This window comes from Salminus brasiliensis, chromosome 3 (genome assembly GCF_030463535.1).
Source record: "Salminus brasiliensis chromosome 3, fSalBra1.hap2, whole genome shotgun sequence".
NCBI classification, from domain to species: Eukaryota; Metazoa; Chordata; class Actinopteri; order Characiformes; family Bryconidae; genus Salminus; species Salminus brasiliensis.
In genome coordinates, this window is record NC_132880.1 from 4,947,749 (window position 1) to 5,011,466 (window position 63,718).

The 63,718-nt window shown below is 42.1% G+C and overlaps 4 protein-coding genes across 7 annotated transcripts; 3 read left to right on the forward strand and 1 right to left on the reverse strand.

Moving 5' to 3' along the window:
* The first annotated feature begins 587 nt into the window (after positions 1 to 587).
* rsad1 (radical S-adenosyl methionine domain containing 1) lies at positions 588 to 5,083 on the forward strand. Its single transcript, XM_072674581.1, has 9 exons — positions 588 to 694; positions 1,113 to 1,246; positions 1,386 to 1,590; positions 2,589 to 2,954; positions 3,369 to 3,432; positions 3,519 to 3,666; positions 3,776 to 3,830; positions 4,310 to 4,413; positions 4,562 to 5,083. The coding sequence occupies exons 1-9, from the start codon at positions 590 to 592 to the stop codon at positions 4,683 to 4,685; spliced, it is 1,305 nt and encodes a 434-aa protein (XP_072530682.1). The 5' UTR covers positions 588 to 589; the 3' UTR covers positions 4,686 to 5,083.
* A 2,836-nt stretch (positions 5,084 to 7,919) lies between these two features.
* On the forward strand, positions 7,920 to 32,930 carry epn3a (epsin 3a). Of its 4 annotated transcripts, none has more exons than XM_072675241.1 (11): positions 7,920 to 8,171; positions 13,177 to 13,922; positions 20,497 to 20,615; positions 23,522 to 23,596; positions 24,049 to 24,138; positions 25,446 to 25,532; positions 28,440 to 28,590; positions 28,690 to 28,863; positions 28,977 to 29,066; positions 29,175 to 29,411; positions 30,720 to 32,930. In XM_072675241.1, the coding sequence occupies exons 2-11, from the start codon at positions 13,325 to 13,327 to the stop codon at positions 31,001 to 31,003; spliced, it is 1,905 nt and encodes a 634-aa protein (XP_072531342.1). In that variant the 5' UTR covers positions 7,920 to 8,171; positions 13,177 to 13,324; the 3' UTR covers positions 31,004 to 32,930. The 4 variants fall into 4 exon arrangements, with proteins under 4 accessions (XP_072531342.1, XP_072531344.1, XP_072531345.1 ...); XM_072675243.1 differs by having other exon boundaries at positions 28,980 to 29,066; XM_072675242.1 differs by lacking the exon at positions 7,920 to 8,171 and adding an exon at positions 8,397 to 8,473.
* Positions 25,837 to 34,317, reverse strand: arl16 (ADP-ribosylation factor-like 16). Its single transcript, XM_072675245.1, has 5 exons — positions 34,131 to 34,317; positions 33,827 to 33,881; positions 33,090 to 33,206; positions 32,692 to 32,807; positions 25,837 to 32,551 (listed from the first exon to the last, which is right to left on the reverse strand). Exons 1-5 carry the CDS (start codon positions 34,190 to 34,192, stop codon positions 32,386 to 32,388), a joined length of 516 nt encoding a protein of 171 aa, XP_072531346.1. The 5' UTR covers positions 34,193 to 34,317; the 3' UTR covers positions 25,837 to 32,385.
* An 11,988-nt stretch (positions 34,318 to 46,305) lies between these two features.
* LOC140551693 (adhesion G protein-coupled receptor E5-like) lies at positions 46,306 to 62,478 on the forward strand. The gene is made up of 19 exons (XM_072675246.1): positions 46,306 to 46,614; positions 51,306 to 51,395; positions 52,301 to 52,453; positions 52,628 to 52,780; positions 52,910 to 53,059; positions 54,215 to 54,337; positions 54,443 to 54,483; positions 55,216 to 55,320; positions 55,459 to 55,606; positions 56,607 to 56,723; positions 56,815 to 57,002; positions 57,273 to 57,437; positions 57,534 to 57,728; positions 58,110 to 58,327; positions 58,459 to 58,525; positions 58,637 to 58,728; positions 59,090 to 59,258; positions 59,614 to 59,709; positions 60,813 to 62,478. The coding sequence occupies exons 1-19, from the start codon at positions 46,587 to 46,589 to the stop codon at positions 60,852 to 60,854; spliced, it is 2,340 nt and encodes a 779-aa protein (XP_072531347.1). The 5' UTR covers positions 46,306 to 46,586; the 3' UTR covers positions 60,855 to 62,478.
* The last annotated feature ends 1,240 nt before the right edge of the window (positions 62,479 to 63,718 follow it).

The window sequence follows — 63,718 nt, forward strand, 5'->3', positions numbered from 1 at the left end:
GTGAAATGTGTCCTCCGCATTTAACCCATCTGGTAGTGAACACACACACACACACACACACACACACACACACACACACACACACACACACACACACACACAGAGCGGTGGGCAGCCAACTCCAGCACCCGGGGAGCAGAGAGGGTAAAGGGCCTTGCTCAGGGGCCCAACAGTGGCAGCTTGCTGAGCCCGAGTATCGAACCCACAACCCTGTTATCGATATCCTGGCGCTCTAACCGCTGAGCCACCACTGCCCCCACTGCCGCCACTGAATTATTAATAATTGCATAATCACTATCAAACTATTGTATTGTAATGTCATGTATGTCGCTTAAGGGGGGTGAGCTGAATTATGGGCCTAACTGCAACTCCAGCTGCTGAAGCTCTGGGGTTAAGGACAGTGTGCCAGTTTGCAGTTGAGGGCTAAATGTGTTCAACAGCGCCCCCATGCGGATGCAGGCGTGTTTGGGGAAAGCAGCGTGTCTCAGTGAAATGGTACCGTGTAGGAAGCGTTCACTCTGTAGCAGTGTTAGCAGTGGAGCTTTAGGGGGTCTTTGGTTTCAGTGGGGGGGGGGGGGCTGTGATAAACATGGTGCTCGTGCGTCGTGCGGCTTTTCAGCCATGTGCTCTGAAGAAGGGTGTTCAGGTAGTTCTGAGCAGATCTTACACACATGAAGCTTCACTCTACGTCCATGTGAGTACAGCTCTCTCTCTCTCTCTCTCTCTCTCTCTCTCTCATGGTGAAATACTGTGTCCAGTTAAAGTCTATAGAACTGGTTTCTGATGATCTGTACTGGTAAGCTGGTCTTTCATAGTCAAGGTGATTGAAAACATTGGGATTGGGACAAAACATACCTTATTGTGTTTAGCAAACTGGTCAAACTGGCTGACCAGTACATTGGTCAGACTGGTGAACCACCTTGTCCATGCTGGATGACCAACTTGGTCAAGTTTATGATAATACTGTTGGTGATGCTGACATCCCCTTTACTGAAGAACCCTCCCATGATTCTTCTTAAGGATGTATGGGATCTCCTCAGCATAACATCTGCAGGAAATTCAGGAGATTCAGAGCTGTTCTTTTCTCTGCACCCCCCCCCCCCCCCTTTAAGTGGCCCTACTGTCTAAAGCGGTGCTCCTACTGCAACTTTAACAAGTACATCCCTCGCTCCGTGAACCATGAGCTCATGACCGACAGCCTTCAGAAGGAAACCCAGACACTGCTGCACCTCAGCCAGGTTTCACGGTAGGTGTTTGCAGGTCTTTACACCTTTGTGTAATGGGCTTAGTGGACAGTCCAGCCATTGTCGCCATGAGTAGAGCAGCGCTACTTGTGGAGAGATGAGTCCGGTAGACGTTATTAAGCTGTGTCTGTTTTTCTCCAGAATTACCTCTGTGTTTTTTGGTGGTGGGACCCCCAGCCTGGCTTGGCCCTCCACCATCGCTGCAGTCCTGGACACTGTATCCAAGCATGCACAGCTGTCTGCAGATGCTGAGGTCACTCTAGAGGTGAATCCCACACCTGCTGGGAAAGCCAGGCTCAGGGACTTTGTGGCAGCTGGAGTCAATCGATTTTCCATTGGGATGCAGGTGATTGGTGCACCAATACTTCACTATTCGACTTCTTAAAAAGTGGGATTCCACTACTTTATGGTGCACCCATTTGTCATATAACAATGCAGACAGCCTTAACCGTTATTTCCATGGAAACCTCTCATGAGCCAAAGGTCACCATGCCCAGTGCCTGGTCCCTGACCCCAGTAGTGATCTTTTGGACAAATGCAATCAAATCCTGGCAGCAACATCTAGTGGAAAGGCTTTCCAGAAGAGTACTGGCAGTTGTTCAATTGTTCAACTACATGGACAAAAGTATTGGGACACCAGCTCATTTATTGTTTCTTCCCAAATCAGTTGTATTTAAAAAGAGTTTGATTTTAAAGCATTGCTGTAAGGATTTGATTGCATTCAGCGACAAGAGCATTAGGGAGGTCAGGTTGTTGGATGATCACCACCCCACCTCATCCCAAACTCCCCAACTCGGCCTAAAAGTACTGGATGGAGCACCATCCATCACTCCAGAGAAAACAGTTTCTCCACTGCTCCACAGCTCAATGCTGGGGGGCTTTACACCCTCTAACCTATGCTGGGCATCAGGCAACATGGTGCCAATAGGTTCATATTTATCTGCACCCAGGGCACCCACAAGCTGTCTGTGTGCATTTGCAGATCTGTGTCAGCAGTGGGTGCTACGTAGAGTGGCTACATGTTCATAAGATCATTCATTAAAAGGGGTGTCCACAAACATTTGGATGTATAGGGTGCTCTTGATTTTGGAACAAATGTTGGATAAGTCTGTGTCTTAATACTTTTGGACATTGAGTGTATCCAAAATTATTGTTGTAGTTTATCTAAAATAATTATGCATATTAAAATGATCCAGTATCATCTAATGAAGGATGGTCTTCTCCACGTTAACCTCTTAGTCTTTGGCTCATTACAGATCCAATGCAGACTTGAGAGCATTGCCAGAAAAATGAATGGTCAGGGTTCGGGTACTTGCACACAGTAATGTATATGTATATCTACAGTCTCTGAATGATGCCAATCTGAGGGTGCTGGGGAGGGATCACAGTGCTCAGCAAGCTCTCCGGACACTGTCAGAGGCCAGGACACTTTGCCCCGGACGTGTGTCAGTAGATATCATGTTTGGGCTTCCAGACCAAGGTGTGGATTCATGGCAGAGTGAGCTGGAGGAGGTTCTCTCTGTGTGCGATGACCACGTGTCCCTGTATCAGCTGACCCTGGAGAGGGGAACTCACCTCTTCAAGCAAGTTGAGCTGGGCAGAGTGAACGTGCCTGGTGATGATGTCACAGCCGTTATGTACCAGTCTGCTAGAAGTACTCTTGAGAAGGAGGGCTTTCTTCAGTACGAGGTGTCAAACTTTGCCAGAAATGTAAGTTTTAAGTATGAATGTGATTAATCATATTTAAATAATTCAAATACAAAATTATATTGAAAAAATACCCAATTATCTTCTCAAAATACTCAAATTAAGTTACTTTTATTTGGCAAAATCTCTGAGTAAAGAAGAAAAAATGTCTGTAGGTCTGAAATCCCAAATATTTTTCAAAGCTTAACATCTAAGGGGGCGCCATGATGCTTTGCCATCAGCGGCTGGAGTCTGAGGGAGCACAGCTGGCCATGCTCTCTCCCCTTATCATTCCTAAGCACTGTTGACCGGCACAGCCGCCTATTAGCTGGGGCTTTGGAGCTGCAAACCCGGCGCTTTCCTCAGAGGATGTCAGTTGGAAAAGAGGCGATGGCTGGCTTGTTCATTTAGGCTAATGAGATGTATTGTATTTTGCAGAGTGCTGTTAGCACACACAATACTGGCTACTGGAAAGCACAGCAGTACTTGGGCGTCGGACCTGGTATGTTTATCAAATTGACGTTTTTACTGCAGTTCCTGGCTGGGAATGAGCTTAGCTTTAGAGTGACGTCATCTGTTGTCTTTTAGGAGCACATGGTCGCTTTGTTCCTCATGCCCTGGGAGGGGTTCTGAGAGAGGCGCGCACTCAGACATTAGAGCCAGATGTTTGGATACGTGAAGTCCAGCAGCACGGACATGCAACACGCCGGCGGATACAGCTTGGCCATCTTGAGCTGTGAGGATTGGTCATTCGTAACTTGCATACACACATATACACACATACACACTAACAACTAATGGAACAGTATGTTTTAACATGAATTTGCTGTTGTGGCTTTTTGTAGGTTGGAAGAGGTTTTAGTGATGGGACTACGTATGAATGAAGGAATCTCCCACCAGGTATTTCATCATTTCAACCATTTGATCTCTTTACGTGTCACAAGTATTCAGACACCTCTTCTACCTAGTAAATCAAACTACTTTAAGGTGCACCACTCTGGGATACTCTAGAGAAGCTGCACATGAGCCCAAAGTCACCATGCCCAATTCTAAACATCAGATAGAGGGGTATAAAGCCCCCTAGTTTCAGGCTCTGTGTTTTCTTTTGAGCTCCATCCAGAATCTTTGGGATGAGTTGGAGTGGTGTTTGTCATCCAACATCAGTACCTGACCTCAGAGATGCTCTTGTTGGCTTAATGCAGGCAAGTCCTCACAGCAAGGCCCTGGCATCTAATGTAGAGCTTTCACAGAAGAGTAGAAGCAGTTAGTGCTGCAAGAGAAGACCAGGTGTCCGGTTACTTCTGGACACTTTGTGAGACGAAGGAGCTATGACTGATTTCTGACCCTGCATTCCTGTGTTTGTTTCTTTGTTGAGATAGCACTGGGCAGAGTTCAGTCCAGAAGGGAATTTCCACCAAGTTCTCGGCTGGTCAGAAGATTTCCAGGATCTGCAAAAGAGGGGGCTTCTAGTCCTTGATGACAGGTGACTGAAACTTTAAGGCCACATGCAATACTTCATTTCCAGTCCTGCAGGAGGACCACAGCAATGCACAGTTTAGGCTTCTCCTTGCTTCCAGTGGTCTGAATGTCTGTAAATGTGTCTAGCTTGGATTTTGACTTTTTGCCTGCAGGGGTCTGCGGTGTTCCTGGGAAGGTTTAGCTTTACTGGACAGTATTTTACCCGTGCTGTTGCTGAGGCTGGAGAAGTTCTTCCAGAGACCTGCAGGCTCTGCTGAAACCACCGACAAGACTTGATGGACAGATGAAGACATAACAGAGCCCAGCGAGAGAGGAAGAGAACCTGAAAGTGCTCGTATAGACCGCATCAGGTATCCTGGGAATATAAGGCATATGTCTTGTGTTTTCCCGTTTCTGGAATTCATTCTGACACTGGAATGTGAATAGAAGAGGCACATCCTGGTGCAGGTGACTCCTTTTTTGTTGGAGGTGGACTGGAAGATCAAATCATTTCCATTTGGTATCAGATGCTAGGTGCACATCTTGACTTCACTGAAGTATTTTCCATCCACTCATGTGCTGCTCTGCTGTGCTGGTACCCACCGGCTGTGCAGGTTCTCGTATACCAAGGTTATTTAGGCTATTATATTAGGCTATTTGGAAAAAGATCATGGATTTTTTTTGTTGTTGGTTATTTGTTTCTACAGTTTTGATGGCCATGCACACATGGCAAAGAAACATTGATATAATGCCATCAATAAAGCGTAATTAAGAATTGGCTTAAATGGCTTTTCATTAAACTGTATGATTTAATGAGTGTGACTCAATCGTAACACACCGGACATTGACGCTGGTCTTTGCTGTCCGTGGTGCTGATTTCTGTAATTCTTCTTATCTTAAATAAGCTTTGACTTTGACCACATAAAACTGTTCTTCTGCTCCGGTGTGCTGATATAGTTATAATATCACTAATATAATCGTAGTAGAGATGGGGGGGTGCCATAACAATAGATAGATAGGTAGATAGCAGTAGTAGCAGTAGCAGGAAGGTGGGCAGGTTTGACGCAGGTAGCAGGATAGTCTGGTGGTCAGTCTGGTGGATGGGCAGATGCAATGTGAAAGAAAGAAGAGCTAGTCAAGTCTACAACAGTCTAAAAAATGGCCAGGGAAGGATTTCTACTACATGTTGCAGCATTTCTATGAGGATTTGATTGCATTCAGAGAGACAAGAGCATTAGTGAGGTCAGGAAGTTGAATGATCACCTCCCTACCTCATCCCCAAACCCCCCCAACTCTTCCCAAAAAGTACTAGATGGAGCATCATCCATCATTTCAGAGAACACAGTTTCACTGCTCCACCTCTCAATGCAGGGGGGCTTAATACCCCTCTAGCCCACACCTGGCATTGGGCATCTACTGAGTCAAACAGTAGATAAGTTAACATTACAGCTAGGCATCAAAATATTATGTTTGCATTGATTGTACTTGGATGGATTCCTTCATTCCTTAAAAACAGATGAGGCTGAGGGAAACGTAGGAGTATCAGGAACCACAGGCATTCAACCTAGCTGGAATTACCATGTAAAGCCACTTGGGGGCAGCAAAGCAAAGGGAGGCTCTACTGGCCCATGCTGAGCTCAGCTAAAATTCATATCTCAGCCAATTCACATGGCTCTGTAATCGATGATTATATGATCCGGGATGTATGTGTGCGCAATGCTGGGAATGCTCAATGTGGCAAGAGCTCATGCTTTTCTGTGCTCAGCTTTTCCATACTGGTCCATGATCAAACTAATAAATTCCAGAATTTGGTCAGAACATCCGAGAGAAACAGTTTTCCCAAGTTCCCATTCACTGAGGGTAACTGTTATACGTCATGATGTCACCGTGGTGCAGTTTTAGCCCCACCCCAACCCCATCAACCCCCGATTCTGTCTGCATGTCTCGCTTCGGTGACATCACCCAGCCTTTTGTTGGGAAACAAAGAATTTGGTCAGGAGTCTGTTTTCAGGAAAAATAAAGAAGCTGGGCGGGAAGAGAGAGAGGGCCTGCGTTAAACACACACACACACACACACACACACACACACACAAAAGAATGTTAACCAACTGCTGCCCAGTGCAGGAATCTGGGGAAAGGGAGGGTGAGATGACGTCATGTCCATTAAAAATGCATGCTCCTACCAAAGTGCAGAGAACGCCCTCTTAAACCAATAGGAGCTGTCAGCTCGAGTCAAGGTGACACACCCAGTGCTGCAGGAAAAACACCCTGCCAAACGATCACCTTACACACATGACTTTATACCCAAACCTGTCCAACCAAAGCAGTCTTGAGGGTTCATTTTTTTTATGTGTCTTGGACACAAGACATCGATCCGGTTAAGTAAAAGGAGACCAGTTCTGAAAGTTAAGATGAATAAAGAGAATATGAGCACGGTGGGACACGGTGGGATTGCTCCACAATCTAAGTCTAAAGTCACAAGTCTTTGTTTAAGCTCTGACAGACTCTCACCTTCACCGAGAAGGCCCTGGGCCTTCTGCCACACTGCATCACAAGAGCTGAATGAATGGTGAAGGGGATCGCTCTTGTGCTAACTGCTTTAGAGGTGTCTCAGAGTGTGTTGATGTGTACTGAGAGCTGAGCTGGTCTTTCCAGAAACCAGAAACGCTCACATACTCCAGCTTGATCTACCAGTTATGATCCTCCCATCTTCCAGCAGCAGTGAACACAGCGAAAAATCAGACATACACGTCTGAATCACTGAATCCTGTATTATATTCACTATAACAACATGCATAACTCCATAACTTTGAATCTGCTCATCAAAACGAGTGAATGAATGAATGAATGAATGAGGGGATTAAGCCATTCATAACAAAGTGGTTGAGTTTATTATTATTATTATTATTATTAAGAGCTCATTTTAACCCTTAATTTAACCTTAATTTTATATTAATCAGTTTTGGTCAGTTCAGATGAAAAACACACTATTTTTGAGAGAATGCTGTCAAATATGGGCCTTGACTAGTCAGGACCTTTGGGTCAGACTGTTCAGTTAACAGTGAGCTAAAGTACAGGCAGGTAAAAAATTTGGGCTTATTATTAGGCTTATAGATGTATTTTTGCTTTGTGAAAAACCCCAGAAGTGTGAAAATCCACCAGGATCAGCTGAAACTATTAAAGTTAGAGTTAAGCCTGACTAATTAAAGTTAACCTGACTAATTAGCAGAGAGCCAATTCAGTACAGTGAGGGCAGCTCTAAAAAGTGGCTATTTTTTTTTATTTTATGTTAAAATAATATATAGTGCTATATAGCCAGTTATATGGTGGGTATTAGCTATTTGCTATGTTTAAATAATAATAATAATAATAATAATAATAATAATAATAAAACCATACATGGCAGCTCCAGACATGAGGGCAGTTATCGGTAGTTTCCCACCCCAGGCTGCAAAGGGTTAAGCGCGGCTGCACAGCAGCCCCGGCCCCGTCCCGTCCCGTCCCCTCCCCCTCAGCCCTGCTTCACTTTACACCTCTTCTACAGGGGGGTTAGTTAGCTTAGCTTATCGGCAAGCTTGGCGCCCTGGCTATTAACTTCTAGCAGAGACGTGGGACATACTCCAACTCCAGCCCTACACCACCACCAACACCAACACCACCAGCAGCAAAACCCACTTTCTGCGAGTCGGTGCTGCCGTCAGTGAGGAGCAGGAGGGATGTGGAAAGGCAGGGCAGTTGCAGACGGGATCCCAAAGTTGGGACCGCTATGAGAGCAGCCGAGAGGTAGGAGTGCGAACACAGGACGTGGGGCTCTGATTTCGCATTGCTTTAACCGGGGAGTAGTGCACTGTGTTGCCGCTAGCTGAGTCACGGTGGGCTGTGTGGAGCTCCAGCTCCCGTTGACGCAATGTTAACCTAGCTGACGCGGCTGTGGGACGGTGTGTGTGTGTGTGTGTGTGTGTGTGTGTGTCTGAAGGCAGCTTAAAGCTCTAGAATTTAGGGTTCCTAGAAATATTGGAACTGGACTGGACTGGGATACTAGAGACCAGCTCCCTTTTCTGGTATGGGAGGAGAACATAAGCAGGGTAAGGCTTTGGGATCCTAGTTGCCCACTTGTCCCAGTACAGACCTCTTATACTATACTGGTACTGTGGGAAGGGGAACGAGCGGGACTAGGGGGACAAGGGGGGCTGTGGGGAGGGGATGGGATGGGGGTGTGGGATGGTGCTGGCATCCTCACATGTGAATTCCCTTTATTTCTGAACCATATAAACTGGTGTGTGTGTGTGTGTGTGTGTGTGTGTGTGTGTGTGAGAAGATCTGGGATTTTCTGATGTTTATTATTATTATTATTATTTTTTCTTTTTTCCTGTTATTGACCGGGTCAGAAAGGCCCTGCTGGGAAATTGTCCAGCTGAAGTGCTTTCATTTTTCCTTTCTTGAAATCTTTTGTTTTAAGCTGCTCCACACTTGGGTTTGTTTCTTTTAGCGAGGGCTGGAAGTCCTGGGAGTTTCCAGAAAGGTCATCAGAAAAAAGGGCCTACGTAGCGCTTGTGTCCATCAAATCTGGTGTAAATTTAGTGAAGCTGGGGTCAGAAGATGTCCAAATGGGGTGTTTTTTTTTTTTTGGAGGGGGGGGGTTACTGTACTTAAAAGTCGAGTTGGGTCTCGTGTCGATCATTTCTGTCTTCATATTTAAATTCAGCCACTATTTATAGACATCTTTAATGTTTAAAGCTTGGCCCTTTAGTTTTGCCCTGGAGCTACACGGCTCATAACAACAGAAGTCACCTGACTAGATTTTCGGTTACATAGACTTCCATTACTTGTTAGCAACATTAGCATCAGCTTGCTCCAGCACAAAACTCAACAAGTAAACTTCAAACATGAAACTGAGTTAATTTAATGAAATACATTTGAGGTAAAGGACAAATTCTGTGATTTTGATTTCTGACTGAACTTCCTCTTTAATGAGTCTGTATGTTGTGTTCTGGTGGGTCACGGCATTCTTGCTGTAAACTTTCTGAATGACGTTCGGTGCCAGCATTGCTTCAGAAAAAGACCTTAAGCCTTTCTAGGGTCTTCTAGGTTTCCATCCGTGTTCTGTAGCCCACTGTAACTGACTACAGCTCAGTAAATACAGCTCCAGTTAGCGGACGCTGATCACACTTGGGGTATTGATCGCTGCCTAAAGTGACCTCGGTGAGAGAGGAAGGTGGTGTGACAACAAGGTCATGACTTTGCAATGGGATCCAGTATCCGACGTGGAGGGAGCTCTGTCTGTTTGTGGTGCTCGTCTCTAAACATGATTCTGTTTAAGAGGGATTATTTAATTTAGGCTACTTTTACTATCTTAACTTAAAATTAAAAGTGTTTTTGTTTTGTTGTAACAAAGTTAACATGGTTTACAGTAAAGATGTAATGGAGGCCATGAGGACTGATTTTTTAACATAGAATTTAAATATTTTATATGCATTAGTGCAAAAGTCCAGGTTTTGTTTACTTTTTGCCTTATTTAACTAACATTTAACTTAAATTTTGAAACAGTTAAAAAGACACTGACTGAAAAAACATCACAACCAGATTTGTGTCGGTAATGACGTGTTACGGTAATGATGTTTTCATTTTATTAAAATTTTTTTTTTAACCTTGTTAATGGATTTTATGGCACGACTCAACTCAGCTAGTATAAGACACACTTTATGTCCATATAAATAATGTGAACATTTCACTTTTTCATGTGAATCATTGCCGTAACGGTATTAATAAAAGATTTAATGGAGGCAATGAAGACTGATTTTTTAACATAGAATTTAAATATTTTATATGAATTAGTGCAAAAGTCCAGGTTTTGTTTACTTTTTGCCTTATTTAACTAACATTTAACTTCAATTTCGAAATCGTTAAAAAGACACTGACTGAAAAACCATCACAACCAGATTTGTTTTGGTAATGACGTGTTCCAGTCATTTAACCTTGTTAATGGATTTTATAACACTACTCAACTCGGCTAGTATAAGACGCACTTTAAATCATTGCCGTAATGGTATAAACGCTAATGACTCTGAATAAACTACTCCATGATCAGAAGGATCTTTTCCAGACATCGGAATGTCATGTCTCTTATGTCACGGCTGACATGTGCTTACCTGTCAGTCTTTGTTTCCATGGTAATGATATAAAAAAAGTTTTATATTATATTTACAGCTGTTGCGGTAATGACAGTAATGTTGGGGATGGTAACATATAATATAGATGGTATATAATTGTTCATAAATATGCATTAGTTGGATAGATACGAACATGAATAAATAATATATAATATAATAAATTTAATGTGTATTTTTTATAATAAGTTATTATAAAAACAAATGACTTTTTTCTTTGTATTTGGTCACTTTTTATCATTTTATTTAGGACAAGAAGTTTAAAAGTCAAAGGCCAAAGTAGCAGAATATTGATGTTTACAACAGAAAATAAAAAAGAAATCATAATAAAAGTATGAAATAATTATTAAATGACATTTTAACACCTTTAACAACTTTAACAATTTAGTTTGTAAGTATTTCAAAAGTATTTAGAAAATTATTTCACATAAAACAAGTATTTTTAACATGAATGTATTACCATACAACATAAGTTTTTACCCCTAATTTAAGACTTCTAAAAATAATAATTTCATAATTCAAGATAAAGCTGTGGGTCAACCTGAACAAGCATTTAGAGAGTCTTTGTGTTCTGTGTTCTATTAAATGGCACATTCGCACCTGCACATTTGGCCTGTCCTGCAGCAGTCAGCAGAAAGTATGTAGATTATACCCTGTGCATCTGTGTTAGCACATTCAACATCTGACACCTTAGTCAGCCCAGCCCGGCCCAACCCAACACAGGTTGTCTGGTTTGAGATGAGGTTAGTGTGCCAGGACTATCTCTTTCATCTTCACTTTCCATGGGGTCAAAAAGGCCAGCTGCGAAAGCGAAGGCATGTCACGTGTTATGCAACATCGGTAATTCCGGCGCCATTCTCAGCGAGGGTGCAGCAGAGGGTGTGCTCTTTTATCGATCAAAGACAGAGACAGTTTTGCCTTCATACCATCAGCTAACGCTGCTATTATCATCTGCCAGTAAAGCTCAGCCACATTGATTCCATTAGGCCGCCACTTTAGAAGTAAGCTATGTGCAACCTGTTCAAACGAGACTCCCTTAAAGGTTTTAACGTTCAGTTTGGATAAATACTACAGAGCCAGGATCAAGATCCTATTCAGCCACCACTGATTTCCGGCTTTTTCAGTGCAGAATTGGCTTAAACTGCATTCATGACTTGCAGAGCAGCCAACCCCTTCCGCTTGCCACCTTTTAAAACCAGTCCTTTTAGAAGTAGATCCACTTTTTACACTCATAGTCCTGCAGCAGTCTTGCATCAGAACTTTGATATATTGAATAACTCAAGTTCTATTTAGACCTCATTAAGTCAGGCCAGGTTATTTGCTGGCCTCCATTACTGTAAACCATGTGAACATCCAAAGTCTACATGAAATATGAAGCTTGACTATATGCATGTATTATGATATGCGTTTATTTAGTGCAAACAGGTCAGGCAGGTTGGTAACGTCTGGTATGCCTGCATTTTTACCCTGAAGATGTACAGATTACACTCTGACGACATGGCTGCTGTGTGATATTATTGTTATGTGACATCCCAATCATGTTGGGACCCACATCCCATGTTCTGAGACACAGTGGTTCATCTCTGAAGGAATCAGACGTGACCCATAACGTGACCTACAACCATCAGCCATAACATTTAAAATCCACTGACATTCACTGAATTACATCTGATTATCTGGGTCCAGTGAGACCTGTCAATGGGTGGGATCTACATATTAGGCAGTGACGAGTGAACAGTCCAGTTCAGGGAAGCAGGAAAAATAAGCACAAGAATCTGAGAGAACTGGATCAGACAGAAGTGTGGGGTGTTCTCGGTATGCAGTGGATAAGGAAGAACAACAGGTAAGGTCACTGGGTCAGTGATGTGATCAATTAAGGGCCGCAAATATAAGCTTTTGATGACACTTCAGTGACATTTGTGGAAAATTGTGCTTTTTTAAAATGAATAATGACTATCCCACCTGGAAAGGTGTTGCTCCTTTTAATGTGAAATTAGCCACCCATAGCTTAATCTACTCCAACACTGTTACTTTTACAGCATAGGAAGAGCTACAGAGCTTAAATCGCACACAAAGTGCACAGTGTGAGCGTGTGCTATTCCCAGCTGGATTTGTAACCGGATCGGCTGATTCAGCATTTTCTACTGATGCTGTTATTGACCTGACCCCAATTTACCATATGTATTAATAACACTGTCACTGTAATAATAGGTCTTAGTTTTGGACAAGTCTTAACCTGACAGAAAGGCATGTGGAATCCTCCATTACTCACTAGTATGGAAGAGCTGGACAATGTCCAAACACACTTTTCCCACTGTGTAGAGATCAGCCAATCTTCCTAAGTTCATGCTTTCCTTTATGTCAGTTGTTGACCGCCAGCCTCCAATTTCAAAAGGCAGGGAGGCGCCGGGTTTGTTGTTCTGATTCTGGTTATGTTGTTGAGTTCTCGATCAAACAAGTTGGCCCGTATGCAATGAAAGATGATAGTTTTTGAGGATGAGAGAAGGATGAGAGCCGTCGGAAGGCCGCAGAGTTACTAATGGAGGGGTCAGCTGGCTGCACAGAGTGCTCTGTTGGTATTAAGTGTAATATTTCAGTGTTTTGTTTTTTTTCACCACCAGGTTCACAGTGTTGGGGGCTCCGCTGAATGCTGCTGAACTCTTCAAGCCTAAACCCTTGAATCGTCCCTCCACCCTTCAGTAACCAAACTCTTGAAAGCAGAGATAGCCACCTTTCAGCTAGCGCCCGAACCATCTCCATCTCGCCACCATGACCACTTCGTCTTTGCGCCGCTCCATGAAGAACATCGTGAACAACTACACGGAGGCGGAGATCAAGGTGCGGGAGGCCACCTCCAACGACCCCTGGGGTCCCCCGAGCTCGCTCATGATGGAGATCGCGGACCTGACCTTCAACGTGGTGGCCTTCACGGAGGTTATGGGCATGGTGTGGAAGCGGCTGAATGACCACGGCAAAAACTGGCGCCACGTTTACAAAGCCTTGACGCTGCTGGATTATCTGATCAAGGCGGGGTCGGAACGCGTGGCCCAGCAGTGCCGGGAGAACATCTACGCCATCCAGACCCTCCGTGACTTCCAGTACATTGACCGCGACGGGCAGGACCAGGGCGTCAACGTGCGGGAGAAGGCCAAGCAGCTGGTGTCGCTGCTCCGGGACGAGGAGAGGCTCAAGCAGGAAAGGAGTCAGGCGCACAAAACCCGCGAGCGCATGGCCGGGGTCAGCGGTGCCGCGGCCTACGGATCTTTACCTCCGCCCTACCCGGGACACCGCACCAGCCAGTCCACTGCGGCCACCCTGCACGGGGACGAGTACAGACGCTCTCGAGGCTCGCCCTCCTCCCATAACTGTGAGTAACACACTGGTACTATGAATAGACCTCGGCTTTGTGAGTAATCACACATGAATGCCGCTTGGTCTGCTTTCTTTGGCAGCAGGAACGTGAAACCTTGGTTAGTCCTAAACAGGAACGGGCAGCTTAAGTCACAGCCTTTAGTTTAGGCTGAAGCTGTGGTTCGGTCAGAAATCAAGTGTGTGAGGATGCTACACCCCAATAATTATAAAATATCAGTCAAGATATTTTGTGTGTGTGTGTGTGTGTGTGTGTGTGTGAGAGAGGTTTGTGGCTTTTGATTTGCATTGAGCTACATTGGACTGTGCTGATTTTCCTTGGACTGGTCCTTTTCTGGGATGGAATTAGTACAATATACATCTCTAAGAGAAGAAAAACAAGATTTTGGTGTATAACTTATTAAATTAAAGGTGAAAGAAAGCATTCAATTAAAGGAATACTTTACCGGCTGTTAAGCATGGTGGTGGTAGCAACATGGGAGCCACTAGGTAACATCATGCAAACTCCATGCCTCACTCAAACCATGTTGAATTGTGCAGTAGACAAAAATACTGCAGATAACACCGGTGATTACTTAATTCTTATTTAAGAATTTTCGACCTAATTTAGAAGGCCAATTACCTCAATCCCTGTTCATGTGAATTTCCCCACTGCGGGACTAATAAAGGACTATCTTATCTTATGTTAACTCCCCATACCACTAGCAATGCCCCCCAACACTAGGAGGCGGAAGACTAGCACATCTCCTCCTACACATGTGAAACCATTAAGATTAAAATTCGAGGTTCCAGTTAAGGTTTTTGGCTTAGGACTCCATGACTTCCATGAAGACTATGTTTGTGCAAGCAATGCTGCACAGTGGAATAGTGCACCACCACTCTTTTGACTCAGCTAAACAACAGTCATGCAGCTTCTCATTGTGCTTAGTCATCGGTGAGTTTTGGTTTGCCTGTCTTACCAGCATAGGAGTAGTTTTGTCTGTTTGTCTGAGAGTTTTCTTAGTCTTCCAAAACTGACCAATTTGGAGATTTGAGCAAGGGTGCAAAAACCTCATCTTTAGCATGACAATAACATGTTATTAAACATCTAAAATAGATAAAAATGGACAAAATAAGGCACATCAGGCGAAATATTACTAACTCTATCGTTAAGTAAGCTTAGACTTACTTAAATGGTACATATGATAGTAGTTTGTGTGGACTGCATTTAGCCGTGCTATATTTAACTTGCTTGATCTAAGCAGGGGTTGATAATTAACTAATGAGCCGAATCAGGTGTGTTGGATGATCCCTGCGATGGAATTTCATCCCACTTCCAAAAGGAAAAAATAGTTTGTAAAGGTAGAGCTGGGCAATGTGTCGATGTTTTATCGTATTGTGATGAATTTTATTATCATGATACAGAATAAGCTTTTCTAAGTACATCGAGGATATTGTCAAGAACTCTGATCAACTGCAGGTTTAGTCTGGTTTAATTAGATGCTAAAGGGCAGAAGATGTTGAATAAAAGTCACTGTATTCGGTCTGGGAAAGTATCTGAATAGCCGTTTTTAGGTCTGTCTGTCTGTGAAAAAATTCATCGTGCCAAATATTGTGTATCGGAATTTTTTTTTTTTAATATTGTGATGTAAAACTTACCATATCGCCCAGCCCTATGTAAACGCCATGTTTAGAACTGACCGCTTTGGGTTTTATACCTGAACAACTAAAGAGCAAGAGAAGAAGATCTGTATTGGTTCTCTCAAAAGCCTTGTAACACAACACCACTGTAAGTGCTGTCGCAGGGCCGCGTGGGCTAGGATGCAGAGATATGATCTTCGGTCACTTTCCTGTTTATTTTCTGATCGGCTGATCCAGGATGGATCCTCTCTCTCTCTCTTTCTCTCTCTGCTCACATGACAAGTGCGAGTTTCAGCTGTTGTTTTGGCAACACCTGAGGTACTGAGCACCTGCATTTTTCCCCATGTTCCCTGTTCCCTCTGTTTCACTCCGGCCTCCAGCTGGAAGAATATGTCTAGATAAAGCTGTGCATTGAGGCTGTTGCTGTTGGTTCTCTTAAAAAAATCAAGGAACCTACCATATATTACCAAAATGAAATTTGATGAAATGTCCCTAAGCGAGTTGTACCGTTGTAACATTGGCCGAACGCTTTTAGTAGAGGTCAACCAGCTCCTGGCAGGACTCTGGTTGGACATTTGACCACTCTGCTCATTCCTACTCCCTGAATACGAAACTGCATGTGCGTACCTTTTACGTTTGCATGGAGGACAGTTCAGCGTCAGAAGTTTCTGACGACAACAAACATGGTGACGGTGTAAAAAAATGATCACCAGGAGTTGAATTACTATCAGCATTTCTTCTTCTTTGTGTCTGTATGTCAGTGGTCGTGATTCGCTTGAACTATGGGCTACAATACCCCCACAATTTACTCCTACGTTCCATCCGTATCTGTAAAAAAAAAACAAAAAAAAAAACGTGCAAAAATAAAGCTGAAATAACGCAGAATACGAACAGAAGACTCCTTAATGTGTCCATATCAAAATTTCATGATAAGTGAACTAATAGAAACGCTCCAGAATGACCTGGAGTAAAGTCTTTTTACACTGACTTCCATTGAAGTTGAGTTAAATGTAACCCCTAATGCAGTAAGACTCATCACACACTTGGGTGTATTACTCAGTAACTACAGGGACGTCTGTACAATCTGGTGGGGCTGTTCTCTGATAATAGAGGTTTGTAATAACACTTGGCTGGTTGGCCATAGGCTGTTTAAGGGGTAAAATGTAGCTTACATCAAACCTTTCTTGGTGGATACACTGTAGTAATGCTGGGCGATATGACCTTAAATCAGTGTTACGATTAATTGGACATTTTACCTTGACACTGGGCAGGATGGTGTCAAGGGACTTTTATTTATTTATTTATTTAAAGGGGACAGTACATGAACACACAGAGGACTAACAGAATTTTAAAATATATATTAACAAAATGAAACAAATAATTAAAATAATCAACATAGGCAAGATTACGTTAATTAGTAGTTCTGAATGTCAGTTTTGATTAATTGCCCAGCCCTGTTGTATTTCCCCACAAGTTCAGAAATGTGGGTCTCGTGGATGGTGGGCTGTAAAGAGTCCAAATGGGAAATATGAACCCCACCCCTGTCCTAATCTGTCTAAACCAATTCACCCTTCGCTGTGTTTGTGAACTAAACAGTGTGTGGTTGCGTGATTTGTACCCACAATCCAGCAGTGAGGCCTATTCTCTAGGAGTGCATTATGTGTGTGTTTGTGTTTGTGTGTGTGTGTGTGTGTGTGTGTGTGTGTGTTGGCCCGGCAGAGTAGCTGTTCTGCTTCATTGGATTTTTCTGCTCGATGTCATTCCTCGCATACTTTATGGAGCAAGCCCACAAACCTGGCAGCCACGTTTCTGCAAGACCAGGACGTATCTCAGTATGTTTGGAGCCACACTGGATTTTCCTGATTGCTGACAGGTTTCGCAACGTGTCTGAGAAGCGTGCGGTGCCTGGAGCGCTGGGCATAAGGCACGAGAATTGCTTTCAAGGGCAGAGTAGAACACATTAAGTCTTGGGGTACTTTTTCCACACCTTGGGCATCGGAGTAAGTGGTTAAAGTTTTACATGTAAACTGTGTGCTTTGACTTTCAATTGGTAACCGTTTATTGGGATATTGGTTAGGAATAGATGGCAGCTTTCTGAGGAAGTTGCACGGCCTGGATGCCTGATGCTGGAGAGTGCTTTAACTGCAGTGGAAACGGCAAGATCTGAACATTTCCCTGTGTCATCCACTGGCATGGTGCCACCTGATCGTGGGAAAGTACTGTAGTTTCTAGCTCCAGTTCTATTTCTGCAGTGAACTGAGCATGTGCTGGCTTTTTTTTTACTGGGCCTTATCTCAAAAGTAATCAATCAGCCAAGATATTCTCGACGTCTGAAGTTTGCTTCTTTAGCTTTTTCCCTGAAGCTATACGGTTAAGGGAGCTAATGGTAATAGAAACCTATGGTCAAACTAGCATTATCCGAACAGCATCTTGCGCCGTTTCGCACTTGCCTCACACTTGTCATCTGTTAACATGGACGTATATCATTGCATTAAAAAAATATTTGGATGTCTAGCAGTGTCAGAAACAACACAAGTGAGTCAGTCTGAGGTTATTTAACTCCGTATGGTTTAAGGCAAGATAGTCTTGACCGATGACTGGCTCACATTACAGCATTATTGGGCCGATTTTGAGGCCAGATCACTCCATCTCAAAAATCTAGAGAATATGAAAGCGAGGCTACAAAGGCTAAACGCTGATCAGAGGAAGCAGAGCTGCAGGTATCCAAGTGACTGCGTCCCAGTATGGCTAAAAGTCTATAAGGAATGAGCAGGTGCTAGGCTAAAAGCAGTCGACTGGCTACAATATCTTCAGCTAGCTCATTGCACAGCAAGCTGAGCTGACACAGAGGACAGTAAGTAGCCAATACAACATGGGGAATAATTGATATACAATGGGTTGTTCTTGTTGTAGTGCTAGGCTAGGCTAAGCTATGCTATGCTGCTGTGTGCCACAATGGTGCCATAAACCAGCCACTAAAAGCATTTCTTTTTCTCATGAGATCTCCATAAGGTAAATCTTCAAATAACAGGGTGGTAAATAGACTTGTTAAGCCACATCTGAGCATTTTTCACCCCAACCGAAGTCTCACATTTACTATTTATACATCAAACATCAAACAACAAAAAATTGTTGAAAAAATTTGGTGCTGCAAATTAACCCACCCGTTTGTAGCGCCACCTAGCTCTAGCAGTGCTCCCGAGACAAGGAGGGAGTAAGGATTCAACACCTGTCTACTCTGATACATGCAAAGCCAGCCACCGAACTGCCACCACTTTTGAACTGCTGCCAATGCTGAGGAAAGCGACGGGTCCCCAGCTCCACCGCACCAGCCAGCAGACGGCTGTGCCGGCCAGCATCGCTTAAGAGTGACGAGGAGAGAGACCACCATCTACCCACCCAGAGAGAGCAAGGCCAATTGCGCTCTCTCTGAATCCGGCCGCTGATGGCAAAGCAAAGCACGACGGCTCAGGATGCAATCTCTGAGCAACCCCCGGGCCATAGTGGCAGCGTATAAGACCACGGAGCTCCTTCAAAAATCACAACGACCAGAAAGAAACAATAAGAAAAATATCTCCTTAGTTCCTCAGTAAACCTGTGATACTTTGTGGCTACGTTCATTTTGGAAAAGCGAAAGAAGTGGGATGCGTCTGAACAGTTGAATGAAACTTCCTTTCCCATCTGCTTTCCTTGACTTTGTGTGCTAAGAGATCCAAAGATCCAGAGCCAAAACCAAAAAATAAAAAAGGCAGACAGGAAAGAACGTTTCGTTATAAGTATTTGGACGCAGCCGAGAACGGAGAGTTTCACTGCCTCGCCCAAGAGATGATACTGTCCCATTCAGCTCGGATACAGTGACTCTGTAGCTCTCTTTGTAGCTCTGGTCTTCAGCTGTTTTTAAAGTTGTGGGGACACAACCGACCTGTTATGTAGACTGCCGCCATGACAACATCAAAGAGAACCGTGATTGGTTGAGAAAGTTCAAATGTCCAATGGGGGAAAATCCAAATAAAAAATGGAGCTGGTATTTAAGGGCCTTTGAAGATGTTCAGTATTCATGATTCCCTATCCTGTAGTCCGGGGAGGAACGCTGATGCTCTCCTCTGAAAACACAAGGTTGATGTCATTTGTGGAAGACCGTTAACCAATGAGAGCCGAGCCAAGTTAAACATGCAGCCAAGCTCCATTTAATCCAAAGTTGCGATTCATGGGAGCGGCTGGACTGGTGGGGACAGTGGTTTGTCAGTATGATCTGAACGACGTGTGCTGTTTTACTGTGGGTAAATCTTGTATCTCGAGGGCTTTGATGACTGAAGGTTGACTAATGACTTTCAACAAAGAATGAATGGAGTCTGACCTGACAATGTGTGGGCTCTCATCAGGGGTGCATCAAGGCCTGACGAGTTAGTGGGGGTCCAAAAAGTCCTAATAGAGTGGGCCGGGCATTGGGCTTTTTTTTTTTTTTTTTTAAAGCACATTCCAGGTCAGACAGGAGGGCTTTGGGAAGCACTACAGCGAAGGGGCTCAGCGCAAGGCTGCTGTCTGGCCCTTCACTCTTCCCTAGCCTGGCCTGGCTTCCAGAAGGGTCCATTGCCAGCTGAAACGTGGACCTGTGTGTGCTGGAGCCTGCCCAGGGAATAACACCGAACCCCCCCCACCCCACCACAACCCAAAACCTCCCCCACTCCAAACTGCCCCATACAGACACCCCATTGTTCTTAGCCCAGAGTCAAAAAAGCCCAGGGAAGCAATCCCAGCTCGGGCATGGAACCGCAGTGATTCGGCTGCTTACTACAAACTTAATATGCAGAGGCAGTGCCAGACTCGCACTGGCATACTGGCCTCCACTGCTCTTTTTTTTTCCTGTTAATGAATAAATATAAGGTTGAATTGAGCTTCTTTTTCTCCCATTTTCTTCTTTCTCTTCTTTCTCTTTCTTCTCTTCCTCTCAGCCTCCTCTTCGTCCCCTCATTTGGCCCCTGATCTGGAGCAGGCCCGGCCGCAGACCAGCGGGGAGGAGGAGCTGCAGCTGCAGCTGGCCCTGGCCATGAGCCGAGAGGAGAGCGAGAAGGTGAGGATCGCGTACTCGCATGCTACTACACTGTCTGGGTTTGAAGGATGGGATAGTGGGATTAGCCGCCATTCAGCTGGTACTGCATTAGTCTGCATGAGAGGAATACTGGGGTTGTGATTGTATTGCTGCAGATTGCTGCCTACTGAGCTGCTCAATACTGCGATTCATCACAGCACCCACAGAATCAGTCTGATCTCAATACTCCAGGATTTCTAATTCAAAGGTTTGGTACTTTATATGTTTTCTGTGTGGTCATAAGCCATATCCTAAGCCTGCTAGCTGTCAAGAGTCCTTATTATAGTAAACTGTCATAGTATAAATACACAACATCAGACTTGCCCACGTTTCTGTGCTCTTCCGCCTGACACTTGTGTTTGAATTTGATGTGTTTTTGAGAACCAATACAGTATTGTAAAACATAATATTGCAATACTTAGATCTAGCAATATTTTCTTACACTCATATTGTTAAGGCCCTCAATCACACACTAAGCCTAGATGCCTAAACAACACAAAAAATAGATAAGATTAGAGAAGCAGGCAGGTTTTATTCCCAGGCTGAGGTTCTTATATACTTATTTACTATTTGGGTAATTAAGCACAATTTACTGTTGCAAAATTAATTAATTTAATTTAAAAAGCAGCAGTAAATTGTGCTTAATTACCCAGATAGTAAATAAATAATATAGAAATATTATTATTTATTTTATAGAATTTTTTTGCAGCAGTAAATTGTGTTTAAAAAAGCCCAGGGAAGCAATCCCAGCTCGGGTATGGAACCGCAGTGATTCAGCTGCTTACTATGAACTTAATATGCAGAGGCATATATTAAAATATAAAAATATATTTTAAAAATATAAAAAAATTTTTGCAGCAGTAAATTGCGCTTAATAATTTAAACATTTCTATAAAACATCTGCATGGAGATATTCAGCATATTGGTAGCAGATTGGCCCGAAATACTGCTATATAAAATGACCATATTGGTTTTTAGTTTGCTATTAGATTCAGATATAATATTGTTATAATAATCCACTGACTATAATAAGAGTTCCAGATGAGACGGCACTCTTCTGGCTGGGCCCCAAAATCCATTTTCCACCAACCCCACCAGTTAATCTTGAAGCAAATTAGAAGGAGAACATTTTCTGATTATTTTCATAATAAAGCTGCAGAACCAGTTACATTTTTAATATGCCGGCCTCCAGATTGTGCATATAGTAGGTCTAATATAATATCTTATATCTGCTAGGATAAATGTAAAACAAGGTCTTCTTAATGGGTTAAGAATCTACTACTCCTCTGTGTGTGTGGTTTGGTGGTGTGCGTTAAAAAGGTGGAGCTTCACATAAGCTCTGTCCACAAACTGCACAGTCATTATCTGCCGCTCATTGTTCACTACTGTGGGGAGGGCGAGAGAGAGCATTAGCACCCTCCATGAGCTTGAATTGATGTTGCTGGGCTTTCAGATCTTACTGTGGGGAGTGAATGTGGCACTGGACTGAAGCATTGATCCAGTGCTCATCGTTAAGCTCACTGAGCCCTATTGATGTTGAGGGAGTAAGCGATTTGTGAGTGTGTGTGAGTGTATGTCTGCGTGAGTGCTCATGTACAGGGCACACTTTACAGCGCACAGTGTCTTGAACATACAAAAGTAAGAAGGAATGAGAGGGAATTCCTGGAAGTACACGTGATCTCTCCTTAAACACAAAGGGGCTCACCTCAGGTCCTTCAGACCAAGTACAGCTCGGTACAGGCTTGCATTAGCCTCGGTATCCACACCTTCTCCAGCTTATCAGTTAATAAGTAAACGTAACAGGAGTGCTAAAGTGATGGATAGACCAAAAATTCAGTGTTCACCTTACTGCAACTGGTGTTAAGAGGTTAGTGTAGCTTAGAAGCAATGGAATACACCCCTCTTATTCTCCACCAGTTAGCACTGTGTAATCTGCATGTCTCAGACTACGCCTATTTTTTTGTCTTAAACAAGCTCATACAGAATTACTCAAGTTTTTCTGACACTGTGTGACACAGTCATGTAAAAACTTAGTACAGCCCTTGAAAACCTTTTGTCTTTTTTAACATAAACCATATGGACAAAAGTATTGGGACACCTGCTCATTCATTCATTTATTCATTCATTCATTCGTGTTTTTCTGAAATCAAAGGTTATCCTGCTTTTGTTGGAGTAACTGTCTCTACTGTCCATAGAAGAGGGCTTTCTACAACATTTTGGAGCATTGCTGTGAGGATTTGATTGCATTTAGCGACAAGAGTGTTAGTGAGGTCAGGATGTTGGATGGTCACCACCCCACCTCATCCCAAAAGTACTGGGTGGAGCACCAACCATCATTCCAGAGAACACAATTCCACTGCTCCACAGCTCAATGCTGCAGGGCTTTATAGCCCTATAGCCCACACTTGGCATTAGTGTCTAATGGTGGCAATAGATTAAGTGAGCTCACTCGCATGATGACATGTCAGAAATGGTGCACTCTGTTGAATTCTGTTCCCTATAATAGTGCTCTAGATCTGGATTTTTGCATGTAGGGAATTGTGAATCTTTAAGTGAGGGATATCACCATGGCAAGCTCCAAAGAGCTCTCGGAGGCCTTCAGAAAGAAGGTTGTAGATGCTAGATGTAGATGTATAGGAGTCTGGGAAGAGGTTGTAAAAGATCTGGAAATTAAGGGAAAAGGTTTCCATGGGGTCCTAATTTTTTTAAAACAGCAGTAATGACCACTTCTTGAGTTCTTCGATTTTGTCCAGCAGTGCTGATAGTTGTCCATTTGGGGTATTTCACTTTGAAAAAAACAAAAAAGCACTAAACTGTAGGGTTAGTGTGGAGTTCCTGGACCGTAGCTGGGCACCCCACGCCTAACCCCATGCCCCCATTTCCTCTAGCCTCCTCCTGTGGATGTCGATGAGCAGACCCAGCTCCAGATTGCTATGAGCCTCAGCAAGGAGGAGGCCCAGAAGGTACTGCACTGCCAGGAACGACTGCCGCACCTTCCGTCCTAACCTGCGACCTCCTTCCATCAGCACAATGCCTCACAGTATCACTCACACGCCCATATGTTTGCAGTTAACCTCGCATGTACTGCCTGCTCGCCTTTTTTTCCCCCCAGCTTTGGCCTCTCATTTCTTGACCAGTAGAAGAGCATGGGTACTTTCTTTTTCCTAACAGATCCAGGCTGTTGGTTTCACTAACCAGCTTGCATCGCATCTCTCTCTCTCAGACCGATGAGAAGAGATGCCTCTTTCCCTCATTTGTGCCGATCTGTCGGTCGAATGACTGCTGAAATGGGCCTGAACCCTGGGTTCAGGGTTGGGTATAGGCATATTTAGGAATAGGCTCTCTGCATGCATGACCGGTGTCCCACTTGTGTCCCGACCTAATGTTTTTTTTTCTCTCTTTCTTTTTTCTAAAGAAGGTTCCTCCTCCGACTGTTGCCATGGACATGGACGAGGAGACGCAGCTGCAGATTGCCCTGAGCCTCAGCAAAGAAGAGCATCAGCAGGTAGGGATCCAGGGAACGTGTGGGATCGAGTAAGGACTGTGTGTGAACATATAGTACCTGTCAAAAGTTTAGGCACACCTACTAATGGAATGGCCTTGCTTGTTTATTACGATTCTCCACATTTTAAAGCAGTGGTTTTGAAACTAGGTCACAAGAAGCCCCAAGAAGCACATTTCTGATGCTGGCAAAGCACTCCTAGCCTTTTATACCGACCGCACAGAGCAAGCACTCAGTCATGCTTAAACTGTTGATGGAGTGTTGCACAAGTCATGCAGATACAGGCATGCGAAGCTTTGAGTCAATTTATGCCACTAGAAGCATAAACCATCAGACATAAATGTCTAAGATGGGAGTGGCTACTCGATTTGCGCGCTGCCATCACCCCCTAAAACCATGGTGACGACCAATCTTCACTAAAAACAACAATTTATAGTGTGAAAATTAGCAGCTACATGTCTATGACACATATGTAGGCTACAGGCTATGCTACACAAAAGCATCGCGCCTATGAGAAGTCCTTGCCTCGTCGTATGGATTTGGACTTGAATGACCCGGGATGTCTGTGCCATGCACGTGTAAACTCTGCGCCTCCTCAAGAGCCTCCATACTTGAGAAAAGCCACGTGGGAATAACAGAACCTGAGGATATTTTTACAGCTCGTTTTGCAGAAGATAAAGGACGCTGGAATCTTTACTGATCAGGGAGCATGCCTTAATAAAAACGGCTGACATGGCACAACCGTACTCCCCATGTACAACTAATCTCAGCCAAACAGGGCTTTAAAAGATTAAACACATGCATTTTACATTTCAGTGTGTCCAAACTTTTGACCGATACTGTCCTCGTCGCTTAAATCTCCTCACATCCCCTTTGCTCTCATGCAGTGTTTTAAAGGGCCATCGTTCTTCCTTGCCCCCAGCTAGTCCCTAGCTAGTCCCTGGCACCCACTTTCTCCACAGCCCCCCCCCCTCCCCCCTTTGCTAACATGTGACCTCTTATGCTTTAACTGAATCTCGATGCCTGTCCTTTTCTCTGCCCCTTCCTTTTCACTCCTGCTTTCTTTGCCAGATTTGCACAATGGAGGCACTCGCTGAATTATGCTCAGTTGCGCTTTCTTCGCACCTTTGACCTGAAGAATCATTGTGTTCCCCCGATGCCTTTACATCTTGCAGCACTAGCCTATGGTGGTGTGTAGTAGAATGAGCATGCATGTTGGTCCTGACATGAGTGTGTACGAAAACTGGTCGCAGTGGCCTTTGGTCCTGACATGTCTTCTGTGTGTCAATGTTTCGTCTGCGGGTTGCCAGGAGCAACGGAGTCGCCAGGGAGATGAATCGCTGCTCCAGAAGGCTCTTGAGGAGAGCAAACGAGAAATGGAAGCCAAAGGAGGAGGGGTATGGAACAACAGCCGTTTACCATTTGCCTCAGCATCTTTAACAGTGCTCCTTAATTTGCTACTTGTTGTGGCTCAGACAGGACCTCCCAAACTTGCTTTGCACATTACAGTTATAGTTGATGTGGCGGGTGGGTTTCTGATGGACAATTTGTCAGATGGGCTCAGTTTTTACATCTTTGCTGTCCTTCAAAAACCTTGTATGTCTATTTTTCCCATCAATCTGGCTGCTGTTCTTTACATGGTGTCAAAATTTCAATAATAAATAATGAATGGACCATTAGAAATGCGACAAAATGACAAAATGAATGAAAATCATTTTATTTACATTTTCTTACTTCTTCTGTAAAATTGTTCATTTGGAGATACAAGGTATTGCATGACAGTGATGGAATAAAAGCCCCGAAGGAGCTCATCTACCATATAAGCCCACTTTCACTTATAGTGAAACATTACAAAACCTGAAATACTAAAATGATCGTAAACAAGCATCGTCTTTTGTCTGCTACTGAGTTCAGATCCAAAATAATTCTTTCCATTTCAGATATTGGTGTGAGTGAAAAGTAAAAGTTTAATATTAGTAATATTATTAATATTTGATGTATATTAATATTTAATAATAATAATATTACAGGGTAAATTAATTAACTATATGACTGTTTTGCTCAACATTTCCAAATATTTTAACTTTCTAAAATCAAAGTAACAGTCAATAACTCGAACATTACATAAAAAAAGTCAAAATATATACGTCAGTCCACTGCTGCGTTCTCTTCACTGGCTTCCTGTAGCTGCCCGCATTAGATTCAAAACCCTTACGCTGGTCTACAGAGCCAAGAACGGACCAGCCCCTCCGTACTTGATGGCAATGGTCAAAAGCCGATCCGCACCAAAAGCCCTTCGAGTTTCAAGTACGGCTCGGCTCAACCCGCCATCCCTCAAAATCCGTGTAAGACAAGCGTCCAGGCTTTTTTCTGTCCTGCACCAAAGTGGTGGAATGAGCTTCCCCTGGGTGTCTGAACGGCAGAGTCGCTCGCTGTCTTAAAACGCAGACTGAAGACCCTCCTCTTCAGAGAGTACTTGGACGAATAGCAGAGTACTATGGTCACCTTACTGACTTGTGCTTAGTAATGTCTAAAGCTTAGCGGTATCTTTGAACTATTAGTCTATTCTAACTAGCTGGGGTTTTCTTGGGTAAATAGATAGGGTAAATAAAGAGGGTCTGCTAAATGCCCTAAATGTAAATGTAAAATGTAATATCGTCATAGAGGCTTAAAAAGTGCACTCAAATTCTGTATTTTTGCAGCTTCATGAACTATTATTATTCTGAGTTTTTATTATTTCATATGATTGTATAATTCTTTGTTATTATTATAATCTTTCATCATTTTTTTATTTCTAACATGGAAGTCTAAACTCTATAAGATCAGTGGCGGTTTTGAGTGAACCCTATCTTATATCCACATTATAATAAACTTTAAAAAAAATATATACATACAAAAACAACGTTGAGGGAATAGTTAGGGCACCCCTGGTGAAGTAAGTAGAAGATGAACTGAGGCATAATATTATAGATGAAACATCTGGTTCAGCATTTTAAGCAAAATTAGTGTTAGTTAAATTAGTTTTGTACAAATGTACAGGGGGATTAAAAAAAAGGAAAAATTAACCTCGCGAGAACAGAGAACAGTTCTGATGAGGTAAGGCCAACAATCCGCAGCAATGGTCTCCTCTACGCAGCTGTCTAGCACTCTGAAAATGTAAAAAACCCACATAGCAGGAAAAGACTATAAGAAGAGAAGTTTTCTTAGATAACTGTTTCCTCAATTTGTTAGCAGGACTAGTGGAGAGAACAAGTCGAGGTCTGAAAGACTAAGAACACAGCTCTAAGGATTGATTGAACTCCTGACAAGAATTCCCCCAAACAAGAACCGAAAAACTCTTAGCTGCTATAAAAAGCATTTACAAGCTGTGAAACTTGCCAGAGGGGTTGTTACCAAGTACTGACTATGGAGGGTGGCCAAGTTTTGCTTTGGGCCTTTTTTCCTTTTTTGTTATTTTGAAACCGTGAAAGATGGAAATGAAGAAGTAATCTTACTTAAAATATAAAAAATGTATCTTTTATTTTACGCTGTTTGAAAACCAGCTCATCTTATACTCTGATATTTTGACCAGGGGTTCCCTTACAACAAGCACAGCAAGTGAACGTGAACGACAACTAGAATGTATTTATTCTTAAGGAACCGGACAAAAACCAGGCGTGAGAAAACCAGCACAACAAAACATAAACGAGGGGGGAAAGAAAGGATTTGTAGGAAGGTGTAATTGTATGGCCTATCCTCTAAATTCTATAAGGATATTAACCGACATTGCTAGACTGCTACAAGTTTCAGATGATCAGATTCAGTTTATTAGCTGCTATCCGCTATCCGCTACTGACGCTGCATTTAAACGTGTCACACAAATGCTGTATTTAGGTTGGATTTGCATTTAGTAGGTCACACAGCTAGGATCTTCTCCCGTTTCGCAATTAAAGCACTAAGCTAGCTGATAGGTTTGCTGTTCTGACTTGACACACAGACACAGGCTTTACAATGCAATGCTGCATTTGAGGCCTCGCCAGGTCAGGTAAGACGAGGTGTGAGCAGTGCTAATACCAGCTTTAGACATCTGGCAGTTATTCTCATTCCTGACCTGAGATACCTAGACACAACAAAAGACTCAGCTTTGATTAAGACATTTGAACAAGATCTAATGGGCTTTGTCCATCTCGTTTTTTTGCCACTGCATTTTTCCAGATGACCCCATTACTGGAGGTGTGACTACTCAGAAGTGCTCACTGAGCAGTGAGGTATGACCTATAAAAATGTCTTGTCTGAAAGTGCTACTTTCTCCCCTCCCCTGGCAGTCTGCCATGTTGGATCTGGCGGATATTTTTGCTCCAGCCCCTGAAGCGCCCCCTGGTGTCAGCCCATGGGATTTGTCCGGAGCAGGTGCCCAGGCCCAGGCTCATGCTCAGGCTGCCGGCCCTCTGAGGTCTGACCCTTGGGATTCTCTGGGTAATGTCCTCTGCGTATTTGTTACGGTGCATTTTCTTATACAGCTGAAATAATACATTTGCTCTATCGATGTACTGAAGGAGCCGTATTTTCAAACAGAGCCTAGCTCGAGTCGAGGTATTGGTAGCCATTGGATGGCCCCTGCGGCATCAAGTATTCACCCCCAGCCATGGGACCATCCGCAGCGCCCTCCTGACCCTTGGGAAAACCCGCAGAACGCCTCCAGTCCTGCTCTTCAAAGTCAAACATGGCTTTCACCTGCTGCTTCAGCTGGTAAGAATGAGCTGTTCTGCTCACCAGTTCCAGTACAGGCCTGTGCAAAAATGTACAAGCCAGTTATGCATATACATATTTTAATATTCATGTCAATATGTGGCTTGTTTAAGCAGGCAAAGGAGTAGATCCCTTCTCTCCACCTATAGCAGACAAAAAAGCCACTGTCAAAAGCTCATCTCCACGGCCTGGGAGTCCCTCAGGTAATTACCATCTGCCTTTGCTAACTTCGCACTTCACATTTAATCAGCATTAATTCCTTAAGGTGGTCTTATTGATTTATGCTTCTGGGTTTCTGACGTCGTTGTTAGATGGAGATCTTTTTGACGAGGCCATGGATGGAGGTCAGGTGAACGTTAATGGCCGTAGTGAGGAAAGTCCAGAGTTATTCGATTTGTCCCACCTGGGAGAGTGTCTAGCGGACCCAACGTCTCGAACCTGTCGTACTCCAGAAAACTTCCTGGGCCCCACGGCAGCCTCGCTTGTCAATCTGGACTCTCTGATCCCCTCGAATCCTGCACCTAAGAACTTGAACCCATTTTTAACAGGTGAGGTATACAGAGGTATAAAGTGGTTAAATATTATAGCTTTGGGCTTGCAAATGGTGCAGCTGTCTGATGCTTGCTGTGCAAGAACTGTGCAATATCACAGAAGCTGCAAATGCAACCTTGGCCAAAGTCTGAGGCGGTGGGCTTACATGTACAAATGGTCAGATCCTAAGGTAAAGATTTTCTGGAGATGGATGTGCAATACAAAAAAAATATAACCTTCTGCTCAGATGTTGTTAGTAAGATGCAATGCCATCTATATGGTAATGGCTGTGCTTTGCCTAAAAAGTAAAGTTGTATTCAACAGCAAAGGTGGAAGGTTAGGAGCTTTGGAAAAGAGGACAATGTGAAATGACCGTTCTCCAAAGTGAGTTTAAGGACACTCCACTAATACCTAGCTATGCCATTTTAAATCAGGTCAGCCTCTATACATGTACTAAAGGCTGAGCCAGGCTAAACTACAGAAACTAGGATCTAACTTCTGAGCAATGCTGAGAAGTTGCACTTCTACACTGCATAAAATCTACCTTGACGTTTCTAAGATGGAAAGACTTAGATTTCAAGTCCCGGCATTGCCTCCTCCGTCCGTGACCTGCTCCGGACAAAGATGACTTTGTTTCCCCTCTCATTCTGTTGTTCACTGTGATGCAAATCAATCTGCTAGCTCTGGTAGCTGTACAGCTCACATGTCCGAACTGGGCACTTAGCATTCCCCTCCATGGACTGCACTCACTGTCCAATGACGCTGCATAAACAGCAGCTCAAAAACATAAAGCAGATGCCGTACAGTCAGGTCAGTTTTGTTAGATTAGATAGACTGGAATTGGTGATGGTGCATGCACACATTGTTTAATCGTCATAGAAAAGCATTGCCAATATAACAGGACGCTCTGGAGCAGCCATGCCAGAGTGTAAATTCCAATTCCAGTCCGGGAGGACCGGATTCCTGCAGTTATGTGCTTTTCTTGCTTGGGCACACTTGATTTAACTCCCTTGTTAACGGACAGGTTCACTTGTTAAAGCAGGGAAATCAGCAAACTGTGCAGGACTCCAGGCCCCATTGCCCACCCCTGTTCTGAAGTATCCATGCCGAATGGCATCTGGTAGATAGTGGGGTATAAAGCCCTACAACACAGAGCAACACAGGGCCAAAACGTACTGCAAGGCCTTTGCAGAAGAATAGGGTTTGGGAAATCAAACTCCCTATTATCACCCTTGAGATTTCAAAAGCAACTCTGGTGGAGGTGAAGAAGCAGGTGTCTACACACTTTTGGACATATAGTGTTCTAATGTTCTCTTTCCCTTTAGGTCTGAGTGTTCCTTCAGCCACCAATCCATTCCAAAGCGAACCGCCTCGGCTCACTCTTAATCAGATGCGCCCCAGCTCCACATCCCCTGCCCCCACCTCGCTGCCATACAGTGCCTCTCTGCCCCTGCCTGCCAGCAACCAGCCTTCCTCTTTACCCAGCTCCTTCACCCAGCCTGCACAGGGACCCATGGACATGCCAGGAAACCTGCCTCAACCACTGCTACCCTTGTCATCGACATCCACGCTTGGACAGCCAGACCACAGTCAGAACCCATTCCTCTGAGGACCGGGTAGGGGTGGAGGAGTGCCAAACCTGGCCCGAACATAAGCTTGCTGGCCCGAGTAATAATGCTTGTAATTAAGTGACAATTTAACCACAGCCTTGGATGACAACTGGAAGTCCCCATTTAATGACACTACTGTTTTATATTGGCTTAACTGTTTTGATAGCCTTCTGGTTTCGCTTTTTGCTACTCTCGCTTGCTTATCCTCTGATTGGCACAAGATGTGACTCCGCATCTCAGGAGGACCCAGCTTTTATAATGATTTACAAGCGAATGGCACAAGTGAAGGATGCTATGAATTCTTGATCTAATCTTACCTTCATTCTGATCAAAAGGCTTTGAGGGACTCACTGTAACGACCATTAACATGCACTAATTCACGCTACATTATCAAGCCCAGCTTGAGAACCTTGTGTCTGCTTTCTAGATCTGCTCTGGTGTTGCTGCATTAGTCTAAAATGCCTGAGGACTCCTCCGTTATACTCTGTTACACACCAATACAGCATGGAAGATAGCCAACTAAGGCATCCATGAAGTATGAAGTTTACTCCGTATGGGTTAGGGGTCTCTGATGTTCCGGATGTAGATGGTTCCAAAGCACCACTGTTAAACTGGCCAGTTTCTTGGGAATGAAATCTGTTCATTGCTTTGTTATGATGGGCACTGAGGTTGGCTGCTAAATGAATGTACTTTGAGAAGAAGGGAATGGATTTTTTTTTTGTGGAATCTGGATGGAATTATAGAACATACCATAAATATGTACAAATAGGAGACCTGTGTAATAATGAAGCAATTCCCATCAAATATAGGGGTGAAACTGCAACTATGATCTGGTGCATGTTTTGCCATAATCTGTATTTATTTTTTTTTCATGTGTATGTGTCATGCTTCATCACATGTTTCTGAATGTTACTGGAATAGTGATTGGTAGTTTGAACATTCTCCAAGCATTTGGGAAAAAATTGAACTGGCCTGTTTTATTGATTAATCCTAGTCTTAGACTGATGTCATAACGTAATCAGCCTGGGTTGTAAACTGTTTATCTGAACGAATCGAACCAACAGGCTTTGCTGTCTGGTTGAGGCTCCTACCTTGTGTCCTAACCCTCTGCATGGTAAGTCTGAAATCCATTATCTCCTCACCCTCAAAAACCTGCATGAACATGGAGCAGAGCTGACCGTTGTTTCTGTAGAGAGGAATCAAAATATCAGCCAAGTGTAATAAACATCACACCAAGCCATCCAGACTAGGATGTGAGCTGAAGTCTCCCATGTATCATCCTTCACACAGACATGTCTATGGCCTGTGTGAGTTCTGGTCTGTCTGAGGGTATCTATCAATATTAGAGTTCTGCAAACAATATGTACTTATGCAGGTCAGGTCAGCAAGGGTGCGACGAGTCCAGCCAGTTGAGTACCTCCTGGAGGCCCTCACCAGAGCGAGCACTGAGCTCCAAAGTTGTGATTGATTGAGGTGCAGAGATAATGATGTCGTCCATCCTGAATAGTGATTTCATTTCCTCGAGAGACATGGTGCACGGCAGGTCCCTAGAACAACAAACAAAGAAAAAGGGAAAAAAGCACCACCAGAATGATGCTTATGTCATAAGAACACGATCACTAGTTTACTTTAGAAGCACAACCCTCATTAAACCTGTGGTAGACACACAGGGATACAGGAGTCTGACCTCTTGTTAAACAGCACAAGCACGGAGGCGGCCTGAAGTGGCTCTGCGGAGAGCACGGACAGCAGCTGGATACAGGATGAAGAAATCTGGGTGATGTTGGCAGAGTCCACCATAAACTGAAGAAGACATAAACGCAACACAGTGTAATGTCTACAAACGACATTGGGAATGTTTGAATGACAAGGATTTTAGGACATGTTTTTCAATATGCAAGCAATAAACATAATTGCACAGCATCTCAAAAAACGTATTTCTTTACTGTCCAAAGTAACAAATGATGTCTTAACATGCTAATGTTCCTTACAACCCCGCTGCCAGTGCATATTCCCAAGCAGACTTGTGCGACTTACATAGAGTACTGTTTAATCTGTATGAAGCCAGGTTTCCTCAAAACTCACAATAACCGAGGTGCAGTCTACGAAGTAGCTCGGCCAGATGGGGCCCATGCAGCCTCCCAACTCTCTGACCGTCACCCTCCTCTTCCTCAGCGTCAGATCTGTGAGGTTTGTACCCACCTATGAAGAAAAAACAACAACATTCATTTCAGAAGAACAGCACTTACAGTTGGCAGGGGCTGCTCTAGCAGGGCACATATCGATTGTTGAACGAACAGGCTAGGAAGACTTGACAGTTCCATGGTAAAACACTGCAATATGCATTGTTACCAGGTACCAAGTACACTGCATGTCCAAATGTTTGCGGACACATGATATTTGTGCTGATACGGATTCACAGAGAACAGTAGCTGATAATATTTATACCCTCTGAAGCAGATCAACATGAACTCATTGTCAGGTGTGGAGTAGAGGGGCATAAAGCCCCCCATGACTGAGCTGTGGTGAATGAACGATGAATGGTGCTCCATTCAATACTTTTTTGATAAGGTGGGGAGATGATCATCCAACATCCTGACCTCACTAATGCTCTTCAGGCTGAATGCAATCAAATTCTCAGCAGTGCTTCCTAAAATCTTATAGAAAGCCTTCTTGTTCCCTAGAGTAGAGACAGTTACTCTTTTTAATACCCTTGATTTTGGAAGAAACAACGAATGAGCAGGTGTCCCAATACTTTTGTCCTTATAGTGTGCATGCCTCGTACTGCCACTCCTCCCTTGTCCATTTATCGATTAGCTCACCGTGGGCAGTGTAACTGGGGGTTCACCCAAGTCTGCCCCGTCCCGCTGGCACAGCTGTACTCTCAGCTAAAGAAAAGCACGTTAGGAAGGTTAATATTAAGCTAAGTGAGCTAGTGCTAACTAGCTAGCTAATAACACACACAAAGCAGATAACCTAGCTAGCACTAACCCTTAGCTAGCGCTAACAAGCTAAGCTGCAGACAGACCAACGCTAGCTAGCTAGCTACGTTAACCAGCCATCCTTCCTATAAAGCGAGCTAATGCTAATGCTAACTGCTAACTGCCGTTAGCCCAATAAAGGATATTCTGGAGTCGTTTCAGGAGGAGCGTCTTGCCGACGCCGGTTGCGCCCAGTAATAAACACATGGCTGATACTGTAACGTTAGTTAAACGTGTCCGGATACATTAATAAAACGATAGAGAAACCATTAAGGTAAACGTAAACGATAGCTAATGCTAGCTAGCGAGCAAACGAGCTACAGAGCAGCCTGGTCACCATGGCAACGCGGGCGCAATCGTCCTTCAAAATAAAAGTCCCAACGTACCAAAAATAAATAAAGTTAAACTGGCTTTTAATACCATATAGTTCCTTATATACAAATAACCGCAGAAAACATGTGTTTTAAGTTATTTTGACATATATATGTGTGTGTATATATATTATTGATAGATAAAAAATATTAAAATATTGTGATATGCTGTTGTTAAAATGTAATTTTTTTTTTTACTTTTGTACTTTTCTTTCTGTATGAAATGATTTAATTATTTATTTCGAGTTTGAGTAAATTACTATTCAAATAGTATAAATACTGTGTATATCTCTGTCTAGTTGGACGCACACAGCCACAATCTCATGGGGGAGATTGCTGACTTGCCAGTCGTCCAGAAGACAGTCATCGACAGAAGGTAATTAGTAAAGAGTTTTGTCTGTCTGTTCGCTGAGTATTGTTAATGGAAAGTTATCTGGAGGGAAACATGTTGTAGAAAAGGTGCAAAAGCAACAGGGATGACCACAGCCTTGTGAGGATTGTCAAGAAAAGTCTATTCAAGAACTTGGACTGAGGCTGGTGGCACTGCATCAAGAGCCTCCATGCACAGATGGCACCAGAAATCAGGGTCTAGAGTCTGGAGGCAGAATGAAGAGGCACAGAATCCAAGGTGTGTGCAGTCTGGGATGGATTGGGCTGCCGTGTCATCTGCTGGTGTTGGTCCACTGTGAGTCCAAGATTAAGACAGCCTGAAGTCACCTGGAGATCATAGAGCACTTCATGCCATGCCGCAGTGATGCAGTTTACCCAGTTTCACAGTTTACCCTTTTTACTTAGATTCTGAACACAGATGAACTTTCTATTTTCCCTCTTAAAGCTTCTGTCTGAGAGCTGAGGCTAAAGTTGAGATGTTATAAGAAGAAAATAAACAGTTTATTAGGCACACAACACATTTCTTTGTTCTCCTGCCCAAAAATTCAAGGATGTGCTAGTTAGCATCCAAACCTGAGATTAATCCCAGAATATTAATGCCATTAAGCTTTTTAACAGATTGACAGCACTAGTAAAAACCCAAGGTATCTCATTAAATAACTATTAGAATTAAACATTGATTGACTAGTTATCAAAATATAAGGATTTCTTTTAATAGAGTAATCTCGCTGTTCCATATGTAATATCTATATCTAAATCTAAATCAAAGTCCATGAAAGAAGCATTTGCTTATGAATCCTTTAAAATCTTCTAGTCAAACAGTGGACCAGAACAGTGACGTAAAAAAAGCATTAAAAAAGCTTGGCCCAGGAGAACTGCAATTGGTTTGGATAAAAATAAAGCAGGGTGTAGGGTGATCTCTTCATTTTTTCCGGAGCTGTATATAGTATATAATATATTATATACTAGAGCACCAGTTTACTGGCTTTTTATTGTCTTGTCTCTTAACTTGAGTGTGTGTATCTCTTACTGTGTCGTCCAGTTCTATTACTCTATATTTAACTCAGCTGATTTGAATAGTTTCACCTACAGCCCCCCTCCTTCTCCTCCTGTCTCTGAGGCTGAGAAGTATGGTTCTTTGGAGGAGGTAGTTATTACATTTATCCACTAGATGTCTTGCGATGCCATGAATGAGGGCCCTGGCATGAACACACCGTTATCACTGTTGAACCCTCTTTTTACAACCTCTTTTATTACAAACTTGCCTCTTTACAGAAAAGATGGCGTCGCTCAAAGAACCTTTTGTAGCACCTTTTTTTAAGAGTGTTGGTTTCATTCTTGTCTATTTTCAGAGTTGGAATATTGTCTTGTCAAAGTAATGGTGAGTGTTCTTGCTTACAATGACAGTGCAGTTCCAGTTATAGTGTACAGTGACAGTGCAACATCAAAAAGTAAAAAAAGGGGCTCAAAAGTGTCAGAAAAAAAAAGTTACACAAAAAGCTTTCTCAAAAACCTGCTGCTTTTCTATGTCTCGGCCTCCCTCCAAAAGAAGGAAACCCTTCTGCCACTCCTGCTGAATTCAGCTTCTACGTTGAACCCATCCTTGGCAGTTAAACACATTCATGACTAGAGGCAAAAAACACACGCACACCTGGAGCAGTGGTCAGCCACCTCAGCACCCAGGGGGCAGTTGGATGTTATACTCTACACACTATACATACACTACATACACTATACGCACACTATACATACTATACATACACTCCACACACTATACATACACTACACACACTATACACACACTACATACACTATACGCACACTATACATACTATACGTACACTGTACACACTATACATACACTACACACACTATACATACACTATACGCACACTATACATACTATACATACTCTACACTACGCACACTATACATACTATACATACACTCTACACACTATACATACACTACACACACTATACATACACTATACACACACTATACATACACTATACGCACACTATACCTACACTACATACACTATACGCACACTATACCTACACTACATACACTATACACACACTATACATACACTACACACACTATACATACACTATACACACACTATACATACACTATACGCACACTATACCTACACTACATACACTATACACACACTATACATACACTATATACACACTATACAAACAATACATATTACATACTATTAGACTTTAGCAGGACCATGGCATCTGAGGTCAAATCACATTTTGCCGGTCTAACACGTCTTGGCTGAGCATCTATATTCTTGGTAAGAATAAACTGATGTAAGTTAGACTTTTTTTTGACAACCTTTCAATTTAACTCACAATCAGTTGTACTAGAACACACAACAACAGAACCCCCCCCCCCCCTCACACACACACACACACACACACATCATGACCTCCTCACTGCCTTGTTTTCAAATGAGAGTCTCCTTAGAAACGTTGACGGCACCCATTGTGAATTCAAACCAACAGATTGATTGATATACTGCCTCTATGCCACACACACACACACACACACACACTCGTATGTGTTATTTGTGGTGGGTGTGAAACACAGCTGTGGTATAAGCACACAGGAAGTTCACAAGACTTCTGCTGTTTTAAAAGTACCTGATTGGACCGATTACTTCTTTGTTGAAGATCAATCATAAACCAATGATCTGATCTGCCAACAGTGCAGGGTGTCGCAGTGCTCATCCAGTGATGGAATGAGGAAGTTCAGGTGATGTCATGGAAGATTAACACAATCACCAGATTAAAATACCATTGAGAACTTGTGGGATGGTGTTATGAAACTTGTGGAAAATAGATATGCAACCACTGTAGGCAGTGAAGCTCGTGTGCAGATTGTGTGGATTTCCTTTGTACCTATTCAGCCATTTATAATACTATGACAAGTGAACCCAACCAAACACGTCTATAATGTTGGCTGGTTATCCTACACTAAAAGGACCAAAGTATTGGGACACTAGTTTATTCACTCATATATGTCTATTGGAGAGCATTGCTGTGAAGATGTAATGGCTTCCAGATTAACCCTCTAACAGGCATTGTAACCGCACGGTAGACCTTTTTGGTGATTAAATTGATGATGGCCTTATTCCCCTCATTGAACAGACTGGGTAATGGCAATTATATCCACTAGGTGGCAGTGTGGAAAAGCATATAATTGAAAGCTCAGGACAAAAACGGAAGTGTGAGGCGTAAAGTGGCTCCTCAGACATATACATTTACTTCGAACTACATGGAAAGTTGACTTAAGAAAAAAATGCTAGGATTTCATGTTATAAAATGTATATCTATGTTCCCACGAAAAGCCTGTGTGACCGCTCGGTTGAGATGCCCAGTTAAGGTAAACAAAACTAGATGATAATGTTAGCTCAAAATAAGTGTGGTGTCTATACACACCTCAAAATCCACAATGGACCCCTAAAAGTGCATGATGAATGTTTCGCCATGGCCCTCACAGACCCCCAACCTCAACATCATCAAAATAGTGTTTATAGACCTCAGAATACCTCAATAGAAGCCCAAGAATCTCTCAGCACTAGGAATCTTTTGTAAAGAAAGCATGGGAAAAAATTCTGCAAACCTTTTTGGGGGGTTATTAAGTACTGACCATGCAGTTTGCTTTGAATGCTTTGAATCATTTGTTTTATTATTTTCAAATGATATAATATGGAATATTATATAATAAGTCAAAATAATGTTGACTAGGGGTGCCTAAATCTTAGCATGCCACCGAATGTACTGTGTATCTTTCGCAGGGTGAGAGTCATGTGCCGACAGCAGAGTGAACAAACGCTGGGCAGACGGTCCAGAGACACTTGTGTAAATAACAGGCGTCCGCCAGGGGAACAGGAACAACATGCTATTGTGGGAATGTAGATTGAAGACACAACTACTGAGAGGTCTGAGAGTGTGTGTGTGTGTGTGTGTGTGTGAGTGAGTGTGATGTGTCTTTCATAGAGAGAAAGAAAAAGAGATAGTGGAGGAGTAATGGTTGGATTGGTATTGGATTGGATTGTACTGTAGACATATTGAAAAATATGTATATATTTTTATATAAAAATATATATATATATATATGTGTGTGTGTGTGTGTGTGTGTGTGTGTGTGTTTTACTCTGGTCAGCCTGCAGGCGATTGCATTGGAGGAAACAGAAAGAGGCAAACCCCGACACGGACAGAAAAGCACAATAGACTTTTTTAAATCCATCAACACGCTTTCCTGAGTGTGTGTGTGTGTGGTGGGAGTGAGTGTATGTGTGTGTGTGTGTGTGAGAGAGAGAAACAGTAAATACAGTAGATGGCCTTTATTGGTGTAATGTAAAACACAATTGGTTATAATTATAACTGCTGTCATTTCAAAACCATGTAACTTGTTATTTTCACACTATATGAGAACACCAGCTGTGCTTTATAACTGATGAGTGATCCAGCAGAAAATACTATACCCTCTAACAGGAGTCATAGCCTCACTGTAGATCCTTTCTTGCAATCAAACTGCTGTAATAAAAACTCTGCAAAATCCACCTTTGTCCCCTGGCCTTATTCGCCTCATTGAACAGAGTGTGTAATGCCCATTATATCCACTGGGTGGCAATGTGGTAAAAACATAGCTTTCAAATTTCATATTTTCCACTACCCTATTTAATCATAAATCATAAATCTGTCAATAAAAGTTCATCTTCTTAGCATAAACGCTGCACAAGATAATATCACCAATGTCTTTGCTAGACTGAATTGTAGGTATTGAACCTTCAGACTAGCAGATCTTTAAAGTCATTTACTCTTTACATAATAAGATATAAGCTAGTAGTACTTATTATTTCTCAATGGCAGATTGACTTGAATGATTGGCTATTCTGATTCAGGACCATGTGAGCAGCAGTTAGACTGTAGGGCCACTCTAGAGCTCTAAAGTTACACTGCATGTTTTTCCAAACAGCCGCTGATGCAACGTCACCGGGCAACCAGTGCACTTGGAGGAAAGTGCAGTGTGCCTGGCTCTGATGCATCGGCCAGCAGATGCCAGTGCTTGGCCAGCATTGTACTGCCATGATGTGGAGAGACAGTGCCATCTAAGGCCAGTTGTGCTCTCACCAGGCCCCAGCTTCCAATGGACGACTCAGGGCTGTAAATTTAAATGTATCTTTCTGTTGTTTCTTGGAAACCGAGATGTACATGGATTCACAGCTCTCGAGTGGTGCGACTGTCTAACTGCTTGCTTGTTAAGAGATGAAAGGCGATCATACGTTCAAATCCTATTAACTCCACAGGAGCCCTCCATGGTCAGGAGTCTGAGAATAGAAAGGCCTCTTCCCATGTGATAGGGGGAGTCTGAACCTTCAGTTGGAAATAATCAGTGACCAGATTAAGGGGTGAGGAACATAGTAACACTCCTCAGTTATTTACTGCACTATTTTCTGTCACTTGCCTACAGGTGAAAGGAAGAGGCTGTTAATGTGGTTATGAAACTGTCTTCGAACATGTGTAATGACACATTTGGCATTTCCCTGCTGACGTCTCGATGATAATCTGAGATTCATCAAGGTGATGTTCCTGTTCATAGTGAGTAGCTATGGTAGCTCACAAGGTCCTGTTATGAAACAGTGGTACTGTGGAATTTTGACGTAGTGAAAGGTTTATCTCATTTCCTTATTTTCTGTTGGCCTGGCAACAGAGGAACCTCTTGTTTATACCAGTGGTTTATTCGTAATTCTAATAATCCTCATTGCTGCAATAAAAAAAGATGCTGTAAAAACTATAAATGTGCTGTGATTCAGTTGGATGTGTAGCTATGACACTGTTGAGGCCTGTTGGGCTGTCTAGGTTTTGTGGGTTTCGGTTCAGGGGAGGAAGTGGTGCAATTTCTGGTTAAATTTAAACACTATATAAAGGCTGAAGTCAGAGGACGAGAGGCAAAGGGGAGCAGAAGCACACTGAGAAGTGACTTTACAGCCGTAACTGCTCATTCATATCGATCGGACTCAAATTCAAAGATAATCAGGTGGATTAAAAACCAACAAACAGGCAAATTCAACGAGCTTTAATTTCTGGCCACACTGTAAAAAAACATTGGCAAGTTAAATCACCTTAAATGTAGTTAATTTATCATACATTTTACATTATGAGCTGGTTAAAAAAATATAATAAATATTATATTAAATAAAAAAATTATTTAAATTATTTTCCAGACATGTTTATGTGTTTTGCGTGATCTTGTAAAAGTTCTCTAGTAAAGTTTCTCTAAATAAATGTATACTGAAAACATGTAAATCATCTAGAAGTAGGTGGAATCTTACAGTATTCTCATAACAGAAACATAATGAGAAATATTAGACATATCAGTAAGATTTAAGATGTTTTCTGTTGTCAATATGTACATAAAGCACAACAAACACAGGTGTTTATTAAGGATTAATAAATAATTTTACATTAACATGCCCCAAAATAAAGGAATTAATCAATTAGGAATTTATAAGTGATGCATAAACAATTTAAATGTGGAATGAAAGTTCTTAGAAATGCTCTTAAACATTATTTTATATATTTTCTATTTTATATATTTTATAAGAATCTTAATGTACTTAAGAAACTTAATGTAAACAATTTTAGCATATCTGCAACCCTCTTTCTGAAGGCCTCAGAGAAGGCCTTCTTTCTTGGGCACAGAAATGTACCATAAATTACTTTTAACAGCAACAATGTGGAAAAAAAACAAAAACAAGCTTCTAAATGTAATACACTAGATGTCTGAATATTTGTGGACACCCCTTCAAATGAATTCATTCAGCTACTTTAAGTTGCATCCATTGCTGACACAGACACAAACAGCTTGACTACTCCCTGTAGAGGAGCACTGCCAACAAAATAGGACTCTGTTGGCACCATGTCCAATGCCAGGCGTAGGCTAAAGTAGAGACAACAGCAGGATAAACACCAGTATTAATGTCCTTGATTTTGAAGAAGAAACAACAAATTAATTAAGTGTCCTAATACTTTTGTCCATATGGTGCATGTCAGGCCTATATATAAGAGCCTACATATAAAGTGGTGAGTGATAAATGGTTGTGACACAACTCACACTGCTCACCATAACCTCAAATGTCAAATCTGACTTCAAGTATTGCAGTTGTTGTTAACATAAGTGTGATTCTATGTTGACATTTCATTTCCAGCACACACACATCCGCTGCAGATGATTAGAACATGGTTCAAGAGGATTCTGGAGGCGTCTGTCCAATTTAAACCTCAGACATTTCGTTTAGCTGGTGCTTAATTGTTGGGGTGAGTGGTCACCGTGGGCAGATCCTGTTAATGCTGTTAATAGTGCAATGGTACATTTCTGTGTCCAAGAAAGAAGGCCAGATCTAAAGAGCTCCCAGCTTGCCGAGCCTAGATATTGGAGCTCTAACCGTGAGCCACCACTGCCCCCAGGTCAGGGAGTCAGGGAATAGGTTTAAAAAGATCTCAGATCCTAAAATGTGATCACGGGACCTACAGGTAGCCAAGATAAAGCCAATGTACAGCATATATTTTCTGGAGGATAGTGCACAAGTTTTCATGGAAAGTGTGCAAGAACTTAGTAACAAATACACCCTATTTATTTGCTAACAATGTATATGGGTTAGAATGGGAGTTTAACTTATAATCTCCTGTCTCTTGACAAGCAGGCTGTTAAAAGGGGGTGCCACTCCAGAGCTCTGAAACCATGTATTTATAAAGAAAAAACAAAGGTAAATTTACCCAGAACTGTGTTTTATGTAGTGTAATTTCACAGCTGTAGACCGGCCCTACGATCTAACTGCTGCTTATCAACATTAAGTGTGAGGAGGACATTAGCTCAAATCCCAGCAAGGTCTCAACAATCCAATGTTAAAAGCCTTCCAGTCTGGGGTCGTCATAAATGATAGGGGGTGTTGGAACCTGCAGATAGGAATAAATCGTAAACAGATTGAGGGGGAGGAGCCACAGACCGTTTCAGGTGGAGCTCAATTACTGATGATTTTGAGGCTTAATTCAAGATGTATTGTTGATCACACTGAGATTCAGAAGTGAATCAGCTGCTGTAAAGTTGTAAGTGGCATGATTTAAATTTTTTTAGTATGACACATTTAGCAATTTGTTGTCTATGTCATTAAAAATTATAATAAAAAAAAAGATATTCAATCTCAAACACTAACACTTATAGGTTTACTTCGCCATTTCGAAACACAGCTCTGGTCATTAACGGTCATTTCTCTGTTCATGTTTCCTCTTTCCAATGTCCTTTCAATGTTCCTTTCTGTAAACGTTTCCCCAATCCACTAATGAAAATAGCTGAGGCCATCGCCCCTGGTCAATCGCCCTTTGGGCAGCTTCATGAAACCAGTACTACCTAAAATTTGCAGCTTCTCAATGTGTTGCACCAGTGCTACGAACCCATCGGTACTGTATTTGCTCCACCAAACTCCTCCTTGTCCTTCAGCACGACCAGAATTCCCATTTTCAGCCTCAGCCAATAGCGTTAGTCATTACGCACTGTGTGTCCTTGGTAAAACCGGGGGGTCTTTAGCGGGTCAGCCCATTGTTTCAGCTTGAATGGAATGGCTTTCGGGTCACACAACATCAGTGCAACAGCCACTTACCAATCACCATTATATCATGCCATACTATGTCACCATGTCCCATATGGACTCCCATATTCCTATTGTTCAGGAGTCTGGGACTTTTCGCTCATTCTTCTGGCTAAATCTAGGCCCCAGTGAACCTGAAGGGCCTGGCCAAATGCCCCTGCCTGACACTGTGCAAACACATTAACGTGGCTGCGCAGCACTGCAGAGGTAAATCTGTCCTCAGATCCGTCCTCTCAGGCCTCTCCACAATGGAGCTTGTATATGTATGTACGCAGTGACCTTTGTTTTGATCAAGGCTAAGCTTTGCACAACCCCTGTCAACCTGATGCCTCGCTGCATCAGCAGCACCTTCCGAAAGAACATTTTGTCTCTATATCAAAGTGTGAAGAGCTGAAAAAAGTGTGATTGCAAAATAACTCGCACTTCCTCTACTAAAGTGCATGTAAGACGCTTTGTAGGGGAATTTCTTCTCACTAACTAATTTCCATTATGTTATACTCAGTCTAACTTTTATTCTGGGTATCCCATATAGAAAAAAAAACAATCAATAAAAATATAGATATCAAGATATGTGACATATATTAAAATTAGAATTTATGAAATTCTATGAAGATATTCCCGCAAAACAACATACTGAAGCAAAACCCCCTTTCTCTTTTTGACCTGTGCTGTTCTTTACATTGTGTTAAAATTTCATGACGAATGAACCAATAGAAATGCTCCAAAATGACCTGAAAAAAAAATCCATTCCATTAAAACTTAAGAAGGTTTTTTCCTTCTCCTGTAAAGTTGCTGTTTTGGAGATACAAGGTTTTTCCATGATTGTGTATTTATATATTTGCATATTGAAATATGTGTGACATACACCGATAAGCCACAACATTACTACCACCTGCCTGATACTAAGTAGGTCCCCCTTATGTAACAGATCTGACCATTTGAGGCGAGGTACTCGGACTGGTAGGTACTAACCACTGTATACCAGAAAACCCTCACAAGACCTGCCTGATGTTTTGGAGGAGAGGTCGTCTAGCCGTCTAGTCACAGTTTGGTTCTAGTCAAATTGTCTCTCATTCTTTATGCTCTGTTTTTAACACCTCACCTTTAAAAACAGACTGTTCACTGACTGTTGCTGCCTAATGTGTAGACCCCATCCCTTGACAGATGAATCTACTGACAGCTACTGGCGTATTTAACGAACATTTGATAACCTTGAACTTTTTCCCTTTGTACTTATAATGGCAGTAAAAAGTTTGGTCATGGAATTTGGATATTCTTTAATCCCATTATTTCATTTACATTCACGAGGTGTAAATCCTGAGATCTTAAACTTTTGATCTTTGGAGAAGCCACTTAGGCTGCGTTCACACAGCAGATAAATCTGCCCAAATCCAATTTTCTCACCAAATTCTGTTTATTTTTATTAATTAATTAATTAATTAATTTATTTATTATCTGCTTTTTCACTCATGTTTCTCCCCAATTTGGACTGCCAATTGGACCCCCCATCGCACACAATGCCCCCCCAACACTGTCAAGGGGGGACCAACACACAATGCCAATGTGTGCACAGTAAAGCTTCTCATTTTTTTGACATGGCGACGATGCAAAATCACCTAGCAACCAACTCACCACATACCTAGCTGTGATGCACATCTCACTTTCTGACTTTCCTCTGAACAGTTCACACTCCTGAACTGACTCACATGTACAAGTGAGCAATGCTTCACGTGGCCTATCTCCCCTTCGCCTCAGCGTGCATTAATCGCATTAATATTTTCCAACGCTTCTGATTAGATTTGGTCCACTTTGACCTGCTTTGCGAACGCAGACTTTAGAGATCCATAAAGAAGCTTTTAAAAAAAAAAAGTGCTAAGAACTGTTTAAGATAATGCTCCTTGTGGCACTTGGACCCATATAGTTTCTTTTCTGTAAATATCAGCTCTTTACTTTCTGTAAATATCAGCTCTTTACTACCTTTAGTACTTCTTACTTTTTTAATTTATCCCCTACCCTATTTATTGTTTAGTGTCATTTTTCCTTTAGTTTAAGACTGTGTTCTGTGTTTTTTTTGTTACTTGTCATACGTGTTGCTCTCACCAAGACAAATTCCTTGTATGTGCAACATACTTGGTGAAATAAAGAGATTCTGATTCTGATTCTGATTCTGATGGGTTCCTTCATGTTCAGGAGTGGATTAGAGGCATCGGTAAGTAGTGCAGTATAATGGCCGACTCTATTTAAGTAACCTGCAATCATAGAATATGGTATAATGTGAAATTATTGATGATTAATTACCCTGCTCTTAAGCAGCTCTAGTGTATTATTATGTTTGTAATCATGCGACTCAGGAGGGTTGTACAAAGTAATGGACACACTCCTTAAAATACTTATATTCTACTATTTTAATGCAGCATTTTTAAACTCTCACTCCTACTACTTCTATCATCAAGCCCCATCTTGAGACTACATCATGGCCCATTCTGGTTTTAATATAAAAAGCACATTCAGTGCAGTGTTTCTGTTATTTTGTCCCCCACCATGTTATTCGACAACTGCTCTGAATGATTCTGTAACATCTTCTTTCAGATTCCTTTGGGTTTAAGGGGTTAAATATAAGTAATGGTTATTTTTTAAGAGACTTACACATACACAGACAGACAGAGAGTGTGGGTTGCAAATTCTCAAGCCACGTTGACATGAAAGCTTTCTGCATAACACCGTTTTATTTTTACAGCCCTGGAGTCTGCTGCAACACCCACTCCACCCCACCCCACTGCTACCACTGCCCTCCTTCCCCTTTCAGCAGGGAGGCGTGACTCAGCTGGGTCTGACTGCTCGGCCAGTGACACGCCGCTGCTTCATCTCAGCGGGACAGTAAAGCTGAAGGCAGGACCTGAAGATTGAGAAGATCTGATAGATGAAGCAAGAGCAGGGAGACTGGTGAAGGAGCAGCCTCTCAATTGCCTTTCATTTGCATTCACTCCAGTGAGGATCTGTGTCACCACAACACTGGTGAAGCAGCAGCAGATACATATAGAAGCTACCTGTTTCAATACTGTAGGAGAAAGATCTCCAGAGAGGACCTCTTCAGCTGAGAACATCCAGTGGACTGTATCTAATAGCTGTAGTTAGTGCCTGTAGTCTTTCCACTTTCTTGCTTCTCACCATGAGACGTGTGTGTCTTCTGTTTCTGGGTGAGTCATGTTCCACATTTTAATTTTACACAAGTCATGATAGAAGTTAAGGCCTCTTGCGCTGGACTGTTTCTTTCTTGTTCAAGTTGAGTAAGAAGAGCTTTTCTGTTAGAAAACCTTTGCGACACTTCATGGTGTCTTTATTTCATTGGGAGAACCAGAACCAGCGAGGCAGTCCGAATATTAAACTAGTCTCATTTGTGTGCAGCAAGCTGACAACCTTCCCAGAGAGCTCATAAAGTTCTCAAATCAGTGGGGAGGAGCTCAAATGATCGCTCTGAGATAAACTCTGAATCTAAAAATCTGAGCAGACCCTTGTTTGGAGCCACTGTGCATTTCAGCGGCAGACTCATGGGTTCCTCTGCCAATATCTGCAAATTTATAGGCGGCTTCAAAGCTGTGAACGAACAGCGAAACTCTTTGAGAGGAAATGACAGACAGAAAGGGGAAAGTCTGATGTAAGGGGAACATCTGGGCATTTGTGTTGCTGTTGTTCATGCTAATGCACCCACCATGAGTTCTACTGAAGACTGAAAACTGGAGGAGATTGAAAGCCAAATTAAGGCCTGGCTGTGTTAAACCCACAGGGAACACAGCCAGCATTCTTCTCCCTGGTGTTTTCTGCTCCATCTTCAGAAAAGCTCATTTGTTCTCCAGGCCTTAGAGCAAAATGTGTTTATCATCCTTCAAATTTCCCTCTCTCACACCCACACATTGCTTGCCCTAGAGGTCTGGAACTGCAGTGACTCATGGAATAAAGATAAAACCACAGTCTTCTCTGAGAAATCCAGCAGAGCAGCTGAGATACTAGCATTAACAAAATGAGAAGAGCTATTGTGAGGCAGGAACTGAACTGTATGGTGGGAGTTATTGCTTGAATGGAGTACAGTCAGATGGGGGGGAAACAGAGTCGCAGGAAATCAAAGGTGCGTTTATCTCTCCACACAGTACAGGATGGCAGGACTGACAGTGACGCCAAAGCAGGAAGAACAGTTATGTTGTGAAAGGGTCCAGAGCAGGCCATTCTACTGACCGCTTCAAAGCTTACATGAATACAGCAGATAAGATCAGCCTGCTCAGAGGACTATGCGGAGGAATCAGAAACAGCACTTACACTAAGGTTATAGAGTTTAGCCAGTAGAATTAGAATTAGGGATCTCCTAAGGGGGTAAGCCAGAGTGACTGTCGTAATCGTCAGATCCAAATTCTCTCAAAAAGTCAAAAACAAGGAGATCCGAGTAGCTCAAGTCTCAAGTTGAACCCCGGGCCATGCTGCTTTGCCATCTGCGGCCGGAGTCCAAAAGAGCACGACTGGCCATGCTCTCTCCGGGTGGGCCGCTTTTTCCCCTCATCACTCTTAAGCAGACGTCCATTAGCTGGTGTGGTGGATCTTTCCGGCCCTTTGCTCTAAGCGTATCGACAGCAGTTAAAAAAAGAGGCAGTGGCTGGCTTCACATGTCTTAAAATAAATATTAGAGCCACTAGTGATCTACATATCACTTGAAGTGATGGCCCAGAAGTGGTTTGGATGCATTTTTTGGAACCTATCTATATTTTGTATACCTTTGATTAACATTTGCTGAATGAAAATACAATTATTTGTATATGAATAAATATTATTCATTTGTTTTTTTAGCATTATTTTTTAATAAGCAATATTTTGCTTCCTAATTTTAGTTATTACCCCATTACACAATACTGGGAGGTTGAGCACTGACACATGCCACATGCCCTTTCCCTAATGCCACTACTCAACCACTAGTTTAACATGTAGTTTTTCGGCACCAATCATCCAGTGGTATATAGACCACTATAATAAATGCCTGATGTGGCCCAGGTTCAGGCCACATCAACGGTGCTATCAGGGCAGTTTTATCAGTATTGTCAAAAAAAAATATTGAGTGAATAATTAGGAGCTTCTTAAAATAAGAAATTAAATACACAGAATTTCTATATCAGTAGGTTATGGGGAAGTCAGAGAGACCACCATTCCAAAGTGTATTACAAATGTATGAAGAGACGAGAGTTAGCAGTCGAGGCTGCAGAGTAATGCATCTAAATTTAAACACCAATCTCATTTTTAGCAGGGTTTTTAAAACCTAACATGTATTTTAAGCTGTTGCATGACATACTATAGAGAGTAAGCATGCAACTAAAAGAAAAACTCTTACAGGTCTATTTATAACCCTGTTCTTCTATCCAAGAATGAAACAGGGAGTCCTTTTATGGAGGGCTTGTGAAACAACAACAGCCGAACCCACATATTATAGCATAGTCTTTTATTCCACAGTCTGAGTTTATTCCTTGTAGCCAGGTAGCTTTTAGCCTTTCCCTCTCTCACTTCCCCAGGTTTAGCTTTCTTGAGTCTTACCCTGAAAAAAAGAAGCCAGTACTTTCCCTTATGATATGTCTTTAGCTCCAGTTTGCTTTTGAGGGAGCTGGTCACTTAGCGTTAGCTTTTAGCCTAGTGTGGATCCCTGCTAGCAGAGTCTGGAGGTGATTTGGAGCTGGTCTCAAAAAAGTCAATGTTCTCGATGCCGCCGTCACTTTTACTGTGTTGACAGCTTTGACTCTTGTGGGTTGGGTTTCTGTAAATTTTGGGGGTGTAAATATAACAATGTTGTGTAACAGTTTGAGGGGGTTAAAATTGACTCGTTTTCCAGCTGTTTTGGTTCTGCTGGACTTTCTTTCGAAGGACACACATATAATATATAATAATATATAATATATAATAACTAAAAAATAAACTAATCACAGTACTTTTGTTATACTTTATGTAGTAGACATATTTTAATGAAACGAGTTTTGGCTATTTAATCTCAATCTAGATTCGAGTCTTTCAAAAAACACATTAATAAGACGTAAATAAGAAAGTTTAGAGAACTATTTTACAGTGGAACATGAAACCATAATTTAAAGTCCATAATATCTGACCCTTTATAAAACTCTCACTGAAGCGCTCTGTTTTACCAGCGGGAGAACCGCTCACCTTCCTGTGTTTTTAAACCTGCACTGAGGAGCCCGTTCAGAACGCTAATGCTAATACACACACACACAATCACAGCATCTCATTCACCCATAATAAAGCATCTATTACAAACCAGTAGACCATCAACCACAGATATCAGTCCAGTGTGTGTACCACTACACACACTCAAACACAGAAAGGAGCTGGGAGCTAATTGGTCAGGGAGGAGAGTCAGACTGGATTTAAGATATTAAACAATATAAAACATCATTGTCATCTTAAGAAAAATATCTACTAAACTAAATCAATTATATTTCTAATTATAGAAACTACTACAAAAAAATAAAGGGATTTTACTGAATGAATTAATCAGCAGCTCATATTATTTAATCAATTACTGCAAACTCGAAAAGTCTCAGATCCGGTCACAGGGCAAAATAACTGTGATTTCCCTCCAGCTAATTCCTACCCCTTTCATCCAGTAACAAACCACTGTACATTATTCCTTGACTCGGTTAGCTGTGGACTTCTGTAGTTGTAGCCTTATTAAAGCTGAAACTCTGTAGGTCAGTGTTGAGGCCCTGCTCAGCCCCCTTCCGGCTGACTGTGCAGTGCGGTGAGGCCTGTGGTACGAAGTGTTGCACTGCCCATCTCCTCGTCTCCTCACCCTCCTCACACCACAATACCCAACCAGCTGTCTGGCCTGCAGGAAGAGGTGACTGTAGGTTCCTGATGCAGTGTGGCCAGCAGCTGGCCTGACCTCTGGATGTTGTCGGGCCAGGAACAATAAGAGGAAAAAAGAGGGGGAGGACAGAGTTAGTTTTTTTATTTATCTGATCCTGCTCATTCTCCAATCCAGGACAAAATCCAGAGAAGATCTACCCACTCAGACAGACTCCCTGTTAGATAGATTACTTCCAGACCCCAGCAGCTTGACTCGGAAAGGTCAAAATGGACAAAAGCAGGACAAGACACCAAGCAATGACCTTTGTGCTTAGGCTTAAATTTAGCTTGTGTGGAAGTAGGCAAGTGGTTCTGATAAGGTCATGGTTTGTCAATAATGGAGCTGTAAGAAAATATCGATGTATGGAAGTATTGTGATATTGGGCCCTGTCTTACACCCCGCCTACAGTCTATTTTCACGACTTCCGCCTGCGTCGTTTAAACAGCAACAGTGCATGTAAATACCTTTACGCCGGTGGGCGCGGTGGTCTCGAAATGAGGTGTGTTCAATTAAATTTGTAGCATGTTGCTATCTTCGGTAAACGGTAAACACAGGTGCACCACTGACTGAAAACAACCCAGGGAGGCTCACCTAAATAGGGCCCATTGTGTTTTGCAGTACTGCATTAGTGTTGTGTTTAAACCCTGACCACCAGATCGCAGTGTTGTACTCTGTTTTCAGATCCCTTTGTTCTGATTGGATACAAAAAAATTATACTATTACTATGACCCATGTATCATGTTACGTGTCGAGTCGCCAGGTTCTTGCCAATACACACAGCCCTAGTCAATCATCGTGAAGACTTTTGCTTCTGCGTCTGTAAAGCTTCTGTGTCTGTCTGTCACAAAACGGTCAAAGGTTTAAATCTGAGACTTATTTTGGGATTAATTTGAGGACTCTACCAAGACTGCTTACAGCTACATTTTTACTTTATTGAGTAGAAAACAGCAGTGAGCTGCAAATGGAACTAAAGGTACAGTAATGGTGTTTCCCCCACAGGTCTCCTGGTTCTTCTAATGGGAGAAGTGACCCCTGCGACAGATTGTGGCCCTGGCTATAAAACACTAAAAAGAAAGGGGCCGTGCGTAGGTATAGACACGTCCTGCTGACTTTTTTGTTAAAGGTTCAGGATCTAGTTGATTAAACACAGCCTTCTATCCCATAATAACCTCATCTATAATGTAGATTGAAATATTAAGATTGAGGCTCTGAATGATGTTTTTAGATGATTTATTTAATAGTTTGAGTTTATTGAACAGAACAAGATAATTTTAGGAGTACTAGGCAAGCTTTGAATATTAATATTGAACATTAATTTCGTCAGAACTTTATTTTTTATGTTATACAGCTTATAACCCTGTTAATCATTCTTTAATTCATTCTTTATGTTGTCATAAGAAATATAATTCAGTGGTTAAGATGTAAACAGAGTCATTCAGAGTGGTGTGGTTCGCTGCAAAGAGTGGTTTGTCCGTTCAACTGTCGAACTGGGTTTATTCAACTCTAATAACTCTGAAGTTAAGAACTACTTATTCCAGTTAAATAAACCCAGTTTAACTGCTTGTTACTAATGAAGTCGTTTAGTTTTTAAGCTGAACGGAAGAACCACTGTTTAGAGTAACCTCTAGAGAAACCTATTTGTGCACATTTTTAAAGATCAACACAACACAGAGAGACACATGTGCATCATCATTAGGCAAAATAGCTACACTTGCACTGTAGACATAATGAGCCCTGGTTCCTATCACCACAATGTGAAGAAATCAGTAAGTCAGTGAACTTCTGTAGAATAAAGTATTTCAGAGCACTTTAATGATTTAGTTTACAGCATTAAAATTTCAGCTCATTTTGTTGAAATTGTGAATTCCTCTTTAAGGAGGATTCTACTAATAATTTGTGCTCTCTGCTCGATAATATTAGACCAGGTGCACATGCCTGTGTAGAGCCTCTTAGAAAAGACTGACTCTGAACCTCTGCTCTTTTTCTTTTTCCAGACGCTAATGAGTGTGAGGAGAACCAAGGTATCTGTGGTGACAATTCTGAATGTACCAATACACCAGGATCATACAGCTGCACATGCAAGGATGGCTTCATTCCCAGCAAAGGAGAGAAGATATTTACAGCAGACCAGGGGGTTAAATGTGTTGGTAAGGGAGGATGTAGACTTGTGTTAATGTGTTTATTATTTTACTATCAGCTGTAGCTGCTGTAGCGGTCACTCCCAGTGTGAAACAGTAGACTTGAAGTTACAGTGGTCTGTTATCGTCCAAGAGATTTAATAGAAAAGCTGAATCTGAATCTCTGCTCTTTTTCTTTTTCAGATGTCAATGAGTGCACGAAGCACAAAGATATCTGTGGTGACAATTCTGAATGTACCAATACAGTAGGATCATACTACTGCATATGCAAGGATGGCTTCGTTTCTAGCAATGGAAAGGAGATATTTACAGCAGATCAGAGGGTTACATGTGTTGGTAAGGGAGGATGCAGACATGTGTAAATGCGTCTGGTTTGCTGTGCTCTGTTGCGTAATTCAGGTGATGTGAAGTGAGATCTGACTGAACTGAGTTCCTCAGAAGTTTGTCTCTGTGTCACACTAACAGATCGGGATGAATGTGAGGGGAATCTGGTGGACTGTGGGAGGAATGCAGTCTGTAAGAACACCATGGGCAGCTACTACTGCACCTGTGAGCAGGGCTACAGGCTGCGGTCAGGGCAAAGTAACTTCACTAAAGGTGATGGAGTCTGTGAAGGTGAGGTTCGTCATCATCTATCCTGAATATCTGCAGTACTGTGGTAGATAGAATTTCACTAAAGTTTTTCACTAAAGCTGGATTTAAACAGGACTGATTGCCTGCGGGGTCCTGGGTTCACCTATTCATTTACATACTGGCCAAGCGTTGTTGCTCCCCCTCCTCCCCTGAAAAAAAAATTACAGACCAGATTACCTGCTGATGTTCACCAAACACACTGGTGTTCCTATGATACACATCTTTGTGATTTTTCTTTTGTGATGGCGGCCTGTGGAGAGTCAGACTGCATAGAAAGCCAAGCGTACAGGCAGGAACACTCACTTATTGACCAATAAGGGTACAAGACGGTCCCTACGGAGGTGTGGGGAATGTCAGCCTACATTTCATTTGGGTTGTTTGGGTGCAACTCTGCCTCTAGCCTCCCAGTAATGCTCACTTTATTTAGTCTCCTCGCACACAGATTTAAATGAAACACTTGAAATGAAATCCTTTAAAAGAGTCTTTCAACCATTGGCTTGATCTGGGCAATGTAAAATGTTTTCATTCAAAGTCATTTTGGAGTATTTCTATCGGCCCAATTTTAGCTAACCAATTGCCCACCTCATTTGTTAGTACTCCCCCCATCACATGTAACGCTCCAAACACTGGGAGGATGAGGACAACACATGCACTACCAGCCACTGCCTCTTTTTGAACCAGCATCACACAGAAGTGAAATGGGGAGGGAGACAGAGACATTAAGGCTAGCAAGGCCAGTTGTGCTCTTTCAGGTTCTGGCTGCTGATGGCAGGCAGCAGCATGTAACAGTATCCCTGATGCGACAGTGGGAATTGTACATGCTGCAGCCCACCAGAAAGTAAAATTTGTTGTCTTCCAGATGTGAGAGTCTTATCACTGAGGTATTTATTAATAACAGCTATTCATAATCAACATTCAGTCAGCACATCAGTCTGCATGCATAAATAAAACTGGCCTGCAGGGTGATACAGAGATTAAAGTCAACCCCTAGAGGTATTCCCTACACTTCAGTATGCTGGGAATGGACAAATGACAAGTGTGAAAGCCTTGACTGGAATCTAAACTGGAAATCCAGCACTGGAAAGTGAAATATCAGAAGACACAGCTGAGACCCACTGCTCTGTTTATTTTATACAGATGTGTGTATTATTCACGAGTCGCTTTGTGGGGAAGGAGACTGCAAGAAAGTTAACAATGACTATGAGTGTGTGTGCAAACCAGGATTCACCAACTACGGCTTCAAAACAATGAGGTGCTCAAGTGAGTGCAAACTCTCCATAGTCCAGACTGCTAAATGTGCTCAGTGGTGCCCCCTGCTGTAAGTGAGGGAGTGAAAACCTGTCTATTCATCTGCTTTCTCCCCAGAGCCGAACTGCGAGTTTCTGCTGGAGAACAGCACAGAGCAGGTACGGCAAGACCCTGAAAGCTCACTATAAACACTGTAGCTCTTTATACAGCTGTGTAACGGTACAGGACAAAGTTCTGGTACTTCACTTCATTTATGGAGCTCAGATATTTATCCCAACTCTGTTTAAAAAGAAAAAAAAGAAAAAAGGCCCAAAGCCAAGGTTTTTTACTTTGCATGGTCTGGACTTAGTAACACCCCCTTTGGCAAGTATCACAGCTTGTAAACGCTTAATGTAGCAGCGAAGAGTTTTTCAATTACATTGAATTTATCTATCCAGCTACCAGTAAAATCTTCCCTGTGCCACAGACTGCAGCACAAGCTCAAAGCATGACTGATCCACCCTTGTGCTTAACAGTGGGAGAGGTGTTCTTTTCATGAAATTGTGCACCCTTTTTTCTCTGAACGCTCAGACCCCTTGGTCTTCCAGACCCTTACCCTTACAGAACTTTACCCAAACCATTCCTGTTAAGTGCCATTATGAAAGAAAGTACACAGCAATCTGATGTCTTTACGCATCCCCTGTTTATTACTGTGTATTTTGCCTCTGTATAGTACCACATTAATAAAGCATTTTATGGCTGTTATTATTAATGGATGCTTAACTAGAGTAGCCTGGCACATAATGAGAATACAACACCTGTAGACACAATGCATATTATATGGTATTAGATGCAACCCAGCTGTAGAACCTCACCTCATCATCTTCTCCCTCTGTGTGTCATTAACACAGACCTCTGCAGAGCTGGAGCAGATTGTGGGGGAATTGAGGAGCAGCTGTATAGAGATTAGGGCAGGAAAACTAAATAGACAAGTGGACGCAAATGGACTTTTAGAGGTACAGTATCTGTGCACTGTAAACTAGTGATGATTACTTACAGACTTTCAGACAGACAGGATACTGATATTACTCTCTCTCTCTCTCTCTCTCTCTCTCTCTCTCTCTCTCTCTCTCTCTCTCTCTTTCTCTCTGAAGAGGCTCCTGGATGCTATAGACAAGCTTCTGTCTGCTGGGCCCCTGAATGACAACAGAAAAGTGACGGCACTGTTGGAAATCACTGAAAAAATGCTACAACTGTTGGGACCTCTGCTGCCTAATACCACCATGTCAGCTGATCATTCAGGTAAGTGTAACTATTATAATAGTGTATTATTATATAATATTGATATTATATATATCATATAATAATTATATTAATAGTAATAACATTATAATAATGTTATTATATCATAATTATACTACTAGTAATAATATTTGATTCCATTTTATCCTGTTGTTTCATGTGAGTGGACAGTTATCAAAGCATTTCACTGCCAGTTCACTGTGAATAAATCTGTATGTGACAAATAATACTCATAACGTCTGATCTTCCACTACATGCATTTCAAAAGTTACTCATTTTCATATTTAAAGCAACAGTTTGTAGCATTATTGCCTTAAAATAGCAGCTTTAAAATCACTAAGATGCTCAGTTGACCTGTAACAGGGAGAGTAGCAACTCTGTCGTGGCTATTCCGGGCTCGGCACGCTGCTAACGTCACCATGTAACTTTAGTAAAGTGGGCAGGAGGATAACGCTCGTGAGAAATGTGTAATGCTGCGTAACCCGAGCCACATTTGTGTAAAATCCTGGTATATTAGTCTACCGCCTCAGTCCACATGCTTCGTTCACTTGCAGTGATGGTTCTGTATCTCTCAGCTCATCCAGGAATGCGTGTCCTTAAAGATGGGGGCTCAAATTAGCCTGAATTACACTGTATTGTTCCCGGCTGTAGAGGGAGCCCTGGAGCAAGAAATAGCAATTCTCGCATAATGCTGCTTTAAATACCATGACATATTCATATTCATAAAAAGAAAGTCAAGAAAGAAGGATGCATGTTCCAAACTGCATTGTTTTTGTAAACGGTAAATGAACGAAAAATAAAATTTACATGACTTTAAGGCAGGGTGTGCCAAATTTGAATAATATTCGAATAATTCCGTAAAAAAAATCACCTATCAAATTTGACTGAAAGGTCCATCCCTACTTTGATCATGATATGGCAGTGAAGTTGTTTTCTACTATTTTGTATGCAATTTTACATATTAAATATTAAATATATATATTATATATTGTGTCTGTAGAGATTCAGATGTTGGTAAGGAGAGAGGCGGTTTCCCCTCAAGGGAAGCTCAGTCTGTCCACTGATGGCGTGCAGTTCGACTCCCACTGGGAAACTGCAGCAGGAGATTCATACCTGGGTAAAAAATGTCACTCTCTACAAACTGTGCTTCTAATTACGAGTGTCTCCTGTAATGATACTGACTCTTAGTGGCTTTCTGTTCCTGCCAGGGTTTACTGCTGCCTCCCTGCTCAGGTACAAGAGCTTGGAAACTTCAGTCAGCGGCTACTTCGACTGGATAGAGAAACGAGGAGAAGAAAAGTTCCAGATAAACTCGGATGTCGTCACAGCAGTGGTCACTAATAACGACACGGCTCAGCTGAAGAAGCCGATCCAGCTCACCTTCTCTCACCTGAAGGTTAACCTTATTAAAATGCTTTATGTTATACACTATTAAAACAGGTAAGGTGTATACAAGGTAATAAGGTGTTATTAGTGATTTGTTCCCTGATGCCATTAGAGAACCCCTCCCTTTTGGTTCTGCCTGTATTGGAGACCATATTCACTAAACTCTAATAGGAAACACCTGCTGTCACTCCTAACCATTCTTTATTATTCAGCTCATGCAGTTTGTAATAAGAGGATGTTCCATATTTAGCATTCTGACTTTCACTTCTCTCTGCCGCAGCCATCAGATGCAAACCAAACCTGTGTGTTCTGGGACTCCTCTCTGGATGGTGGGGCGTGGTCCACCAGGGGCTGCACTGTGGTCATGTCTAACGCCAATCAGACAGTCTGCTCCTGCACTCACCTGAGCAGTTTTGCAGTGCTAATGTCCCTCTATGAGAAGGAGGTGAGCATGTTAAACATCTTAGGATTATACATCTTAAGAATAATTGTTTTTTTATTTGTCTTCGGTAACGTCTCTGTCCTCCCCTCTCTGCCACAGGATGTCTTTGAGCTGCAGCTGATCACATGGATTGGGCTCTCTCTGTCCCTGATCTGCCTCCTCATCTGCATTCTGACCTTTTGCTTTGTCCGCTCAATTAAGAGCACCCGCACCACCATCCACCTGCACCTCTGCATCAGCCTCTTCATTGCAGACCTGGTCTTCCTCGCTGGCATCACCCGAACAGAGAACGAGGTACCGGAGAGTTGATAGCTCGTTGGTTGTGAGTTCATATCCATAGCTGTGTTTCTGATTTTCCTGAACAGAGGATCCCTCATCCTCAGGTTGCTCTACTCAAAGCTTTACTGATTCAGTCCTTCTGAATACTACTCTCTCAAGGTCCCTCCATCACACCAAACCCTGAACTCTTACAAATACAGGGGTTTCCTTGAGCAATTCCATAGAATAACCATTTTTAGGTCCATAAAGAGCTATGTTTGTAAAAGCAATGGTACAGAACCTTTACAGCGACTTCTTTAAACCCCTAAAAGATTTTTCACACATATATTTTAAAAAAAAAGATTCTATGTCATCACTCATAGAAATCCCCCCTGCCCCCATGTCTTGTCTTTCCAGGTGGGTTGTGCATTTGTCGCTGGCCTGCTCCACTTCTTCTTCCTTGCTGCCTTCTGCTGGATGTGCCTGGAAGGTGTGCAGCTCTTCCGCATGGTGGTGCTGGTCTTCAACACCACGCTGAGACCTCTGTACCTGATGGCGGGAGGTTACGGAATTCCGGCTCTCATTGTCGCCATATCAGCCATCGCCAATGCCAAAGGATATGGAACCAAGCGGCAGTGAGTTCTTCTACTTCTGCTCCCATTGCCTCATTTTCAGCACTGGCATCTGCTGGCATTGTTCAGCATTCATTCATGTCTTTAAGTCTGGTGTGCAATATCTTACATACGTGTTGTTGATCTGCCATTAGCTGCTGGCTCAACCTGCAGGATGGGTTCATCTGGAGCTTCTTCGGCCCTGTTTGTCTCATAATTGTGGTAGGTGCCACTGAGAACGTTAGAACTGACTCAACTGTAAAGTATTAGTCTTTAAAAACACCTAAAACCTCTCTCTCTCTCTCTTGCTTGCTCGCTCTCTTTCTCTGGCAGGTGAATATATTCTTCTTCCTGATCACTGTGTGGAAGCTGGCTCAGAAGTTTTCCTCCCTCAACCAAGACTTGAGCAATCTGCACAAGATAAAGTAAGAAACTGAACTTAATGAGTCCAGCTTTAAAAGGATGCTGCAGGATAAAGTGTGGAGAGATCTTTGAGGAGATCAGGGTCTTCCACAACATTTAGTGTTGATTGCATTCATCAGATCAAGTTTCAATGCAGAGCTGATAGGAGTAGTCAGTGGGCAGTGTGGTATCTTTGCTGGTCTTATTGATATCTGTGAACACATCTGACCAGACAACTATCCAGAAGACCAGTGGACCTGCTAAGTTATTTGAGAGGGAAATTTAAGCTAAAGCTCAGCTAGCTTTCCATCCTCATTGCACAGTCCTCATTTACTGCTGCAAAACATCTATGGCTAAACGTTGGCTCTCTGTCTCTTCTAACAGGTCATTCACAATCACTGCCATAGCTCAGCTCTGTGTGCTCGGCACCATGTGGATCTTTGGCTGTTTTCAGTTTGAGGAGCAATCGCTGGTCGTTGACTACATCTTTACTATCCTCAACAGCCTGCAGGGGGTGCTGGTGTTCGTCATGCACTGCCTGTTCTCCAAACAAGTGAGTCCACTCTGTTCAGGCAGAGCTACTCAACTGAAATCTGGGCATTTACAGCAATAGATTTCATTTAAAGCAATTTGAATTAACATGAATTATCGCTCACCCTAAAAGCTGTCACTCAGCCAATGGTATGACATGTTGGATATATATGTTAGCATAGCATATCCCTAAAAGAAGGAAACACCAGACACAAATAGGGCTATAAACCTTAGGTCTGGCTTTGATACAATGCTTTGACTAAATGAGGAAACTAGTTGTTCCTTTATTGATCTGCAGCTGAACTGTGCTGGCCAGTCTTGGAGCAGCACTACTTAGGCATCTTGTGTCTAAACATTTTCTCATCGTCTTACATTAGGTGAGAGAAGAGTATGCCAAAATCCTGACCGCCATGTGCGCACCACAGAAGAGGAAATACTCAGAGTTCAGCACAAACCAGACCAGCAAATCCCAGGTACGTTCTCTCATAAAAGTGGCTGTATATTAACATATAGCATAAAGGACTGAGCATATGTTTATATATATATATATATATATATATATATATATATATATATATATATATATACATGTATATATGTATATTGTATACATATGCATATGGATCATAATAGCGCAACCTTTCAAGAGATGGGAAAAAAAGTACATTTTTGGAGCATTTCTACGAATTTCTAGGCACAGCGTAAATGTCTGTGATGAATATACACAGTGTCTGTGATGTATATACATATAGAGTTAACATATAAATAAATATACATTACAGTACTAATATAAAACACATGTTTAGAATATATTGTATCATATACTGTTAAATATTGTGTTACATATATGTTTGCATACGTTGCTATGTGGCTGAAATATATGTCGCAGATTGAAAATGGCCAATAGCAAATAAAGGGGCTTTTATGACACATATATTTCCAAATGATACAAATATCTGTTGGATTACTGTTGGTCATATAGTCTAATTATATAGTGTATATTGCCATTAGTCAAATTTCTGTGTAAGGCAGTGTTTTTTTTTGTAAACTACCCAACTGTAGGGGGAGCCCAGGAGCAAGACATACCAATTCTGTAGTAAGGCTGCTATGATAAATAAATAAGTCAGATCATGGGCTTATTAGTTTTTCCTCTACGTGGCTTATTTCCTCTAAATAATGCTCAAAATAAAGTTAATTTAATTTCATGCAAATTCAGCAGAACAAAACAAACCGACAAATCTGATAGTCCTACTGAAGACTCAAATGATCTCTATGCAAATACAGACTTATTATGCTTTGAACACAATAACTGTTTCATTTAAGCGAAATTACTTTGTGCCAAGTTGGAATTTTTATCAGTGCTTCCTGAAATGTGCTCAGGCGGTGAGAAGAGTAAAAGTGGAAGTGTCACGATCAGTATTCTCTGAGAGGGGCTGGGGAGGTGAAGACGATCAGAACGCTTTGACCGAGACGAGCCTAAGCGCTTTACTAAATGACTGGCTGTGCTGAATATGAAAAAGCGTGATCTCGTCTTTCCTTGTCTGATTCTCTCTCTCTCTCTTGAACTACTTCACAGGGGTCCGGGAGCGCCCACCACACAGGAGAGTCCCACATATGAAGCGGTCTGCGTCAGTCTTCAAATGCGACACATCTCTTATGCAAGCATGGCCTTGTCTGCAGCCTCTCTGACCTCTTCATGAGCCCATTTGTCACAACAGCTGAATTTTTACCTCCTGTGCTGCAGTGTTTGTTCTCTTGTGCTATATGCTGCCTGAGATGGTCCAATGTTGTATGTGCTGCAGTAAGAACCAACGTCAACAGCTTACAGGGAACAGAACTTGTAATTGTTAGAAAGGCCAGCAGAGATGTTTTGAGATGTAAGGCAACTATTTATAACTTTACATGAAGAATCTGCAATGAGAGACACGTTATAAGTGCCAAATAATTTATTTATATTGAGGATTTAAGTTGTTTTTGATGTATAAATAGTAAAAAAAAATGCAATTTTACAACCCTGTTACTTTCCAGTGTTTAGCTCCAGTTTGGTTAAGCTGAGTTAGTCCTGCAAATGTTGGAGAGACCAGATGGTAAAAGCTGATTGCCTTAGCTTTTAGCCTAGTATAGATCCCTGTTTGCTCCCTTTGGCTTTTGCTTTGTCGGGTACCGAGTTTAAGCTCCTCTTTTGCAGACTGTGACACAGGAAAAGCCACAGTGATGAGGTGCCTGGTCACTGTAGCAATCCGCATTCCTATAACTAGCAGAATTTGGAGGTGATGAGCTGCTCTCCAGTATCTACAACACTGTCGCATTTCAGTGTTTCCATGTGAGCCTTGACTAAAGCTTTCTCCAGTGGGCTGGATTGATGTACATTTCTGAAGTGTAAATATGACAAGTCACGACTGTTACCTACATTTTGGTGCTTTTGGAATTGGCCAGTGTTCCAGCTCTGCATCAGTCATGTCAGATTTTCTCTTTTTAAGAAGGAACAACAGTGTATTTAGGTTTACATTATCTTGGAAGAGCTTGGTAATGTTAACTGATACAGACAAGCTGGAGGTCAGGCTGTAAATACTAATGTTGGTTTAAATTGTAGTTTTTAGTGCTTTTTCTAAGTCAGCGTAAACCTGCACTTTCCTTTCGTACCGCACCGTATTTCTCAGTGAAACATGACACAACAGACTGTTTCTCTTAACAATAGCTGGGGGTGGATGAAGAGGCAATTTCTTCATATAAACATGATGATTATTACTTAATGATATTTTGTCCCACCCATTTAGGCACTGTGATTTAATCAAAAATCAGAGGAGGCTTTCGAGGAAAGTACACTTTCGTCTCTACTTTTGTCTTTTTAAAGGACGTGATATGATATCATTGTGATTAATATGGAAAGAGAAATGACCTAACAATGTAAAAAAAGGTCAGTAAGATTTCAGCTGAACTTTAAAGGCAAAGATTAAAGAGCTGAACTGAAAAGTGAAGGTATTAATATTGTTATAGATCTTCCAAGCTTAACATCAAAAAGGTAGATTCAGGCCTCTTTTGTATTACAGTGATCTACGGATGCAGGTCTATGTAAATGTGTATAAAGTTTTTATTCTACAGATCCTCCACAAGAGACCAGGTTTTTCTACAACTTTTTAAGCACAATTTCTGTTGTAAAAAAACAACATAAAAATGAGCTGTAACCTTTGAAAGTGCCTTATTTATGTTTTCCATGTTAAATAAACAGTAATTGTGTATCAGACTGTGCAAAAATGTCTCCTCTGTATAGATGATGTGCACCATTAACTCTTCATCCTGAGGTCAACCTACCCCCACCCTCCACACCACATTTCTCAGTGGGAGGTTTTTCCATTTTCATCCTCAAAAATAAAGGTACTTTGAGCCATGCCATGGGAGAACCATGTTTGGTTATTTTAAGAACCCCGGTTGTTATAAATTCTAATTTAAATTTAAGTTCAACTTAACGAATGGTCGCAAAGCACAGAAATCCGGTCCAAGCCTTTTTGAACAAGACAAGGACAACCATGGCAAGGAAAACTCCCTAAGATCATAAGAAAGAATCCTTGAGAGGAACCAAGACGCAAAAGAGGAACCCATCCTCTGCTGGTCGACACAGAACAACAAAAAACAGAACTGCAAGAACAAAATTGACAGTGAATTAGGAGCTGTGGCAAATGGGGCATTGAGCCATGAACAATGACAATGAGTGAAATGTGAAAGTCATTTGCAGGTTAAACAGTCACATGCACAGCTATGCAGTGAGGCAAGAATGAATAAAGCAGTACAGGTTCGCAGTGGGCAGTCTGGTAGTGAAAAGCTAGGTCTTGCAGGACCAGGAAAGAACAGTCGGAACAGGGCATCAAAACAAAGGGGTTAGAGAGAGCGCTGTAAAACCTGGGGGGGTTTATACAGTGAAACAAAGGCTGATCCAGAGTGTAGACAGGCACCAGCACTCAACCAAAGGGCATTACAGTAATCAAATCTTGAGTCAAAAACAACCCCTACTTTATTTACTTTTTTATATTATTATTTTGGTCAGTGGTAGCATTGAAAGAGTAAATAGTAAAGGACCCAGGATTGACCCTTGTGGAACAACATCTTTTACTTTCTGTAATTACACACACTGGTGGCGATCAGTCAAATAGGATCTAAACCAAGTGAGGATGGATTAATTCCCACAGTATTTAGTACCCTATCAAGCAGAATCTCATGATCTATGGTGTCAAAGGCAGCACTTCTGATGTCCGTAGCTACGAGCGACCTGTTTCAGAGTGTGTGTATGGTCATTATACCGTGGTGCAAGCTTTTCCGCACTAAGTTGTTTCATCCTGTGTGGTGCAACATTGTCAAGGTTAGAACAGAGCACAGTCTGATGCAGTGGAAACTTTGTTCTAGTTCATCTCAAAACAGATCTTAATCATTAAAAAAAAAGATGCATGCTATAAATGAAGGCCTGGACCAGTTTGTATGAGTTGCTAG

Coding starts and splice junctions, on each gene's coding strand:
- epn3a (XM_072675241.1), top strand. CDS start 13,325: ATGACCACTTCGTCTTTGCGCCGCTCCATGAAGAACATCGTGAACAAC. Junction 13,923..20,496: donor CTCGCCCTCCTCCCATAACT/GTGAGTAACACA, acceptor TCTTCCTCTCAG/CCTCCTCTTCGTCCCCTCAT. Junction 20,616..23,521: donor GCCGAGAGGAGAGCGAGAAG/GTGAGGATCGCG, acceptor CATTTCCTCTAG/CCTCCTCCTGTGGATGTCGA.
- arl16 (XM_072675245.1), bottom strand. CDS start 34,192: ATGTGTTTATTACTGGGCGCAACCGGCGTCGGCAAGACGCTCCTCCTG. Junction 33,207..33,826: donor CCCCAGTTACACTGCCCACG/GTGAGCTAATCG, acceptor TTTTCTTCATAG/GTGGGTACAAACCTCACAGA. Junction 32,552..32,691: donor CTTGTGCTGTTTAACAAGAG/GTCAGACTCCTG, acceptor TTGTTGTTCTAG/GGACCTGCCGTGCACCATGT.
- LOC140551693 (XM_072675246.1), top strand. CDS start 46,587: ATGAGACGTGTGTGTCTTCTGTTTCTGG. Junction 46,615..51,305: donor TGTGTGTCTTCTGTTTCTGG/GTGAGTCATGTT, acceptor TTTCCCCCACAG/GTCTCCTGGTTCTTCTAATG. Junction 52,781..52,909: donor TCAGAGGGTTACATGTGTTG/GTAAGGGAGGAT, acceptor TCACACTAACAG/ATCGGGATGAATGTGAGGGG.
- rsad1 (XM_072674581.1), top strand. CDS start 590: ATGGTGCTCGTGCGTCGTGCGGCTTTTCAGCCATGTGCTCTGAAGAAG. Junction 1,591..2,588: donor GATTTTCCATTGGGATGCAG/GTGATTGGTGCA, acceptor GTATATCTACAG/TCTCTGAATGATGCCAATCT. Junction 2,955..3,368: donor TGTCAAACTTTGCCAGAAAT/GTAAGTTTTAAG, acceptor TGTATTTTGCAG/AGTGCTGTTAGCACACACAA.